General features: G+C 36.4%; 1 protein-coding gene, 1 long non-coding RNA gene and 1 pseudogene across 2 annotated transcripts; 2 read left to right on the plus strand and 1 right to left on the minus strand.

Annotated features, from left to right (window-relative positions):
* Positions 1-40,739: 40,739 nt before the first annotated feature.
* LOC134472388 (uncharacterized) lies at positions 40,740-56,616 on the minus strand. Its single transcript, XR_010042193.1, has 3 exons — positions 56,407-56,616; positions 41,881-41,965; positions 40,740-41,108 (listed from the first exon to the last, which is right to left on the minus strand). It is a non-coding gene; the product is annotated as an uncharacterized LOC134472388 (long non-coding RNA).
* On the plus strand, positions 41,715-58,504 carry LOC100723803 (cyclin-Y-like protein 1). Its single transcript, XM_063233686.1, has 7 exons — positions 41,715-41,990; positions 44,982-45,017; positions 47,064-47,121; positions 48,901-49,014; positions 52,943-53,109; positions 54,888-55,050; positions 56,435-58,504. The coding sequence occupies exons 1-7, from the start codon at positions 41,770-41,772 to the stop codon at positions 56,543-56,545; spliced, it is 870 nt and encodes a 289-aa protein (XP_063089756.1). The 5' UTR covers positions 41,715-41,769; the 3' UTR covers positions 56,546-58,504.
* Positions 58,505-59,325: 821 nt separating this feature from the next.
* LOC100723524 (sodium-coupled neutral amino acid symporter 2-like) lies at positions 59,326-63,832 on the plus strand (annotated as a pseudogene).
* Positions 63,833-72,089: the final 8,257 nt, after the last annotated feature.

Genomic DNA, 72,089 nt, shown 5'->3' on the forward strand with positions numbered 1-72,089 from the left:
ATAACTAAAATATACACAGGAGTAATGGCAGGAAATTTCCCACACAAAGGGAAAAAAATCTGATATACAGAAAAGTGAGGTATACAGAACGCCAACAGTCACAAGCAACACAATTTACCCCAGACATGTAATAAGTAAGATCCAAGACACTCAGCATAAAAACTGAATACTGAAAGCTGTTAGAGAAAAGACACAACTCATCTATCAAGGGAATCCTATTAGAATCACAGCAGACTTTTCAGCACAAACCTCCAATGTAAGAACAACTTGGAGTGAAGTAGTTCAAGCACTAAAAGAAAACAACTTTCAACCCAGACTGATGTTCCTAGAAAAACTGTCCTTCAAACCTACTGCAGAAAAAAGATACTTCCATGACAAAAAACAACTGACTAAATTCATATCCACAAAACCAACCCTAGAAAGAGTACTGAAAGACATACTAGATAGAGATAAAAATGACCAAAATCTACTAACAACAACAACAAGAATCCACCAGACTGGACAAGAAATTAAACAAGGAAGGAAAGCAGGAAACCAACAATAGGAACACAACACGGCAAAGTCAAGCCAGCACGTATTAGTGATATCCATAAATATAAATGGGCTCAATTAACCAGTCAAAAGAAACATAATGAAAGAATGGATCAAGAAACAGGATCCCACAATATGCTGTACACGAGAAACACATCTGACTCAAACAGAAACTCATGGGTTAAACACCAAAGGGTGGAAAACAGTATGCCATGAAACAGGAAGCCAGAAAAAGGCAAGGGTAGCTGTTGTGTTTGCAGACAAAGTGAACTTCAAATCAAAAATCGTTAAAAGAGATAAAGAAGCCACCACATAGCTGTTTTCTTTAATCTTATTTAAAGTAAGACTAAACTAAACAGCAAATGGGTACAAATAATATGTAAGTTTAAGGAAAAAATAAACAGTAAGAAATCACTGGATGATTTTTACATACTATCCAATTACAAATAGTTGTTCAAGATACAAAATGGAACATATAAACTGGGAATTCAAACAGCGAGACTGCAAACAGTTCTGTTCAACAATCCAACAAAAACTTAGTAATATGCCACCACATAATTGTAAGTGGAAAACAACAAGATTAAAAGGAACAAATATAAAAAATATACACACCAAATACAGGAGGACCCAACTATATAAGACAAACACTAACGAACATGAAAACCCAAAGGCATGGGAAAGCAATTGTAAAAGGAGATCTTAACACCCCACTGTCACAAAGAGATAGCTCAACTAGACAAAAAGTCACCAAAGGAACAACAGAACTGAATCATACCTGTGAGCAAATGGACTTAGTGGATGTTAGAGAGTATTCCACAAAACCACATCAAGCGTATCCATTCTTCTCAGCTGCACATGGGAAATTCTCCATAACAGACCAAATATTAACCCATAAAGCATTCTTAACTAAATGCAAAGGAAGTGAAATTAACACATGCATAATATCTGATCATAGTGCACTAAAATAGGAAATCGATGGCAAAAAAAAAACCTGCAACACCTGCATAAATACATGGAAATTAAATGACAAACATCTGAATAACCAGTGGCTTACAGATGAAATTGAAGAAGAAACAAAACAAAAGCTACAACACAATGAAAATGCAGACACAACATACTGTAACCTATAGGACACAATGAAAGCAGTCCTAAGAGGGAAATATACAGCAATAAATAGTCATATAAAGAAAATGGAACAAACACAAATAAATAACCTCATGCTACATCTCAGCTTCTAGAAACACAAGAGCAAGACAAACACAATGTTCACAGAACAGAGGAACTTGTAAAAATTAGAGCAGAAATTAATGCAATTGAAACAAAATATACAGACATTTAATGAATCAAAGAGCTGGTTTTTTGAGAGAATAAACAAAATTGATAAACCCTTGGCCAACTTTATCAAGAAAAAGAAAGAAACATCTCAAATCCACACAATAAGACTGAAAAGAAGGAAGTCATGACACATCCCACAGAAATTCAAAAGATCACGAACACCTATTTGGAAAATCCTTACTCACATAGGGTAGAAAACAAAAAGAAATGGACAGATTTCTAGGAACATATGAATTAACAAAGCTCAAAAAAGAAGATGTGCCAATTTTGAACAACCCAATATGGGCTAATAAAATTAAAAATGTGATTAAAAACTTACTAACAAAGAAAAGCTCAACAACAAAAAAAGGCTCTGATGGATTCACAGCTGAATTCTTTAACAAATTTAGAAAAGATTTAAGAACAATACATGTAATACACCACATCAACAGAGCCAAAAATAAAAAATCATATGATCATTTCAATAGATCCAGAAACAGCTTTCTTTTTTTGTTGTTGTTGTTGTTTGTTTTTTTTTTTTTGTCTTGTTTCATTTTTATCGGTACCAGGGATTGAACTCACGACCCCCTGCTTGCAAGGCAGGTGCTTATGCCACTGAGCTAAATCCCCAGCTCACAGAAACAGCTTTCAATAAAGTCCAACACCTTTTCATGATAAAAACCTTACAGAAATTTGGAATACACAGTACGTACCTCAATCTCATAAAGGCCATCTATGACAAACCAACAGCCAATATTAGACTAAATGAGCAAAACCTGAAAGCCATCACTTTAAAATCAGGAACAAGACAAGGATGTCCACTACCACCACTCCTATTCAATATCGTTCTCGAAATATTAGCCAGAGTAATTAGACAGGAGGAAGAAACAAAAGGAATAAAAATAGGAAATAAGTAATGTTATCATTATTGCAGATGGCATGATACTCTACATAGAAGACCCCAAACACTCGATTAAAAGACTGCTAGAGGTAATAAAAAAATTCAGTGGCAAAGCTAGATACAAAGTCAACACTCAAAAATCAATAGCATTCCTGTGCACCAACAAAAAACTCCATGAGAGAGAAATTATGGAAATATCACCTTTCACAATAGCATCTAAAAAAAGAAATACCTAGGAATCAACCTAATGAAGAATGTAAAAGACATACATGCTGAAAATTATGCTATGCTAAAAAAGGAGATTGAAGAAGGTATTAGGAAATGGAAGGATATTCCTTGCTTTGGTTAGGAAGAATCAACATTGTGAAAAATGGCCATGCTCCCAACACTGTTATACACATTTAAGGCAATCCCAATCAAAATAGCATTAACGTATCTTACAGATCTAGAGAAAATATTCCTAAAATTCATCTGCAAACAGAAGAAACCTAGAATAGCAAAGGCAATTCTGGGCAACAAAGATTAGACAGGAGGCACCTCAATTCCTGACTTGAAGCTGTACAACAAAGCCACAGTGAAAAATCAGCATGGTACTGACAAAGAAATAGACCTGAGCATCAATGGAACATATTAGAAAATACAAACAAAACTACTAAAACACTCAGCCATCTTATACTTGATGAAGGGGCTAAACAACTTCACTGGGAAAAAAAGCCTTTTTAATAAATGGTGTATAAAAACTGGCTTCCCACATGACAAAGCCTAAAGATAGACCCATGCCAATCACCATACACTAAAGTGAAAATGGATCAAGGATCTAAATATTAAAACAGAAACACTGAATCTACTGGAGGACTAGGTTGGTATAAATCTTGAAGACATAGGGGTTGGGAGAGAATCATGAATAAAATGCAAACCACACACATGATACTTCAAAGAAGCAAGAACTGGCATCTCATATTACTAAAAAGTGTTTTCATTTTAAAAGAAATCAACAACAAGGTGAAAAGAAAACCCACAGAATGGCAAAGAACATTAGCAACAATTCCTCAAAGGACTTATATCCAGAACACACAAAATACTGAAAAACTTCGAGCCCAAAACTCAAAGACATTCTCCATAAACGGGCATCAGAGATGAACACACAGTTCTCAGATAAAGATATACAAAAGGCACATAAATATATGAAGAAATGTTCCACATCACTGCTCATTCGAGAAATGCAAATTAAAACAGCCTTGAGATTTCATCTCACCCTGTAAAGAATGGCTGCCATCAAGAAAACAAGTGGTAACAAATATTGGCGAGGATGCAGGGAAAAACGAACATTTCTCCACTGTTGGTGGGAGTGAAGTCTGGTGCAACCACTGTGGAAATCAGTATGCAGCTTCCTCAAATTCTAGCAGTGGAAGTTCCATTCAATCCAGCTATTCCCCTGCTGGGCATTTTCCCAGAAAAATCAAAAAGGTCATGTCACAGTGATATATGTACACCCTTGTACCTAGCAGTACAATTTGTAATAGCTAAATCTTAGAAATATCCAAGATGCCCATAATCCACAGAGTGCATGAAAAAGATGTGATATTTTTATATAATGGAATATTACTCAACTATAAAAAGTATGATTTTGAGACCTTCACAGGTAAATGGAGACAACTTGAGACTATACTTATAAGTGAAATAAGACTCATATTTGTAAATATCACATTGAGTCTCTAGTGTAAAGAGAAATAGGAACTGTAGGGTAATAAAACCCAAAATGTGTAATTCCTATTGTAAAACAGAAAGTGAAAGAAAGTGCTCTAAAACATATAACTGCATGTATGTTTAAGCGTGTAGGGTTGATAACCTTATTACTAAGTATTTCTTGAATTGTTGAGCAGAACTGTTTTCAGTCTCACTGTTTGAATGGCCACTTTCTATGGCTTAATTTTGTAACTTGAATAACTCTTTCTAAGAGGAAAATATGTAATTTATTAACTAGTGACTTCTTACTGACATTTTTGGAATTCTGTATTACTACTACCCTTTTTTTCTGTGTTGCTTTTTGTTTCTTTAAATAAAATTTAAAAAAAGAAAATGTGGTATCTGTACACAATGGATTCTTTCCATAAAGAAAGATAAACTCAAGTCATTTGCAGGAAAATCAAGACAGCTTGAGACAAAAATGTTAGGTAAAGTGAATCAGATACACAAGCTTAAATATCTTTTGTCGCGCTTATATCAGAAATTCAACATATGAATACAGTCAAAAAGAAAGGCAAAGGCTAAAAGTGAAAGAAAAACTTGTCCAATGCAGCATGGGCAAAATATTAAAAAGTGTAATTTCATTTATTATGACTGCCATGTATTTTATATGTTTTTGGCCTATTTGCCTTTAATTTGTATGATAACTAACTTTATAAGGACTTATGGGAAAATGAATCTGAGGCTAGCAAATATGGGAGTCAATGGGAATAGAGAAAAAAAAGAATTGAGATGTGTTATGTATATGTACCAATGTGTTATGTATATTACCCACAATCCTCAGATTACCAGCAGGTGGGAACAGAAGTATGTTGTTAAGTCCCCTGGTTTTCTCTGCCTGCCTAAGAACTCTGACAGCATGCTGTCTACAGCAAATAGTTTCAGAAAAGGCTACCTCCTACACTTGTGCAGGAAATCAGCTTACTGAACAATTCATAGTATAAACATAAACAAATGTTAATTTTCCTTTGGTTTCCCTCTTTAAATATGCCAGTGGTCTGACCAACTGGAAACCCACCCAGTCCCCAGCATGACGTGTTTCACTGATTCCACTTCTTTCGTATGTGTGATGCCTCAGTTCTTCTAAGGCTTGTTTACTTCACCATTTATGTCACGACTTAGGAAAGCAGGAGCTGAATACAAGATTTGCTTTACTTTTACTAGAAGAAACATGCTGGCTTGTTCTTCCAATGCTCTTGCTTTCACAAGCTTTTCTGTAGTTTTAAAATGTTCTTTTATTCTCAGAACAGCACTTCTATTAAATAACATAACTTCTGTCAAATAACAGCACTTCCATTAAGATTTTTTTTCTTTTCACACACATTTGCAAGAATATTAGTTGTTTGACAGAAGATACTCTGTTAGGACTACTGACATGCTGCAGTGTTTGCAGTCCAATGTCTGGCACTAAGAACTTAATGAAGAAACCCAGGTTATTAGTTCATTGAATGAGTCCTATCCTGAATAACAAAGTAGTTTATATGTGGCATTGTACACAGTCTGTAAGTTCTTGAGTAAGCAAATATATAAGACCCAGTGTGAAATAAATTGGTTAAGACTAGTGAGATGGGAGTTGATACATGCCAATTAGGTGAAATTCTTGTTTGACATAAGGAGAGCAGAATTAAGAGAATAACAGACTGAAAAGTAGTCAAAGGCACTGAACGTTTCTTTTTCTAACCATTTTGAGCAATAAGAAATCAATGAACCTCTTCAAAAAGATCATAAAATGGCCGGAAAAAGGAAACAAGTCCTCCAAATTATCACATAGTATAAAGATATGTTTAAAGCCTTTGGCCATTATTTTTATTCCTCTATTTCTAGGAGAGATCTGTATTCTTTATCAGTAACAGCAATTTTTGAGTCATGACGTTAATGATGACATCATTGTTATTCATGTCTATAAATCTGATTACATATTGGAGAGATTTATTTTCCAACATACTCTAGAGCACCCATCACCTTGAGTTCAAGTACATGCCAAAAAGAAGATAGGAAACCAGCAGAAAAGTGTCAATAGTTCACAGTAAGGCAAAAAATATCTTGGTTAAGTCTACATTGTAAAATTTGCAGAACTGTCAAGAGTGGTCTGAAGTTTAGAGGTTATCATATTATAAAAGGAATACTAAAAAGAACCAAAAATGGGATCTCACCTCACTAAAAAGCTTTTATAGAGCCAAAGAAATCACCAACAGAGTGAAAAGACAACTCACAGAGTGGGAAAAAATTACAGTCAAATGGCCCTCAGAAAAAAAGGCTTATATCTAGAACATATACAGAACTGAAGAAAATCAGATGCCCCATATTCAAAGACTCAACCCAAAAATGGGTATCTGTAAAAAAAACAGAACTATGGGAGTAATAAAACATAAAATGTGTAAATTTTGTTGTAAAAAAGAGAGGAAAAAGAGTGCTCTAAAGGATACAATGGCAAGTGTGTTTAGGTGTGTTCAATAGATGACCATATTAATTTTTTTATTGGATCATTGAACACAACTGTTTGCAGTCTCACTGCTTGAATGTCCATTTTGTATGCTTTGATCCTGTGACTTGAACAACTATCTCTAAGATGATAACGTGTAATGTATTAACTGGTGATTTCTTACTTTTTTTTTTTTTTGTAGTTCTGTATTACATGTACCCTTACACTGTTTTGTTTTGTTTTGTTTTTTCTCTTTATCCTTTTAAATAAAAAAGGGCATCTGAGATGAGTACACAATTCTCAGATGAAGAAATACAAACAGCAAGCAAATACATGAAAAATGTTCAGTGTTACTAGTCACTTAACACATGCAATTTAAAATAACACTGAGTTTCCGTCTCACCCCAAAAAGAATGGCTATCATCAAAATGTCAACTGATAACAAATGCTGGTAGGGATGTGGGAAAAAAGGAACCCTTTTTTACTGCTGGTGGGAGTCTAGATTCATGCAGTTACTGTGCAACTCAGTACAAATTCCTTTAATATCTAGAATTAGAAATCCCATTTGATGCAGTGATTCTTCTTCCGGGTATATTGCCAGAATAAAAAATGTCATAGCACAGTGATATATCTGCACCCATATTTATCACAATAAAATTTGTAATAGCTAAATTGTGGGAACAATCCAAATGCCCATAAAAAGGAATGGATAAAAAAAGATGTATTTTATATAATGCAGTACTATTCCACCATAAAAATAATCTGGAGACTTTTATAGGTAAATGAATGTAACGCGAGATCATACTCACACGTGAAATAAATTCGACCCACATTGAATGAGTAAAGAAGATCGAAAATGTACAATAGATATTGTGAATTGGGAAAATACTTTTCAAAAGAAAATGAAAACTGTGATGGGGGAAAAGGGAAAGAAGGAAGGAAAAAGGAAAAATATATTTATACATAAGATAACTAAGAGTTTGTACAGTTAACTATATCAGTTGACTGAAAATACTGGTTTGTACTAATATGGTTTGCACAATGTGTCATGATTATACCTTGTACTCTGAATGATTACTATGAAGATAACAATATATAATGTCGTAATCTTTGTAACTCTCTTACTACTCTGTTTTAAACTGTTTTATTGTTATGTTTTTTTTTTCTCTAAACAAAGATTTAGAGATTTGGAGTGACTGTCAAACTTGAGATTCCTAAAATGGTAACCACAGCTACCAAAATAGTGATAAATAAATAAGACAGACAAAATACAACTGTACACTAGAGTCATAGTGGAAGTTTTCTGATATGTACATACCACTCTTCTGTCTTCTAGATCATGTGCATTCATAAGGTGCTACCCTCTGCTATGTTCTTCTGAGGTTTTTCCTTACCTCCTTGGAGGTCCTCATCACAATTTTGTCCCCATTAGCCTTTCTGTTCTTGATCCCAGCAACTTTCAGCGTTTTCCTGACCAGAAGAACAGGGACTCAGACACTCTCTTTGGCTTCAGGCCCAGCCGGGCCTTCTAATTCTGAAGCATCTGGTGACATACAGGGACAACCTTGTCAAATCCCTTGGCCCTGAGAGCACCTGTCTGTCTGTAACTACAGAGGCACAGGTACATGTCCTTACCCACAAAGATCACACACACACACACACACACACACACACACAGGGCCCTCTCATCTAAATGCTAATCCTGTATCTCCTCCTATGAATTTTTTCACTCTCTGTAAGAAACTGAAAAGGTACGGGCTGTAAACACCGAACACTACCCTTAACTTACATCTAAAATCTACAGAAAAAATGAGAAAGTGAACAAGAAGTCCATTACATAATTAAGTTTCCAAACAACAGGCTTTATCCTTTCTGGGTTTAGCAAACTTCTTTCAACTTTGAATCCCTAACTTTTCTACCCTAGTCCAACTTCTCTAAAAGTCATACAAAGGTTTCCTCTTGATTCCTAGAGCCTCTTGATTCCATTACTCTTAAACACTCCTCTTTTTATAAACTGAAAGTGGCCCTTTTTAGAGCCCTAGCTCTCACACTCCCAACCCAATGCTTCATTCTATAAATTACTTCTCAACATCATAATACTATGAGAGTTTTAGCACAATAAAAGGAACCTTCTTTCCAAGCAGTAAGATACCTCTCAAAATAATTAGATAACACAGTACATGGCTGGCCTTCCTGTCTTTGGGTTCTCACCTCAGTAACCACATTAACACAACAAGCCAAAAGGCTCATTTTAGTTAACCAATCACAATCTATTCACCCCGTTGCCCCAATGACATTATTTCACACAAAACATTCCCTGCCTCATTGACTCCTTCATGACTACAAGTTCAATTAATTCTCACACAAGACCCCTCAATCACTCTCTGAGACACCAGCCCTCTCAATCTGACCACCTTACCCCCACTCTGATGTGATCCCTTACCATGATTGTGTCAAGGTCTTGTACATAATCCCTACACCTAACCTCACATTAACAGCATTTTTTCTCTACATCCTCCAATACATAGTTTCAACGATGGCAACTCAACCATCACAGATACACAAAAATGGGCAAGATATGCTATACTTACTGGTTACAAGGTAATACAGGCAAGTCCACTGCCATCTGCCAAGCCCACTGACATCTTCACAAAAGGCAGAATTTACTGCCCTCACACAAGCCCTTACCTGGCTAAAGACAAGATCATAACTATCTATCTGCACTGACTTCAAATACACATTCAGCATCCTTCATTCCCATGCCACCATTTGGCAGAAAAAGGGTCTGAGAAATGTTCAGTGAGCCCCCATCAGTAATGCACCCCTCTTTCTCAAACTACCAGAATCAGCCCAGCTTCCACAACACCTTACAGTCATTCAATGTAGGGAACACCAAACAACATCAAATCTTATTTCTCACCATAACCCCTTTCCTGACATACAGGTCAAATTAGCTACAAAACATCTATACCCCTCTCACCTTCTTCCACTTATCCCAAGAGCCCACTTATCCCACTTATCCCACCTCAGTATTCACCCACAAAAAACAACTAACTCACAAAACTATCTATCATCAAAACACTCAGAGATGGAGTTTCCAGAGATCAAAACTTCTCCAATTTCATTAGGCCATAAGCGTCATTACTACATCAGTACAAATGCTTTCATGTAGGTACTCAAGCTTTATAGAAACTTCTAACTCCAGGCATTACTAGTACCTCTCATAAAAGTATTATACATCAGGTCACTGATCTCTGTTTTCTTTGCACCAAAACCTCTGCTCAGGTAAACCTACTTCCCCTTTCCTTCCCAAACCATCAATTTCAGGTGCACACTCTGGGGGAAGACTGGCAGATAGACTTCACCCACATGCCAAAGTACAAAATCCTTAGCAATCTCCTTACCCTGTCTGCACTTTCTCAGAATGGATAGAGGTCTTTTCCATGGCCCAAAACACTGCTTAAAAGAGTTCCCAAAATTCTTTTTTTTTTAATTTTTAAAGAGAGTATGAATAAACAGAACAAAACAGAACAAAGCACAACAGAAGAAAGCAATGTAAGTCACACAGATTTCAAAGCAAGACAACAGGTTATTATCACTGTCTATCATATAGTCTACTGTTTTATTCTAAATAGTTGTGCATATGTTCACACACAATTAATTCATACACAACAAAATAGTATTAAAGTGATCAGAACCGAATGATGAAGGCATTATCGTCCTTCAAACAGGACAACAGGGAAATCAACGATGGCTGTCATAATGTCTCTCGTTCTCTTCAAAATAGCTGTCCATACCATTTATATGCTGAAATTAAACAATGCAAAACAGTCTCAAATCTCTCTGAACAAAGGATAATAGTATTGCTGGATTTCACATCATGATGCTAGGGAATCAGCACTGGCTACACAGTGTCTCTTTTTCTTCAAAGTTCATCATGCATTATATATTCGATTCTCATAAACTGTTTAGGACAAGTGCTATGCATCTATGAGCCTCTACATGTATAACTATGCTTTCTGTATCAGACAGAAAAACAAAACAAATGCATAGAGAAACATAAAACAAAAAAGACAAATAACAATAGCAAAGAGCCCAAAACACTGACGATATAGGCCTTCCAAACAAGGTGGTCGGAGCATAACTAGGGTTGTTATTTTACATCGTCATCTTCAATGGTTCTCCAGATCACCACACAATAATATACACAATTGTTCCAATGCTTTTAATATTAACCTTTTTTCCAAAAACTTATACAGATTGTAGCACAATAATCTGAGCTATCTTAAGTGTTTTTACATAATTTTAGATATTTACCTTTTCCATTCCTCTATTTCTGTGAGATAGTATTTTTCCCCTTTAAGCAGATTCTTACCCATTCACTGTATTTATTAAGTTTTTTGTATCTTATATACTCTTACCATTTCTTACACTAGGGAGACTACATGGTATTTACACATGTGAGTTTGATGTATTTCACATATCAGTACAGTCTTAAGTGGCATCCCCGGAATGGTCAACACATGTCCAGTTTCACACCCATATTTGCCTCACCAGGAAAACCCTAGCAAAACTTCTATATTTAGCCATGTATTGCTATTCCATCTAGTTTATGATCCTCTACCTCCTAGTAGTTTGTTTTCTTTGCGGTTGGATTCTAGGCTACCTTCTCAGAACACTTTCAAGGCCCATAAAATTTGCTTTCATACTTTCCTATGGAACGATAATCCTGAATTTCTCTACCCTCAACTGTTTTGTTAATCTGATTATCGGGGTTCTCATACCACTCACCATAACACTGTCTCAGCCCCATCCACCTCTGACTTACAGCTTTTATCTTACAAACCAAGGAGGATTAGCCAGTCACCGTCATACCACGGCGGCCCAAAATCACTGGATCTTGAGTGTGCTACACCTGATGTTGATTTGGTGCTCTCTATATTGTATCATAGACATTAATGGCAAGGCTCAGCATCCAGTCAGAAGTTCATCATTCTATTTATGGCCAGAAAATCTCAATTATCTATCTTGCTATGATATGACATTCTTTCATCCTCCCCTTTGGGACTATGTGTCAACAGGATTACATCCAGGGGCCAGGTTTGGACAAACCAAGATAACATTTATGTGAACACGTTCCATAATGTGGTCCATAACTTAAAGGATTTTTTCACCCTGAATTTCACCATTCCTTCCAAAGAGTTTCCACTCCTTCCAAAAGTCAAACATGGGTTTCCAGACCCGTGCTAACCCTCCACAAGACTTTATCTCCTAATACTCGAGTTCTCTCTCTCATGATCTGCTACTTTACTCCTCACTTTCCTGTCATACTCTCCTTATCCCAGCTCCTTAATCACACCTTCCAATTCCTAAGAACCACTGCTCAGACACTCGGCACTACAAACTTTCCAATTGCTAGTTCTGTCTGCCTTCCAGCAAGATCTATACATGGTCAATTCTGTCACCCTAATCACCTCCACACTCCAAACTAACCCCAAAGCCAACACTGTGGAGTCTTTGAGTCTAGATCCAGGACAACTATGGCCAACCATGGCCAAAAATATTTCTTATATTTATAACCTTAATCCCTCCAAGTCTGCCTCCCAAGTTGGAACCTAACCCCTTGCACAAATCTTGACACTATTTTAGATACTTCAGTGCGCATGTGCCCTCTCTATGGACAGTTTTTTGACTGTGGGATGGGAGCAATCACCTGTCTCCCATCAACATGGCACAGCTCCTGTACTCAGGCAGTTGTAGCACCACAAGTCACACTTCACACTAGAGCTCAAATTATGAGGAGTTTACAAACTCCATCTTCATTCACACACTATCAAATTATTCACATGGCAACACCAGTTACTCCAGTTGTAACATGGAATGGTCTTTTCTTGGCTGCTGGTTTGGGCACCAGAAGTATTGGAATGGCAACTGAGTTTTATACTCAATTGTCTTTTGAACTAATACCATGCATTTACTCAAAGTCTCAAAGTCTGCTAGTCTCCAAGATCACATGAAGTCACTAGCCACTGCAGTCCTCCAAACCACCAAATCCTTTATGTCCTGACAGCTGAAAAAGGTGGCACTTGTGTCACACTAGGGGAAAAATGCTGCTACTTCATAAATGAGTCAAAATATTTCAAGACCTTGTGGCCAGTATACAAAAAGGAGTTGATGGCTCCTCTTCCTGGTATTCATGTGGGCCCATGTTAGATTCTTGGGCCCCATCATCCTCCACATTTTAGGTCCCTTCATCACCTTTCCTTTCTTGTTACTAGCAGTACACTGTGTCTTTAACTTTTTGAAAGATTACTTCAATCCAGATTATGGGTCCTCACCACCAGATAATCTCATCCTGGTTGACAGCCAGACTCTACATGGTCATCAAACATAATCCTGAAAACAATGCCAGCCCCTACCACAACTACCACAACGACCCTGATCAGCAGCAGCAGCAGTATAAGAATGTCAATACCTTCTCTCAGTACTATCAACCAAAAGACAGAATGATGGGTTCCATGTATATGAAATTCTGTCATGCCCAGCGTAGTACCTGTCCAACATGGTGCTGGACCCTAAAACAGTGTGTACCTCCACTACTGAGTTCTGTGTTCTTCCATGTCCCAATTGAACTTTCTGCTTTTCAAGTGCATGCCAGTATCTCTCAATCAGCTTAGAATATGTCATTCTGCCTGCACCCTTCTAACTCCACCTTCTGTCAAACCAAATAAAAACCTGATGGCTTCTTTGTCTGCATAAGAGGAATCTTGCACTTCTCTTCAGCCCTCCTGTGCCTGCAATAAAGGACTTTTTCTTTTCCTGCCCTTGTTTTTCCACTGAAAAACGAAGAGTGATACAGAAGTAAATGAAGAAGAAATACCTACATGGTATCAAACTGTCAGAAAGCTTCCTTGTTGAAATCCAAAATACTTTCAAATCTCAAAAGAAAATACACAGGCATATGACAGTTAAAATGCTAAAATTCAAATACAAAGGCTTAAAGCTATGCAGGGAGAAACAACATGTTACATATAAGGAATCATGATACGAACTTCAGAAAGCAAGAAGAGATTAACTATAGTTAGAGAAACCAACACTGAGGCTGTATCTTCCATGTGAAGGGAGAGAATATCAAAGACAAAATAAGATTTTCTATTAACCAGAGTGCTCTTTCCACAATGAAGTCAAAATCACAATGAGGCCCTAATTTTTCTTATTTAAGAGGAAAATGAGAAAAACACAAAACAAAACAAGGCAGTGTAAGGTTACACATAATACAGAACTACAAAAAAAAACATAACAGTAAGAAATCACCTGTTAATAGATTACATATTATCATCTTGGAAATAGTTGCTCAAATCACAGTATCAAAGAATACAAAGTAGACATTCAAACAGAGAGACTGCAAACAGCTGTGTTCAATGATCCAAAAACATTAATATAGTCAGCTATTTAACACACCTAAACACACTTGCTGTTATATCCGTTAGAGCTCTTTTTTTTTTCCTCCCTCTCTTTTTTACAACAAAATTTACACATTTTGGATTTTATTACCCCTTAGTTCTTATTACTTTTTTTAGGGTGGAGAGAATAAAGTCAAATATGGCAAAACAAAGCTTTAAGTCAAAACCAAGGATAGACATAGCACATGATGTAGAACAGAGTACAAGGTTATTAACAATGGTTATCAACATTGTCTCTTGTTTCCTTAAAAGGAATTGTCTATCTCATTAGATATTATAAAGTTTGACAAAACAGTGGAGAACAAGACCAATGAAACTTAGGCATTGTGAACATTACAGGACTTCCAAAGGAGACAATAGTCAAACCAGAATGGGCATCTTTGTGAATCTTATTGCCTTCAAATTAGTTGCCTATACCCTCAGACTTGCTACTATCGCACAGAATGGAACAGAGTCTAATCAGTCAAAACAAGATCTTGGGAGTATTACAGGACTTCAAAACAAGTCAATAGGAGATCGAAAAGAGTTACTATTATATATCCTAATTTTTTAAATTTTCCCCTTAATTAAAATAAACATAAGAAATAGCTAAATAATTTTTTTAAAGAATAGTAGTTACCATAGTGTCTGTCTTTTTCCTTAAAATATTTGGATAAAACTTCATATACTATAGCTTCAAATATTTCCATATCAAAAAGCCCAGAATAAAGCCTTTCCAATTAATAAGTGAAAATTTCATAAGGCTTCAAGGCCACATAATGGGGAATCATGATTATCACATATTTTTATATATTTGAATCATTACTTACATTAGGGAAACTATTCGGTATTCACACATGCGAGATTGATTTATTTCACTTATGAGTATGGTCTCAAGCTGCGCCCATTTATTGATAAATATCTCAATGTGATCCTTCTTTATAGCTGAATAATACTCCATTGTATAGAAATACCACAACTTTTTTATCCATTCCTCAGTTGATGGACACTTGGGTTGTTTCCAAGATCTGGCGATTACAAATTGTGCTGCTATAAACATAGGTGCACATATATCCCTGTGGTATGATGCTTTCAGTTCTTCTGGGAATATGCCTAGAAGTGGAATAGCTGGAATAAATGGGATTTCCAATCCCAACTTTTTGAGAAACCTCCAGACAGACCTCCACAAAGGCTGTACCAGTCTACACTCCCACCAACAGTGCAGGAGAGTTCCTTTTTTCCCACAGCCTCTCCAGCATTTGTTGTTGTTGGTTTTCTTGATCCTGGCCATTCTTTCAGGAGTGAGATGGTATCTCAGTGTGGTTTTAATTTGCATTTCTCTAATGACCAATGATGATGAGCATTTTTTCATGTATTTATTTGCCATTTGCATTTCTTCATCTGAGAATTGCGTATTCATCTCAGATGCCCATTTTTGGATTGGATCTTTGAATTTTGGAGGTCTGAGTTTTTTTAATTCTTTATACGTTTTAGACAAGAGTCCCTTGTCTGAGAGAGAGTTCACTAAAATCTTTTCCCAGTTTGTTGGTTTTCTTTTCACTATGCTGGAGATTTCTTTTGACATGCAAAAACTTTTTAATAAGAAGTGGTCCCAGTTATTGATTCTGGGAAGTATTTCCCATGCAGTTTGAGTCCTATTCATGAATTCTCTACCTACTCCTATGTCTCCAAGGTTTCTACCCAATTTGTCTTCCAATAGTTTTAGCGTTTCTGTTTTAATATTCAGATCTTTGACCCATTTAGATTTTAATTTAGTACATGGTGATAGACATGGGTCTAGCTTTAGTTTTTGGCAAATGGAGAGCCAGTTTTTCCAGCACCATTTATTAAAGAGACTGTCGTTCTTCCAGTGAACCTGCTTGGCTCCTTTATCAAAGATAAGGTGGTTTAGTGTGTTTGTAGTTGTGGTTGTATCTTCTAATCTATTCCATTGATCTTCAGCTCTGTTTTGATTCCAATACCATGTTGATTTTACTACTGTTGCTTTGTAGTATAATTTCAAGTCAGGGATTGTGATGCCTCCTGCTTTGTCTTTGCTGCTTAGAATTGCTTTTGCGATTCTAGGTCTCTTCTGGTTCCAGATGAAATTTAGGAGTGATTTCTCTAGATCTATAAGGTATGTTGATGGTATTTCTATTGGGATTGCATTGAATCTGTATAAGAGTTTTGGGAGAATGGCCATCTTCACAATGTTTGTTCTTCCTATCCATGAGCAAGGGATGTCTTTCCATTTTCTGAGATCATCTTCAATTTCCTTTTTCAGTGTATCATAGTATTCAGTGTATAAGTCTTTCACTTCTTTCGTAAGAGTAATTCCTAAATATTTCATTTTTTTGCTTGCTAATGTGAATAGTCCAGTTTCCCTTATTTCCCTCTCTGTGGTTTTGTTGTTTGTGTATAGGAATGCTATTGATTTCTGAGTATTGATTTTGTATCCAGCCACATTACTGAATTTATTTATTGTATCTAAGAGTCTTTCAATGGAGCTTAGGGGGTCTTCTATGTAGAGTATCATGTCATCTGCAAACAATGACAACTTAACTTTTTCTTTTCCTATCTTTACCCCTTTTATTTCTCTTTCTTGCCTAATTGCTGTGGTTAGTACTTCCAGTACTATATTAAATAGGAGTGGTAATAAAGGACATCCTTGTCTTGTGCCTGATTTTAAAGTAAAGGCTTTCAATTTTTGGCCATTTAGTATGATGCTGGCTGTTGGGTTGTCATAAATGGCCTTTATTATATTGAGGTAAAGACCATCTATTCCAATTTTCTGTAGAGTTTTTATCATGAATAAATGTTGGACCTTATCGAAGGCTTTTTCTGCATCTATAGAAATGATCATGTGATTCTTATTTTTGGCTTTATTGACATGGTGGATTACATTTATTGATTTGCATATGTTGAACCATCCTTGCATTCCTGGGATGAATCCCACTTGGTCATGGTGTATAATCTTCTTGATGATTTGCTGGATCCTATTTGCCAATATTTTATTGAGGATTTTTGCATCTGTGTTCATTAGGGAGATCGGTCTATAGTTCTCTTTTTTAGTTGGGTGTTTCTCAGGTTTTGGTACTAGAGTGATATTTGCTTCCAGGAATGACTTAGGAAGGATTGCTTCCCTTTCAATTTCATTGAATAGTTTGAGGAGTGTCGGCATTAGGTCTTCTTTGTATTTTTTGTAGAATTCTGCAGTGAATCCATCTGGGCCTGGGCTCTTCTTGGTGGGTAAGGACTTAATTACATTTTCAATTTCAGTAACCGAGATTGGGTTATTCAACAATTTTACATCCTCTTGATCTAGCTTTGGCACTTCATATGCTTCTAAGAAACTGTCTATTTCTTCTGTGTTATCAAACTTTTGAGAGTAGAGGTTTTCGAAATAGGTGTTGATGATCTTCTGTATTTCTATTGGGTCTGTAGTGACTTCTCCTTTTTCATTTCTTATTGCATGAATTTGAGCTTTTTCTTCCCTTTTTTTAATAAGGTTGGCTAGGGGCTTATCGATTTTATTTATTCTTTCAAAGAACCAACTCTTTGATTTGTTGATCCTTTGGATTGTTTTCTTAGTCTCTATTGCATTGATTTCTGCTCTGATTTTTATAATTTCCTCTCTTCTTTTGGCTTTGGGCTTGACTTGCTCTTCTTTTTCTAGCTGTTTGAGGTGTAGCATCAAGTTATTTATTTGTATTCGTTCTGTTTTCCTGATGTGGGAACTCAGTGCAATAAATTTTCCTCTCAGGACGGCTTTCATTGCATCCCACAGATTCCGGTAAGTTGTATCTGCATTTTCATTTTCTTTTAGGTATTGTTTGATTTCTTCTTTAATTTCTTCTGTGACCCACTGATTACTCAAGAGTGTGTTATTCAGTTTCCATGTGTTTGTGGGATTTTTGCAGTACCTTTTATCGTTAATTTCTAATTTCAGAGCGCTCTGATGAGGCCCTAATTACATACAAGAATGGCAGATGTGAACACGAAAACTTCAAATGACAACTACTGCTGAGGAACTGAAAAACTTGGAACTGAAATCACAAAACTTTCCCTGAACTGACTTTCCAAGGAGATTAGCTGTTATAAAGTTACATATGCATCTATCATATGACTCAAACATTCTAGAGGTAGGTGTTTCCTGTAAAATAGTGAATATTAATTTGTAAAGAGGGATGGAGAGACAAGGGTTAAAGAAGGGAACTGAAATATGTTATGGTTACGTAGAGATTTCCTATAGTTAACATAATCATATACTGCAACATATACAAACAAAGGCAAAATATTATTCAATGCAACCTGGTGAGGAAAATATACAGTCACTTATTTCATAATTAACCATGTGAGAATCCAACCAGAAGGCCTACAAACAGGTGAGAGAATATACTACAGTGCATGAAACCCCCAAAATACAACTTGTTAATAAAACTAAACATGCTAGGGATTCACACTGCAGTATAAATGAGCCTTCAATACATTTAGTTATGTAGAGGAAATCAGATCCCAGAACATATGATATTACATGATTCTACTTACAGTGTCCAGCAAGTGAAAATTTGGGCATTTACAAATATCACTGGTTGTCTCAGGATGGGGCAGAGAAGCGCTACAAACCTGGAGCATGAGACAATGTTTTGGAGATGAAATAGTTCTTTATGGGTACGTGACGTTGGATACGTGGCTATACAGTTGCCAAAACACAGAAGATCATATTGACAGAAACAAACAAAAAGGTGACAACACAAATTATATCAAGAGGCCAATTACAAAAGTAATAGCTGAAAATTCCCCAAACATGAGAATGGAAACTGACATACAGATTAGTGAAGCATAGAGACTCCAAATAGCCATAACCAAAATAAAACATCCACACATATAACAATAAGCATCCAGAAACCCAACGGAAGAACAGAATATCAAAACCTTATAGAGAGAAGAGGCAGATTACCTATAAAGGAAAACCCATCAGAATCGCAGCAGACTTCTCAGCACAGACAATGAAGTCAAGAAGAGCATGGAGTGAAGTATTTCAGATCCTAAAGGAAAATGACTTCCAACCCAGACTGATGTGCCCTGAAACACTTGCCCTCAAAATGGATGGAGACATAAGATACTTCCATGACAAAGAACATCTGAAGAGCTTCATGACCACCAAAACAACCCTGCAAAAATACTGAAAGGCGCTATAGATAGACATATGAAAAAACCACTAAGGCAAGGCAAACAATTAAACACAGGGGCATGGTTAAGAATCAACAGCAGAAAGCTAACATTTCAAAACTAAACCAACATATAACTGCTATAACCATTAATGTAAATGGCATAAAGGCACCAATTAAAAGAAACAGGCTGGCACACTAGATCAAGAAACAACATCCAACCATATGCTGTATATAGGAACCCCATCTAAGCCAAAAGGAAACTCATAGACTGAAACTCAAGGATGGAAAACAATACTCCGTGCTACAGGAACCCTCAAAAAAGCAGGGGTAGCTATTCTGTTTGCAGATAATGTGAACTTCAAAACAAAAATAATCCAAAGAGATAAGGTCACTATCTACTACTTGGGGGAAATTTCAAGAAGAAGTAGCAGTCTTAAATATATATTAAACAAATGTTGGTGCACTCACAAATAAAAACAAATATTTACAGAAATAAGAACCAATAACAAAATTATAACAGAAGACCTTCACATGCCATTGATGTGATCAACTAGACAGAAAATCACCAAAGAAATAACAGAACTAAATCACACCTGTGAATATATGCACTTGGTGGACATATACAGTGTCCCACCCAACAACACCAGAATATACATTCTCTTCAGAACACATGGAGCATTCTCTAAAATAAACCATATGCTACCCACATAACATGGTTGATTAATGCAAAAGACTTGAAATTCTTCCACGCATTTTATTGGATCATGGCACCAGGAAATTCGAAATTACAAAATCACAAAAGAAACTGCAAAATCCACACAAACACATGGAAATTGAATCATACATTCCTGAGCAATCAGTGGATCACAGAGGAAATTTAAAAAGACATTAAAATATACCTACAAGCAATCCAAAATACAAATTCATCTCACTGGAAAATGAAAGCAGTCCTCAGAGAAAAATGTATTATGATGAATTCCCACATCAGGAAAACAGAATGAACACAAATAAAACACCTGATCCTACACCTCAAATATCTTCAAAAACAAAAACTAGTCAAGCCCAAAGTTAAAGAAGGGAGGAAATTATAAATATCACAGTAGAAACCAATGCAATAGAGAGTAAGAAAATTATACAAAGAAGCAATGAAATAAAGAGTTGGTTCATTGAAAGAATAAATAAAATTCGTAAGCCCCTGGCCAACCTTATTGAAACAAGGAAAGAAAAAATTCAAATTTATACAATAAGGAATGAAAAGGGTGAAATCACCACAGACCCTGTGGAAATACAGAAGATCACCGATACCTACTTTGAACTCTCTCTCTCTACTCTCATAGGCTTGATGACACAGAAGAAATGGACAGATTTTAGGAAACATATGAATTACCAAAGCGGAACAAGGAGAGGTAAAACTTCTGAAACAGCCGCCAAAATAACTTAATGAAATTGAAAATGTAATTAAAACCTTACCAACAAAGAAAAGCCCATGTCCAGATTGATTCACTGCAGAATTTTACAAGACATAAGAAGAAGAATTAATGCCAACACTCCACAAACTTCAATGAAATTGAAGGGAAGCAATTCTTCCTAATTCATTCTTGGAAGGAAGTATTACACTAACACCAAAATCAGAGAAAGACCAAACAAAAAAAAAAGAACCACAGGCCAATCTCCCTAATGAACACAGATGCAAAAATTCTCAGTCAACTACTGGCAAACAGAATGCAGCAAACCATCAAGAATAGTTTACACCACGACCAAGTGGGATTCATCCCAGGAGTGCAGGGATGGTTCAACATACACAAATCAATAAATGTGATCCACCATATCAATAGAATCAAAAATAAAAATGATATGATCATTTCTATAGCTGCAGAAACTTTTGATAAGATCCAACACTCAGCCATGATAACAATATTACAGAAAATTGGAATACATGGTCTTTACCTCAATATGATAAAAGCCATCTATGACAAACTAAAATCCAGCATCATATTAAATGGCAAAAAATTGAAAGCCTTTACTCTAAAGTCAGGAGCAAGACAAGGATGTACATTCTCATCTCTCCTATTCAAAATAATGCTAGACATACGAGCCAGAGGAATTAGACAAGAGACAGAAATAAAATCAGTAAGCATTGGAAAAGAAGAAGTTAAAAAATCATTATTTGCAGATGACATGGTACTCTATATAGAAGGTCCCCAAATTCCATTGAAAGATTCCAAGGTAAAATAAACAAATTTAGTAACATAGCTGGATACAATGCCAACACTCAAAAATCAATAGTATTAACATACAAAGACAACAAACGCACTGAGAGAGAAATAAGAGAAGTCACAAATTGGGGAAAAATCTTAGCGAACTTTCCTTCAGACAAAGGACATCTGTCTAGAAAATATAAAGAATTTTATAAAAATCAGACTCCCAAAATTCAAAGGCCCAATCCAAAAATGGGCATCTGAGATGCATACACAGTTCTCAGATGAAGAAATGACAATAAGTGACAAAAAGGTAACAAATGGCAAATAAATATATGAAAAAATGTTCAGCATCATTGGTCATTAAAGAAGTATGCAAATTAAAACCACACTGAGAATCCATCTCACTGTAGAAAGAATGGCCAGGATCAAGAAAACTACCAACAACAAATGCTATAGAGGCTGGGGTGGGGGGAAAGGAAATCTCTGCACTGTTGGTGGGAGTTCAGACTGGTGCAGCCACTGTGGAGGTCAGTCTGGGGGTTCCTCAAAGATCTGGGATTGGAAATCCCATTTGACCCATCTATTCCTCTTCTGGGCATATTCACAGAAGAACTGAAAACATCATACCACTGTGATATATGTGCACTCTTGTTTATAGCGGCACAATTTCTAACCGCCAGGTCTTGGAAACAAAATAAGTGCCCATCAACTGAGGAATGGATAAAACAATGTGGTAATTTATACAATGGAGTACTACTTAGCCACAAATAATGACCACAAGGAGATTTTTATTATAAGTAATTGGATGCAACTTGAGAACATACTCATAAGTGAAATGCATCAATCTCACATGTGTAAATACTGTATAGTTTCCCTAGTGTAAGAAATGGTGAGAGTACATAAGATAAAATACAGTGAAAGGATAAGAATCTGCATACAGGGAAAAAATAATATCTAAGGGAAAGTGAGGAAAAAGAAAAAGGAAGGAAAAATAAAAAGTATCTAAAATTATATAAATACACAGGATAGCTAAAATGATTGTACTACAAATTGTAGAAGTTCTTGGGAAAAAGTTAGCATTCGTAGATTGGAACAATCGTGCATATTATTGTATGGTGATCTGACAAACTCTTGAAGATCAGGGTGTAAAATAACAGACCTAGTTATGCTCCTACCACCTTGTTTGGAAGGCCTATATCATCAGTTATTTGCACTCTGCTATTGTTATTTATTTGTCTTTTTTGTTTCGGGTTTTTCTACAAATTTGTTTGTTTTGTTTTGTTTTGTTTTTCTGTCTGATACAGAAAGCATAGGTATACATGTAGACACTCATACATGCATAGAATTTCTCCTAAATAGTTTATGAGACTTGATTCTATAATGCATAATGGAATGAACAGCTACTTTGAAGAAAAAGAGACACTACGTATCCAGTGCTGATTCCATAGCATATGATGTGTAATCAACCAGTACTATTATCCTTAATTCAGACTGACTTGAGTATGTTTTGTACTTTTTAATTTCAAAATACAAAAGGTATGCATAGCTCTTTTGAAGAGAACAAGACAAATTATGGGAGCTATTGTTGATTTCCCTATTGTCTGGTTTTCAAGACCAATGTCTTCATCATCCTGTTCTGACCACTACTTTTTGTGTATGAATTAATTATATGTGAAAATATGGGCAACTATTCAGAAGAAAACAAGAGACCTTTTGGTAGACAGTGATAATATCCTCTTGTCTTGCTTTGAAATTAATGTGACATACATTGTTTTCCTCTGATCTGCTTTGTTATGATTAGTTTACCCTGTTGAAAATAAATTTTTTTTTAAAAACTATGCTTTTTCTCCTGCCCAGACTCACTCACAGTTGGAAATGTTTCATACTATAGTGCCTCATATAGAGAGGGAACTGTATATTGATGAGGGGAACACGTCTAAAATCTATGTGAAAAAATTATGCGTCCTTAAAGCACAACCTAATACTCACTGACACTCCACATAACTTTGACTTCTACCCTACTTTCATACAGTATGGCTAATACACTTGTGCTGAACCATACTCCTGAGGGCACAGACTACTCTATCTCCACCCAGACAGTCATGTGAACTTGACTTCAAAGTAATACTGCATCTCAGTTTTCTTCTAAACAATTTATAAAACGTTAGATGTAATTGCACTTTAGGCTTACGTGAGTACCTTATTTAGAACAGCACCAGGCACATAGCACTTGATAAATGTTAACTGCTACCCTTCTTATCAAAGCAAGACCTTGGAGCCCCATTTTATGATTCTTCAATTTTGTAGGAGAAACTTGTGCCTTACGAGTTATAAAACAAAAGAAACACCAAGAACTGCTGATGTGAAAGGGACAAACAGAGGGAAGAAAAAAAGAGTTGGACAGAGATGAGAGGACAGTTCATTCCCTGTTTGAAGTATAGATGAGAGGAATCCTGAGTGTCATTCAAGATACATAGCCAGAAATACTTATTCAGAGTTATAACAAAGCTTCAAGTTACAGGCAAAAATGAACATTTGCTTGAAAGAGGTTAGAAAAGCATTTATGAGCAGAAACAGTCAAAAATTTGAATACAACTAAGTTCCATGAGAAAATAAAAGGTGTACCAGTCAGGGAGGCTGAGTTGCCTATGGAACTAGTCACTTACTAACTGGTGCCTTCTATAAAGTCTTTTACCCTGGAGCACCAGTAAAGATAGCAAAGCCAGCTCCTAAAAAATGGGAACAGGCATCTTAAACCCTGTGTGTGAAAGACTGAGCATCCCAGGTGGGGCAGTGTGTTTTGATTCAAGTTCTGGGTGACAGTTGGGCGGGTGTGTGGATGGAACCCGAGTTGTGATTGGCTGCTGGTAACCAGGTCACCACAGGATGCATTCCAGTTGGCTGATGCCAGCCAGGTGCTTTCAGTTAGTTAGGAGGTGGCTGAAGGAAGGAAAGCACTGACCTCAACTCTGGCAGTGGCTTTGCTTCTCAGCACTTTTGGGATCTCTACCCTTTCTGGCTCACAGAGGACGAATCATCTTAGCGGTGTTGGGAAAAGGTGGTCAAGGGTGGGGCCTGCCTGCTGGACAGAGACGAAAGTACAGGGACAGCAGGAGACCCCTTCTCTGCATTGTTGAGCTGGTCAATTGAGGGCTGAGTAAGGGTGCAGTGACACCCTATGGGGAACATTCTAACCTGTTGCCTGGCCCCCAATTGTGGCCAGTGCAAACGCAAAGGGTTACTGGAGTCAGACTGCGACTCTGAGGTCTATGGAGATGCGGGGGCACAAGTAACTGCTCCCCAGAAGACCAAGAAGTTTTCAAAGGGAGCCAGGGATGGCCACCACCGGGAATATATCCATTACTGGAAGATGCCCAAAGGTAGGCAGGGGCAGACGGGGGGACACTGTCTGGCCCTAGGTGAAGCTTTCACACCCTCGGTGGCTTTGAACACTTTCTTTCAAGAGTTGGCTTTATTAGGGCTGGGCACTGATGGCAAGGATTTCACTCCAACTGTGCCTTGCTTTCCTACACTTATTTCTGTCCTGTCCTGTGAGGCCACTCTCTTTCCATCCACTATCAAGCAAGTTCTTGGCCCTACTCACTCCTGAATCCTATTATGGACCCTTTCTGTTAGTAGCACTCACTCTTGTCCTGTGGAACTTTATTAGGACTTTTTAGTATATTCTTTCCCTTTTCTTAGAGTTCAAATATGTTTACATTTACCTCTCCTTACCCAGATTGCTACCAAAGTCAATGAGACAAGCAAGACCTGATTCTCACTTTGCTTACACCAGTGAAGGCAAGGATACGCTCGCAGTTCAGATCCCAACACTTGAGGGTTTCCTATGGAAATTCAAGTAAAAGTTGTCATAGGGGTTTACATGATAACCTGACATTAGTCTATAGAAGCTGTTTCATCCTTCCAACTGAAATTTGAGTCCAGAAAAAAAGATTGACGGAAGGGAACATTAAATAAATAACACTCATGAGATCATGAGATGTTGCTCCAAAATTTTGAGACAAAACATGAACTTGGGGTTTAGTTAGGAAAGTAAAGCCATAGGAATGAATGTATCACACCCTGCCAGCTCTGGAATGTCAGTTACTCCTTAGCCCTTCTCCTTTCCTGCCCCACCTGCCAGTACAATACTTGACAACTGCTAAGATTGTCAAAGTGAAAGGATCCTGCTAGAGGAAAGAGATGAAATCTTTGGTTTTTACCCCCAAGAATTTGGAAAATGATCAATGTTGGTAAAAATAATTGTGAATTACAAGTTGGTTCCTTAATGAAGACTATCCTTGTTTGTTTTTCCTTTTTGAAGTGCTGGGGATTTAAACCAAAGCATTTGTAACTTTCTCTATCCCTAGCCCTGTATTTTTTTTAAAACAAGTGTATTTTGGGACAAGATCTCTCTGTATCACTAAGTTCCCCAGGCTGGACTTCACCTTGAAATCATCCTACATGCTCATCAAAGACAGCTCTACTTAGAGGATAACACTAAGTTTTTGAAGTGGAAAAAATTGTATCAGGAAGATATGAGTCCCAAATGGCAGAGTTTATTTCATTACTATATAGGAAATGTCTTATAGTTTGTTCTTCATTTTAAGTTTAGTTGGACTCTTAGTTACTTTGTTAAGACTAAGTAAGCCCAAAGCCGGGCATGGTGGCTCATGCCTGTAATCCCAGTACTCGGGAGGCTGAGGCAGGAGGATCCTTGAGAGTTCCAGATCAGCCTGGGCTACAAAGTGAACTCAAGGCCAGCTTGAACAGCATAGCATGAGACCCTGTCTCAAAAAACACAAAAGAAAAAAAAAAGACTAAGTAAGCCCAATATACATGCCTTTGTAACATTTTTGGAACTATAAAACTCATTAAAGGATGAATAAATGTACAAGTTACACCTCTAAATGCAAAGCACATAAGTATTTATGAAAACTTACACTGTACTTGATGATATAAAGTAACACTCTGACTGATTTTACCAAAAAATTTACAAGTGTAATGTATTGCAAATATGTATAAATAAAAAAAGGAAGAGCATAAATAGGACCTTTATAGAGTTCTTCATGATTTACATGTTCTCCTGTGTTATACATCGCACTTGACCCTTCCTAATACAAAGAAAACTCTGTACATTCTCTGTATTGTAGATTAAGAAACAAAGTTAGGAAATGACTGAGTGCTTCTAGCTACCTCCTAGTTCAGATAGACATGGATATGGTACAGATGCCAAATTCAATCTTTGCAGGGGAAAGAAAACTTTTCAGAATGCATCTTATATTGTATTCATAATGTAGACCTGTCTCTTAGACCTTACTCTCGTCGTACTTAGTTTCATTTAGGTTTTGCAAAACTCAGAGGCAACAGGTACCTTTCTGTGTCATTTGTGTACATTCATTTTAATGGATAAGAACAAAAGTAAAGTTTAAAAAAATAGCCTAAATTTTCTTCTGAAGTCAAAGTGCTGGTTCTAGGAACTCAGTTGAAGGTGAGAATGCTGTGAACATTAGGGGAAGCTGGCAAGAGGGCAGGGGAGGGTAGGAGAAAGATAAGCAGCACTGAATCTGAAATACTGAAAAATATTTTGAGCATAAAGCCTGTTGTATTGTATTTATTAAATTTTACTTTCTATTTGTCTTTTATAATTGAATGCTTAGGGTCAGGGAAATGGCTCACTGAGGCACTTCTATAGCATGCAGAGAGCACAGCTGGATCCCAAACACTGCAAGAAGGGTAGTGTTTTGGCACTGAATACAGTGACCAAAATCCTGGCTTATTTGACTTCAGTTTGCATAGATAGGAATTCCACAAGGTCAGATAACAAATGTAAAAGATAGGTACATTGAAAATCTGCTTTTTGTCTTTATTTCAGGTAATTTTGTATCATTTTCCCTGTAAAGTCCAAAATGCCTACTAATTTTTTTTAACGTGAAGAGTTGTGTGGATGGATTTTTTTGATCTCTTCTCAATTATTTGAGAATAACATTTCTTCAAGTCATTTAAGTACCTAGTGTAGATTTCAGATATACACAAAATCATTTTTGTATTACTTTACATTTAGCAAGTTAAGTTGAACTATGACATATTCACAGATACCTTATGATTTGGCAAACCTTTAAAATGTAATCCAATACAATTCCATTAAATGATAGTTTCTGGGGACACAGATAAAAATAATTTGGTTAATCATGAGTTATACTGTCTTATTATAAAATGCAAATGGTGTATTTTTTCTCATAATTTGAATCTACAGGATGAATTATTTTGTAGGGAAAGCATTTCAATATTAAATATTCCTATGCCAAAATAAAATTAACTTTCATATTTTGATCAGCATTAGAATCACTCTTCTGGACATTTGTCATTCTTTATAGCCTATTTCACACCTACATCTGAATAGCTATATTCTAAGACACCTTCAGCTTAATGATCTTAAGTGACAAAGCAAGAAACAGCATTAGAAGAAATCTTAGAAGAAATGGTAAAGCTTGGAAAAAATATCTAGTTTTGAGGACACTGAAACAAATGTTTTTTGAAGAACCTATCCGTGCTCAGTACAGAGCAGATAGTGCTGTACAGACTGCCCCATCCTAACCCTAATCCTAATAGTCTAGAGGGGATAAGGATAGACAGTATTTGCATAATTTAAAAGTCAGGTGGTGAGGTGAGGAGACAAAGTGAAATTGGATAATAGTTGGGGTGGGAGACCACTTTTACCAGGGCAATGTAAGATGCCTATTTTATTTAAATGATGTCTAAGCAGCCCTAAGTGTGAGGATGATCTGAGTTGGGCAATGCTTCGATGCAGAGGGATACCCTCTCTCTTTTGATATCCTTAAATGGGACCCAATTCGGTTGACCAAGACATAAAACATGAAGGCAGCTTCAGGACAGCAAACGACATCACAAGAAGAACTTGTGGGTCAAAGTCTTTGTATGCCTAATGGGGTTTGACAAAGACTATTATGCACTTTAGTTGTCACAGGAAACCACGGGAAGATTACTGGCATAGGAAACTGTCTTTTAAAGAAAAATAGCAAACTAACTGTCAATTTCAGATATAAGATGTGTGGAAATGGACTTTAAAATATGACATATGTATTGCCTTAAAATCTGCCTTGTTTTCTCATCCAACTCCCAGAGTATTAAAATATTTAAGCTAGTCATGTGTAATAATAAAGAAGTGATAATTTACAACAATTCAAAGAAATTGAGTAAAGCATTCCTAAGTAATACATAAGTAAAAAGGGGATTAATACAATATACAAATGTCACATCTCAGTCCCAATCAGTAAAACACAGAATGAGGATTAAACAGTTAGGCAAGGACTGAAAATGGATGGAGAAGCTGATTCAGAGTGCAGATCAGCAGAAACTACAACTGAGAAGTCAGGTGAGAGTGAGCACTGAGCAGCAGTATGCAGGAGTTCTGCTTCCTGTTATGTGCCATCTGATCAGCACAATGAGCTCCAGTCAGTGGAAAGTGTGGATGCCAACAAAACCAACATTCTGCATAGAAATTATGAATCTACAATGGCTGTGTTTTGGATCTTAAAACTAATATAATTCATAGCAAAAGAATATTAGACTGGCCAGTGATTTAGCTCAGTGTTATAAGCATGTGCCTTGCAAGTACAGTCATGAGTTCAATCCCGGGTACCAAAAGAAAAAAAAACAAGAATAATAGACCAACTGGGTAAATGCTATAAACTTCAAGTAAGCAAGTGCACAGAAGTTGGCAGAGAAACTGTGAATATCTTTTATTTAAATGATATTTATTGAAATCAGTGTCTCTTTCTAATTCTGATTTTTTCCTGAACTCTTGATCATTGTTTTTCCTTTTTATTATTTTGATGAGAAACACTAATTCTTGATACTTTCAAGCTGCATAATTTTAATATTTCAGTAGTGCATTTCATATATTCCAAGTCACATGTGTGACTTTCTGTTTTTAAAAGTTCTTCAATTGAGATGGATATCTCCATTGATAGTATCTTAGACATTAACAAAAGCAATATTACTTATCAGTAATGTTTTATAGATTTATTTCTCTCACAGTTGTTCACATGTGGATTTGAGTTAAATTTTTAAAACTGTATTTCACCTATAACAACTCACTGTGCTCCGAAGTTTAAATTTTAAATTCATAATATAAAATTGGTGGATATTCCAAAAGAGTTTTAATCATAATCTCTGAAGCCTTATAAAGTTTTCACTCATTAATTAGAAAGGCTTTATTTTGGGCTTCTTGATATGGAAATATTTGGAGCTAGAGTATATGAAGTTTTATCCAAATATTTCAAGGAAAAAGACAGACACTATGGTAACTACTATTAAGTCGGGTTATATGGTGGTGAAGTACTAGGTTGCTGAAACAGTCATGCTTTGACCTCTATTGTTATATTGTTATGTCCTGTTTTATCTCAATCTCCCCCTTATTCTTTTAAAAAAAATTATTTAGTCTTTTCTTATGTTTGTCTTAATTAAGGGAAAAATTTTAAAAATTAGGATATATAAATAGTAACTCTTTTTGATTTCCTATTAACTTGTTTTGAAGTCCTGTAATACTCCCACGATCTTGTTTTGACTGATTAGTCTCTGTTCCATTCTGTATGATAGTATCAAGTTTGAGGATATAGGCAACTACTTCGAAGGCAATAAGACTCACTAAGATGCCCATTCGGGTTTGACTATTGTCTTCTTTGGAAGTCCTGTAATGTTTACAATGCCTAAGTTTTATTGGTCTTGTTCTCTACTGTTTTGTCCAACTTTATAATATCTAATGAGATAGACAATTCTTTTTAAGGAAACAAGAGACAACGTTGATAACCATTGTTGATAACCTTGTACTCTGTTCTACACGATGTGCTATGTCTATCCTTGGTTTTGACTGACAGCTTTGTTTTGCCATATTTGACTGTATTCTCTCCCCCCCCCAATAAGTAATAAGCACTAAGGAGTAATAAAATCCAAAATGTGTAAATTTTGTTGTAAAAAGAGAGGGAAAAAAAAAGAAAAAGAGCTCTAACGGATATAACAGCAAGTGTATTCAGGGGTGTTAAATAGCTGACTATATCAATGTTTTGGATCATTGAACACAGCTGTTTGTAGTCTCCCTGTTTGAATGTCCACCTTGTATTCTTTGATACTGTGATTTGAGCAACTATTTTCAAGATGATAATATGCAATCTATTAACAGGTGATTTCTTACTGTTATGTTTCTTTTTGTAGTTCTCTATTACATGTACCCTTACACCACTTTGTTTTGTGTTTTTCTCCTTTTCCTCTTGAATAAAATAAAAAAATCATAATCTCTAGTTATAGTATGAAATATTTGTATATACTTCTAAAAATCTTTAAGGCATTTTTATAAGTGTCATGGTACTCAAAGTTTGCATTTTCTTGACATCTGTTTAAGTTGTATGTATGCAGGTGTGTGTCTGTGTGTGTGTGTTTGTGTGTTTATGGTCCCTAATGATTTGCTTTATCCCTGGTAGTTACACAATCATGATAGTGAAAGTAGAGCAATGTGATATAATTAGTGTCCCTTTTGGCTCTTGGAAATAGTTAATAGACACTACAGTATTAATATAGTTCTTATCAGTTTACTGTCCAGTAACCTAAATGTCTATTGGATAAAATGGGAACACATGATGTTCACTATTAGCAGAAAGAGCAAGGAGTATAGATAACTGCGGTGGGCACATGATAAACAAGTACTTCCTGAAAGCTGTGCAATGAAAATGTTCAAACATACATAAAACTGATGTGAAAATAAAAGTGTGGGACAGTAGTCAAACTGTCGTCAGATATTTGTAAATTAAAGGCACAGTAATGTTTCTCATGCACATTCACAGGATGTTAATAAAACAAAATTGGGCTTGGAGTTCAAACCATATCATTGGTACCACCGTACCCTAAAGTGCCCTTATGCCTTTACAAAAGTAATTAGCCCTGTACATTCAACTAAGAATTCCCTTCCTTTTTGTCTAATCCCTGCATCTTTTAAAAGCTTTCCTAATCAGAAAAAGATTGTTTCTTTTAAAATACTATCTATACAAAAAGAAAATACTATGTACATGAATATTTTTCTCATAATAAAATCAAATTTTATGAGTGACTAAATCTTCAACCAATAGGAGATTGGCTACATAAAGTACATAATAACTTGCTGCACACTTATGGTATCAAAAGAGCAAATATGCTCAAAGGGACGATCATTTTGTGGTATAAAATATGCAATGAATTGTATATTGATGTTATTTTTTCCTTTTTAATTCTTCTGGAGATCAAATCCAGACCTCTGTGCTTGCAAGGTATGTTTTTCACAATTGAGTTATGTTTCTGAGCCCAAGAGCTGTTTTTTAAAACATGCATAATCAAAGCATCTAAAACAAATGGTGGTGAGTATGTTGATAATTATTAAACACAGTACGTTGGCATTTACAAATTGCTGTTCATAATATCTGTTAAATGAGTCAATGACTCTTGTAGGTCCCCACCTTGAGTGTGATCATCAGTACCGCTGATTAACCAGCACCTTTAACAATTACAAATTATGTAAAATCTATTCCACAGTAGACTTGCAAACCAGGTAGTTCATGCAGGTTGATCATGTACAACTAGGCCCAGGAAGTAACTCTTCTCAAAAGTCCATATCACTTCTCCTCCCCTCTGTCCATCTCTTCTACCAAACATTTACTATTCCTGATGGCAGAGGTCACCACCAGCAAGCTGCCAGTTAGCTAGATAATAGTCCTAGTGTCTTTCTCCTCTGGTTGTTGGGAGGTCTCAAGAGAGTTGTGATGCACTGACCAACCCTGGGTCATATGCCTATTCTATTGCTCTAGAGAGGGTGCAAGCCTTTCCCTTGGGCTCATTTCTTTTATTTTTGCACATTCTCCTTATGTTAAATACCAAACTTCTTGAATTTTGTCTTCAGATACATAGTCTTGGAGACAGAGACAGAGAAATAGAGAAAGAAAGAGAAAGACAAAGACAGAGAGAGAGCGACAGAGAGAGAGACAGAGAGAGAGAGAGAGAAAGAGTGTGTGTGTGTGTGTGTGTGTGTGTGTGTGTGTGTGTGTGTGCTTAAACTGATTCATCTTATTGTGATACTTTTTCTGGACTACATACAAAATCTGTCATTATAAAGGCGCCAATACCTAATATAGTTCTTTCTATAATTTATTTTTAATAGTAAAATGATTCTACAAATTATATTTAGAAACTCAAATATGCACATATTGGTGTTTTAGTAGCACATGGTCCTAAAGTTGTCAAAAGCTTTAGAATACAGATGACCATGAAAGTCTGTACCTTTCTCCTTGTGCATAAGGTGACTTTATTTTTCCACATAACTAAGATTGTCTCATCTTCTCAATGATTTGCAAAAATTCATGAATTCTTCAGGAGTTCTTATATAAGAATTATTTTTACTGAACTTGATTGAGGAATTACCATGAAGAATAAAGAAAAGTTATAGTAAGTTGCTAGTGATGTCATTGTACCTTTAAAATCAATTATTCAAATTCTTGTTAAATCTGAAAGATCAATATGATATGTATCCAAAATTCTAACCATAGTACTCAGAAGGGGCAACAGTAGTATTCAAAGAAGGTAAATTTGTGAAGTACTGCGTTAGACAGCCGTCACTAATAGACTGATTATTTTTTTAATATATCAATGCCCATTTTGAATTTTGCAGGGCCAAGGACATACACAAGAGTGTGACTGGACCACTAAACACTCTAAAGTAGAATAATTAATAATATGTGCTTAAGGAAATATTGCTTAACCACTAGCTTTTTTGAATATTGGTACAGTTTGTTACAAAACTAGTTAAGTAGCCTGAGATTTTTGAGGACAGTCACAGCACATGCCATAATGACTTTTATTATCCCTTATAATAGCAAATTATGTATTATTGAAGTTTAAGACTCTGTTTTATAGTATCTACTAAAAACAAGACTTTCCCAATCTAGTTCCAAGTTGGACTTCTGGGCAGAAAAAGAATCAAAAATGTATGTACATGGACAAGTTTCTAAAAAACAGTTTTTCTCAGAAAGGTGTTTACACATTAGCACATAGGATTTTAATCCTAGATCTTCCATCATGTATAGTCTCCTAAAAGCACAGCTATCAAAATGAGTTGTCTTGTTGAATGCAGCTAGAATTAGCCATGTGATTCATGGTCTAAAGAACGTTTGATGTTTTTAAACATTTGTCATATTGAACTGGCATCTAACAGTGCATCCACAATGCAAGAGCAAGTGTTTGTTACTCAAAACCGTTCCTGAAATGTGCCAGTAATACCAGCAGAGAAGGCCATCCTAGGCCATATATTCATCTTAAAGTGCACTTGGTTCATGGAAAAGCTACATTACATTATTTAGGTAAAATTTTAGAATAATAAGTCTAAGATACAGCCTGTTTGATTCTGTATGTGAAAAGGGATTCTACAGCTTTACAGTTCTCTGGGAGAATCCTTATATTGTTGCCTTCATTTTACTTCATTCACATTCATAACTAAAAACATTTTACAATGCTGATAACATGATTTAAAGGTATTGGGAAGCTGTTTTGAAAACTATATACGTTTCTACTGAATGAAGTCATGACATTTTTTTTTCTTTTTCTTTGTAGAAGGAGCTTCGACATTAAACCCTGCAGATGATCCAAAGATACGCACAATTTTCCTGAGCAAATGTCAAACGTATGGTAAGACGACGCTTCCCCATCAATGATCAGGCTGAAAACTATTGTCATTTTACATGGTTGATACATTATACAAATATTTACAAGAAATTACATATTGGGTTCAGTTTTTCAAATTTTTAAATGTGCATTTTCCTTTTAATATCTGATTATATACTTTCTTTTAATGTCACTCTACAATTGAGAGCTTGTCTACTCTCTGTTAACACATTTTGCTGCCTCATCATCACTACAGCAGGCCACATGATTAAGGAAGGGGTCATGGATTTAAACTTATTTTTCTGTAGTATTTTGTTCCTTTCCCCTTGTTCCACAGGAAATGTTTTAAGGAGAAATAATAAAACTTAGTTTACACTTAGATTATCTTGTCATCATATTTTAAAAATCATAGCTACAGATATGCAGATAGGTATATATGTGGATATAGCCAACAAGAGTCAAACTGAGTCATCCCTTCGATCTCACTGTTACAGTGCTATAATCAAGTGAGCCTACCTCACACCAGATTTAGGAATTATGGTATTCTCAGGAATTTTTAGTTACCAAAAATGTTTTGATCCTATGAAGAAAATCTGTGTAAACATACTCTGACATTTCCTAGGGGTAAGGCAATGTGTGCAAGTACTGTAAATTATTGTGTCCTGCTTTCTCCAGAATGAGGATCAGATTTGCAGGACTTTGTGAAACCTAACTTCTCTTCTTCATGTTTGGATAAATTGCCTTAGTTCTTGTTGTTGCTGTTGTTTTATTGTGTTGTTAAAACTGTGATATATGACAAAATTTTCCAGTTGATTACAAGAGTAAGAATTTAAGGAATGAACCCCCTGTAATACTTGGGAAAATGCAGCACAGTGAAAAATGGGGATTCTTATCTATATTTCCATTTCTGTACAATTTTCTTTTTCAGCTGGTCATTTCTGGTTAGCATTGCTGTGTTTTTCCATTTCTTCAGGAGATATATGTGCATCTCACATGTAGAGTGTAGAATAAAATACAAACAGATCCACACTCCTCTTCAGGGGAAAGGAATATGCAGATGTCTAGCTTTAGACCAAACAGTATGGGAAATGCTGCGGTGGCCCATGTAACTCTGGAGTGTTTGCTTTATGTACTTCATTAGGCCATAATGAATTTGTGTGCTATTGAGAGGCTGTTCAGTTAGATTAGCACATTCATTTCAAGCTCGATATTTCAGGTGGATTAATTTACAGTTGTCTAATGAATCACTAAAATTTTTAGTAACATCTGCATTAACTTAGTAGGTTATGAATTCTAGAGCAGAAAGAGAACAGTGACTAACCAGAAACTTGTTCATAGAGCCGTCTGCTATTAGATATTTGTAATTAAGCTATAAAGCAATATACAATTACAAAGTACTGTGTATTTACTCAGGAAAGTCTGGTAAAAGGAGAGACACGTAATAAGTTATTTTTTTTCTATTAGCTAATGTTCCCCGAGGATCCAGTTGTACAATTTTCTTTCATGTAAGGACAGTCTGTCATTTTTTAGGGTAAACAGAAGGTATAAATAAATATTTATTTTTCACTTTATCAAACATGTCTTGGCAGATGATTGGCTGATTTTGGTACCCAGTTCTAACTCACTACCTTGTGCTTGCCAGGCAGGCACTGTGCCACTGAGCTATATCCACAGCACTAGATGATTTACATTTAAAAGTAAAATACTCATTTTGTATATTCTGTATATTTACAATCCATCAGATATTTTGTAGCCAGTTCAATGTACTTTTCTAAGGCATTAGTATTACAATAGTTTAACTAGGTTTATTTCTTCTTTTATTCTTAGTGTATGAGCAGAGGAACAACACCCATCTCAAGCATGTAAGTAAATAGTTGATAAGAAATTGAGTATATCTATTTGTATCTGCCATGATTTCTAAACAAATATAATGAGGAGCCAGTCTGTTACCATAGACTTCCTTTTTTGCATTTTTAATGTATCTTGTATTTTCCTGAGATGTTTTAAGTTTGCTCCACAAAGTCTTTGAGTTAGTAATTTCCATTTTTAAGGGTTTCTGATATTTAAGTTCCATTGTGGTAATATGGGCACAGTGTTAAAGGTTTGTATGAAATATTTGGCTTTAATTTTTTAATCTTTTTAAAAATCAAAGTAAACAATTTAACACATCAGTCTTTAGCATTGTCCGTTGTTTTTCCATCATAACAGGTGAATGTTTAGCTTCCTCCTTCCGCAATGACTTTATTCTCCCCAATTTCCTTCAGATGCATCATACAGTTTTATTTTTGTTTTTTATATTTATTTAGATCATATATTTTAAACTAAATAACTAATTATCATTTATGACTACTGTTTACTGCTGGGTTATGTAATAACAGTCACACTGTTCTGCCTCTTTGTACAATTTAATTCTTTGTCTAAAGTATTTCTGAAATGTACACAGCTCTGCACTGCTGCTGGATGATCCCTAAGGAGCATTAGTTCACAAAAGCAAGTCAGATAAGTAACCCAGGGCTCTTTCTGTTTTCACGTTCTTCCTCTTTGAGGGAGGTCAATTTTCCATTCTTAATGGGACAGTTCTCTTAACAACAATCCCACAATGCTGTAACATTAGTCACATGCCTGCCAGGACATTGTTCACATTCGAACACAGCCTTGCTTCCGTTTTCTCCCAGAGGCCGCCCTCACAGGCTTTCCTACCTTAGAGGGACAGGCTTGTCCTTAGGCCTGCTGCTTCACTTTCCCTGGAATAGCTCCTTGAAGTCTGTCTTCCACAGGGCTCTGTTGCGAGTGTCCTCACTGTCCTAGATTCTTTTGTTTCCTCTGTCTTGTGCTCCCCTGTCCTACTGGAAAACTTTCTCCTGTGAAAGGGCAAATAGATAATTTTAAGAAGCCAGCCTGTAAAGGAAAATATAGTTTTTAATAAAACATAGATTTGCAGGTTGATGCCAGTTTTCACAAAGCTCCTCTCATTTCTAGTGTTGCTCTTAACTCTGTTGTCCCCATATTATATATCTCATAAATAACCAGCTATAGCCACGCCCCCTTCTCTGGAAGCTTTTAAAGGCTTCTCTATCTTAGGGATGCTGAAAGAACAGATGGGTTTGTTATTGACTTTTTCATCTCCTTGGGGTGGTCTTTAAAGTCTGAAAACTCCCTCTTCTTTTAAAGTCCTTGATATTTCCTCTAGTTTTTCTTATAGTTTCTTTATTCAAATATTGTGTTTTTCACACTTGTACTTCTTCACTAATGTCAAATTTCCGTCCTCTTTACATTTTCTACTTTTTCCTTGGGCTCTGATTAAATATTAGTTATTCCTTGAATTGAACTTTTTCAACCTGGTATTGAAATACTTTTAAACTTCTAATTTGCTCCTGAATTTCTAGCACTCCCACAAATTCCTTTGTTCCTGTTACAATGATCTCTCTTGTCAGAGGATTCACTGAAATACATGGGTGACCCTGGCATTCCCTGGACTGAAATACTGTATGTGAGCAAAACTTTCATTTAACTAGTGGGCACCACTGTGAGACTTTGGCAGTGAAATCAGTTTTACCTTTGCAGGGCTTTGGGCAACACCTGGGGGCCAAATCTCTTGGACAGCCTGATATCAGAGAAAAAGCTCCTCACACTCTGCAGGATGAATACATTCAAGGCTGCCTGCATTCCAGAAACTGTTCATCACACAGTGTTTCCTCCACTATGCTCTAGCTCTCAGCATTGATGTACTTGATATCTCTCAGGTTTAATGTCTGTGGAATGTAATATCTGCATAGCACCTGCAGAGATGGAGGACAGGTGTACACTGGCTCTACATTCATTTCCTATGGTTTCTCATGGCCTCTGCTTCACACTTTATGCCAAGGTGCTCTGTGCCTCTGAGTGTGCTAATATTTTGCCATGTGAGTTAACAGTACTTTAACTTACAGTTTCCACACATCAAAAATTATGTCCTTTCTGGATCCAGGTCTCATGTGTAACATTTATTTTATCCTTTAATTCAAATAATATTTCTGGAGCAAGTTGAACTAGCTGCATGTTCAATCAATCCACCATTTTTAACTTAGTTAAAACTTGCAGTTCAAGTGTAAGTGTGTCTTAGTTACCTATTTATTGCTGGGACAAAATACTCAACACCCACAAGTTAAAGGAGGTAAGGTGTCTTTTAGCTCACATTTTGTAGAAGTTTGAGTCCACAGTCATCTGGCTCCAAATCAAGAAGTCATGGCAGAGGAACCTGAGACCGGATATACACTGCATGGAATGGCAGGTAAGAAGCAGCAAGACTTCCTCCTCCTTTCACTTTTTATTTGATTCAGGCTATAAGCCTCTTGTTGGTGCCACCCAAACCCAGGTGCATCTTCTCTCTCCACTAAGCCCATCATTCACACCCAGAACTATGCTAATTATCCACACAGAACTATGCTAAACCATTCAGTGAACTAATTCAATATCACACACCCATGATTCAGTGACCTCATCAGAAGTCTCTAGACTATAAGCACTAGAGGGTTTGAAGAAACGTCTAGTGTAAGCAATAACCAAATGTATTTAAATTAAATACATATAATGGTATTAACTTGGACCCTTAAAGCTATGTATCTCCAATAGACTAAGGATTCCTTTAACTTGTAGATGTCAGGTGATTTCTCCCAGTGAAGAGAAAATAACTAAGAGTTTGGTGCTGGTAGGTGGGGTTATTGCTGTGCTGCTGCTACCTGACCATATGGTTCTGAAGCCTTTATAAGTGGCATGTAAGTTCATTTGGAAAGGCCTAGAGATACCGGCTGTGTATTTTTTATTAAAACTGAAAAAAGTGGGAAAAAAAAGTTTCAAAACTGGCTAGTGGGAGAGTAATAGGAAATGTAAAGTGTGTGTGTGTGTGTGTGTGTGTTACATTTGCAGAAAATTAGTTTGCACTTTGCTCATATTCAAAGGCTTTGTGAAAGGCCGAAATTAAATTAATCTGGTTGAAGAAATTTCAAGGCAGTTCAATGTTAAGGTAGTGGCATGGTTACTGTTGAGGGCTTTCATCCAGATCTCTGTTGAGAGCAAATGGCCCAAAAGAATATTTAAAATGTTTTGAGTTTGTCCAGAAAGAAAGAGCCACTTAAGCCATGTCTTGCAAAGATGGAAAGACAATTTGCTTGCTGAAAGATTACCACTAAAAAGCCAAACATTGTGGAGGAGTATAATAGAAAAGATGGTCTGAAGGTTTCACAAGAACCAGCAACACTCCACTGCCAATGCAAGTGCCCTCTAGAAAGATTCTAAGGTCACAGGGATTCCAACCCACAGTTCCTTGATCAGTGACTATTTCCACTCTGTGTCTTCCGTTATCACTGTAATGGTAGTGCCACAACATTCTGCTTTAGTGTTCATTTGCTAAAACTGTCACTGATTGTTAGTGTGGTGACAGATCCCCTCATTATCTCATTGCTCAGCGGTGAGATTATTTTGAGAGGATAATTCAGTATCTGGATATCTAAGACATTTAGGGTTACTTGGACCACTGTGTAAGATTGTTTGCATGTCTTCTGTCTCTCTGGTTGCACACTGTTATGTGGTTCTGGCTGACTTGTGCACACAAAATACACACAGAAACAAACATGTGCCATGACATCTCATCTGGATAGGCTTTTTAAAACTAAAAATAGAGGAAAGTTCTTGAAATACTTACGAGGAAGGTTGGTGGAGCATCTGGATGTAGCTCTAATGGTTGAGATTTGTCAGGGGAAACCTACATAATTCAACATATTGATATATTTTAGTGTGGCAGCACAGGAAGAAAAATGGGACAGTCTGAGCTGTACGAAGTGAACTAAAGTGGAAGAAAAATGATGCATGAATATACTTTGTAAATGTCACATTAATTTTTAAAATAGGATTTATGTTTATTATTGACGTTTTTCATGGGAATACCTCATTGATTCCAGACATCCGCATTTTTATTTTTTGACAAAAGAGGTATCCCTTTGGTCCTTTTTTCGCAGATGTTCAGCAGGCTCTGTAATTACCAAAAAGATCAGCTTTGGTAGTATAATTATTTTTGTTTTCCTAACTTTGTTGTTAAGTGTGAATGCATGAATCTGTTTGAACCTTTATGGTAATGGACTACTCCTACTCACAGCAAAGAATAATTGTTTTCCATTTCATGAGTGAAGTTGTTTTCAAGGTTAAGTGATTGACATTACTGCATATTACATAAGTGTATGTCAAAAAATAATGTCTGTTACAGTATATATTGTGTGTACTATAGGTATACATAAGCCAGAATGATAGACATTTAGTGTGTTAAAATTTTTTTCTTTTAAATTTTAATGATTAAGCATCACTTAGAAATGTTTATGAATATTTTTGCTATTCTAGTTATCTTTAGAAATGGGAAAATGGGGCATGGACAGTTTCATTCTTAAATTCTTGATCTGAATTCACCTGTGGACCAATTGTACTCACCCAGAAGTGCTGTGTGTTGTTGATATCACCAGACAGGTTGTCTAAACATCTCAGAATGTTCATATAGTTATACAAAATGGGTCATGCCTTTAAGGTCTTTCCCATGCTGAGAAAAAAATTAAATAAGCTCAATCTCTTACACTGTCACTGGAACACATTTTGAGAAATGTTTTATGATGCAGCTGTTGGCAGATGTATTCCAGAATGTAGATGGGGTCAAATCTGTAGGATATGAACACGGAAAAATGCTTCTCAGGCAGCGAACAGCATGAATGAGGTGGAAATGTGTCCTGATAAGTGTCAGATAGCTTTAGAGAATTAGATGTAATCTTGAGTGTTGAGGCTTTCCACAAAGTGATGTAATGGAAATCCACCCAGAAAATAACTGAATGTTCAGTTCTCAAATTTGTTCTTGTCCTCTATTTTAGATGTGAGGGAATCTTCACATAGATCTTGTGTAATCTTGGTAAGGGTACAGGTCCAGGTGAACTATGGCCCTGGCTTATTAGTGACTGAGCATGCCTGGCACAGTCCTTTGACTGTGAAATATTTGTCTCATCACATTAACACACTTAGTGTCACTTAATCAATTAAGAGTTAAGCTTTTGTTTGTTGTACTATACTGTTAATACTGTGCCAATATTATGCAAGCCATTACATTTTATTCTAGTTACTAACAGTACAAATAGAAAATCTTAGCTGTTTTTCTTGCTAAAAGTCCAAAATCTTATTTTAAACTTTTTATACTATTTTTAAAATGATGTATACTAAATGCTTGTCAGATTTGAAAATAGGCAGAATAATAAGGGCTATATTTTACAACCTACTCCTCCAACACCCCTGAAAATAAACAGCCTCCCACAGTAACTTTTTGCAGACCCATATGCATGACACTGCTCTCAGACCTTTCATGCAGTGTAAGAAATACCTTCATGGTTTGTCACTTGACATTTTAACCAAGGAAACAGCCCCAACATTTGGGAGTCTAACTTACTGTGACAATTTCTTCTACTGTCAGCTTACGAGGAAGTACAGCTCCTGCTCCTCAATATGGATGGATGAGAGCACTCTCAGCAAGCCTAATCATAGAAACATAGTACAATGGTGAGTACAGGGATGCTGCAGATGCCTGAGTGACAGGTCCCCTACTGTTAAAACATTCCAGCCATGTTGGGTAAATTCAGCCATATGATTATTCTCTTCCTTGCCCACTTTCAAATATTGCAGCAAAACATCCCTATTGATTTTAAAGGCCTAACGGTGAATTTCCCATTTTTATTTTAATCTACTCATGGTAGAAGGGAACATGAGTTAGCAACTAAAAAATCCCATGAACAGTGTGCCTCTTCAGAGTACACATGTTTGATGCAAGACACTGTTAAATGTAAAGAGAAAAATGGTGTCTGAAAATGTAAAGAAATTTTTAACAATTTAGAAATGACTCTTGGAAAAAAGAATCACTTTTCCTCTGTTGACACCCCAGTTACCAGCATTTGAATGTTTGCCATAACACATGTGCAGTGTCACCTCATGTGCTGTGTGAGCACCACTGCACTGGGGTGAGTGGCTCACCTGGATTATAAACTCAATACCATAACAAATGACAGATACAAAGTTTTGAAAGTATGTTTCAATAGAAAGGGAGAAAATAGCCACCCTAACAAGAGTTAGGGCAGGGAGCCCCCAAAATATGGAAGATCCATAGGCCTTTGTTCCTGGATACTTTTATTGTGTACTAAGGACACTTTGCCGTGCCTAGAACTTACCATAGCCCTCTTGGTTCCCAGGGATTTATTTGTATTGGACCAGGTCCACTTGCCTATGTCATTGCTTTGGAGGGCTTTCTGTAACTTCTATTTGTCCTTGAGAGGGCCTTTTCTCCAAGGTGGACAGCTGGTTGACTAAGAGTTGCCTTATTCATTGTTACATTTGAGTTAGTAATGAGATGTGTGTGTGTCTATTGTAGTGATATAGTGCTCCTAGAGTGGACAATATGCTGACCCTAGAGTGAACACAAATGTGTAAGTGTGTGTGGTAGTGCATAGGTGTGAACACACAAGTTTTCCCCCAGAGTTAGTCACTCCTTCCCAGTCTGCTTCCCTGAATTCTATTGGAAGTACAAAAGGAAGGTTACCTTGGTTTTGTGCACAAGACTTTCTTTGTACTCTGTCAGCTCTGTCTCTGGTTTTGGGTGCAAGCCGCTAAGCCATTTCGTGCCTTTATGTTTTGTTGTTTTGTTTTTTCACTACCTTTTTCCTTCACATTATTGCCAAGCGAAATTTTTCCAGGAGAGTTTTAATTCCTTCTATTTAGGATTAGCCAGAAAACCTAAGGAGTCCCCTATTTTATTCTTTCCCTACCTACAGTACCCTTTCCCATACCTATGGGGTCATAATCAGAGATGCACGAGGAAAACATCCTGATAGGAATCTTTCAAGCTTATTAAAATACCAACATCAAAATTCAGGTACACAACTTCCATTCTGAATTGAGGTTGTTCATAGAACATTGCTAATGTCCCTTTGGTTTTCAGGTTTGGTTTTTAGAGTGCATTGGCCCATTAGGCATCTAGAAAAGGCTTTGAGATGATTATCACACGGTAGTAGTGCATTCTTCTTTCTTTTTTTGGTTTTGTACTGGGAATCGAACTCAGGGTGTTATGCTTGCCAGGCAGTCATTGTGCCACTTAGCTCTACCCTAATTGTTCTTAATAAAATGTATAAACTTTGTTAGAATCACTGATGCAACTTTATCAAATTATATGTCTGGAAACACATGCATTTTTCCCACTTTCATCTTCCCTTTGATTCGTGGGTACTCACAGCACTTTAGGAAACCAACGATGAAGTTTACATGTAGTAATTTACATAATGCATGCCCAATGATTGTGACATTTAACTGTTAAGGCATTCACAAACATTGTTGCTAGTGGAATCACCTGGGGGAACTTCTCAAACACTCTTTGTACCAAATTGTTCCCTGTGCCACTTAATCTTAATGTCTCAAGTTGGAATTAGGGATCATTGTAAATCTCCTTGGGTGATTCCAGTGTGCAAGAAAGTTTGGGAAGTACTAACCCAGAGAATACTATATAGGAAAAGAATTGCTTCTGACTATTTGGTGGGATTTTGGACAAGCTTTGGTTCCCTTATCTGTAACAGTTGGTTGTTAGATGAAATTTTTAATAAGTTTTGGTGAACCTTTACAATGTATGATGGTCAGTCTGTGATTAAACTCAATTTGGAGATAAACTGTTTGAAATACCATAAAAATGTGCATCCCTGATGCATATGATGTGAGAATTTAAATTTTAAACACATTCTGGACTTCTTTTAAAATTCAGCTTTGTCTTCCCTTGATGATGTTAAGCTTCCTTTTAAACAATGAGAGCAAATCAAAGCATATAATTCACTCAAGGGAATCCCTTTGTACCCTAATAAACAGCAACTATGCATAATTTAGTGATACAGCAATGTACTATCTGAAGGGTTGTGTCTGCCTATTAATACTTTATTTAAACGAATTTGGAAATATTTCCCATGAATATTGTACTGTACAGATGTAGGCTGCATTACTATCACTGATTTTTCAGCATAAAAGAAGTATTATCAGTTTGGTGGCCACTTGTATTTACTACATAATTTTTTCTTGTACTGGAGGAATGATTTTCATTTTGCTATACAGCACTTTCATAATTTACTTTCAGAGAAATAATGAAAATTATGGGCAGGTGAATAATGAATAAGTCAACTGAAATAAATGCACGGGCCTCAAAGTTTTTTAAAAAATTATGTGGTTTAGTTTTAAGTATATGGGCAGATATGTAGAATTTGTCCAGGGAAAGAGGTTATATGGGTAGAAAAACAAATGAAAGAGAAAAATGTAATAATGTATAGTTAAAAAAGATGTTCTGATGTCATACTTCATAACATTTGGCATCTGTCCACTATAAGCAAGTTAAATGAAACAGGGGCAAGTGCCCTTATGATACTGTTCTGAAACTGGAAGACAAGTCTATGGGAAGTTTCCCCTTGAAAATTTGCCTTAAATTTACCAATAAACTTGGTTATTACATATATTTTTTTCTTCCCACAGTATGACGTTGGCAGTGTATTACCACATAAAATACAGGTGAGCTCTTAAAATCTTGCCTTATACTTCAACTTAATTTACAGAATACCTACATATTATCAGGCCCTGGCTGCAAACATCAGAGGTTGTACTGTGCTTTTACTAATAGTTGGAAGCAAGTCATTTCAGGTTTCTTGTTATTGTAATTAGGTCTGTTGAAAAATATTCTGTTAAAGTCACAAAGGATATTTGCTTCCATAGATTATATTGATGTGTTCTGTTTAGAAATTAAAACTGAGAGTTGAATGCATATGTGTTTGTGTGTGCCTGTGTGTGTGCAGGCGGGAGGTGTTAACAGCATTTCTTGATCGTGGATCTACTGACATTTTAAGCCAGGTACTGTTTGTTGTGGGGGCTGTCCTATGCAGTGTAGGATGTGTTACAGGACTGCTGTCCTCTGCATAGTAGATGCCAGTCGCTTTCTCCCTCATCTTGTGATAACAAACAATGTCTACTGTTGGACAAGATCACTACCATTAAAAACCACATTGTTAACACACATAACAAAAATGACTATCTTTTATAACTCTTTTACATTTCTGTTCCCTTTCTACATTGGGTGAAAAATGTATCTCTATTTACACTGATGTACAAGTCCCCATTTGACTGAATAGAACACAATTAAATTCACTTTTTTCTTGATTCTTCGGCAGTTCCTTTGGAATAAACAATAACAATAATAACCAATCACGTAGTTGTATATATTTGGACATAAATGTGTTTTTCAAATATGGATCATTATGGATAGTCTTTTACTTTACATCACACACTGCAACCATTAGTTTCTTAAGTTAGGTATAATGGAATTTTACATTGTGTCTCTGAAATTGCTACAAAATAACACTTCTTGGTGTGTCTTTCACAGTGAGCAATTCTTTAACAGTACATGATTCATAATATACATCAGTGAGCTTTGAAATTACCAATTCAGAGGTTTTTACAACATCTGAATACCAGATGTTTTTACAACATCCAGAACATTTTTGTTATTATCATCACCAGTCTTAGCAAAAAGTCTTCCAGATACTGAGGGCCTCTCATAGGCAGATTTGAAGGTATACATTTTCCATAAATCTCAAAGTTTTAGATTCACTGCTTGAATTTGACATTGGCAACAACTATTTCTTCACTTTCCTTGAAGGCCCACTATGTTCTCTATTGATATATCTAGTTTCATGTAAAAATAAATTCTATGATAAAAAAGACTGTTAAACTCACAACTAAATCAGAAGTGAAGTTCTGAGAACATACTTCAGTATGCAGAAATGCTTTATGTGAACTTTTCATTTATTCATAATACCGAAAATATGATCCAAGATTTACCAACATTATTCTTTGCTGTTTCATCTTGGGCAAGTATAAAAGGTTTTTAAACAAAACTGCAGGGAAAATGAAAAATACAATGACCTCTGATGTAACTTGGTGCCACAGGCTTGGTTCACATTACAAAATTCCAAGTTTTGCTTTTGCCTTTATACAAGCATAACAAGTGACCAACAGTCAAAAAATAAGTAATTACTTCATGATTGTAAGAGCAGTTTGAGCTCTTGAGCCTCCTGAAAATGAGACTGAGGAATCTCCAGAGGTCCAGAGACCACAGCAAACCATTGCTTTATAGGAACACAGTATAATACGTTAATGAAAATACTGGTCTCTTATACAAAAGCTGCTACATTTTTTAACACAACAGAAACACAAATGCATGATGAAAATATAGAGGACTGAAGAAAAGAAAACTTTGGAGATCTAAATCTCATTCACATTTACTACACTTCTAGGTTTGAATACCTAGCACTGCTGGTTTACTAGCATTGCCTGTAAGGAAGTGTCATTACTTATAGGCAACTTAGCCTGGTTATCTTAGAAAAGACTTCACAGTACTTGAACACAGCACTAAACAAAGCGATGTCTTAAGGTCAAAATCAAGGAGAAGAACTTGTAAAGCTGTTTGATATGTTGAAGGTTAGGCCTCTTTCTCCATGGTCCCCTATCCTTACCAGTTACTTAATTAAGATATAAATGACTTAGATGAATTTTTCCTTGCAGAGATGCAAATAGATCCCTGGATATTTTTGATGAGAGACTGCATCCACTCACAGTAAGTGTCACTATTACAAGAACATCATTTTTTACCTAATTGTTTCTTTGATGCTTTTTCTTTTGATATTAAGTGCAGAAATAAATCACACACTTCTATTTGAATTTAAATCATGTGCTTTCCAACCTCATGTTGTATGACATCTTCTATGAAAAGAACTGTTCTTTAGGGTTACAAAACGGGCAAAAGTGGCTTAAAGCTCTATTACTGAACTAAAGTGAATAAATGTACTACTCCAACATCAGAAAATGTAGGTTTTCAAACACAGTTTTCAGTACAATCTGATATAAACTTTAATGAATAGGTGAAATTTTTGAGGAAACAGGTACTTAAAACTCAATTAAAAAAATAATGGGATATATTATAGAAAAATTTTTGTTTTCCTATTAATCTCTCTTGAGTACCTGTATTGCTCTCCCATCCTGGTCTGATTTATTTCACTCCATTCTGTTTTGTTTGATGGTATCAAGTTTGAGGATATAGGCAACCACTTTGAAGACAATAAGATTTTCTATGATGGCCATTATGGTTTCACTATTATCTACTTTTGAAGTCCTGTAAGGTCTCCATTGTAGGTTTTGTTGGTCTTGTTCTGTACTGTTTTGCTCAATTTTATTATACCTGATGATATACACAACTCTTTATAAGATACCAAGAGGCATACTGGTAACCATTGTTGATCACCTGGTATTGTTTTTGCATCATGTACTAAGTCCATCATTCTGTTCTAACTAACTCTGTTTCATTTTGTCACATTTGTTCTTTTTTTTTCGCTTCAAAAAATATTTGTAAGATCTGTTGGAGTAATAAAACTGAAAAAGTGTAATTGTTGTTGTAAAAAAGAGAAGAAAAGAAAGTGATCTACAGGATATAACTGCATGTATATTTAAGTGTGTAGGATAGGAAACATTATTACTGAGTTTTTGTTGAACCATTGAAGAGAACTGTCTGCAGTCTCACTGTATGAATTTCCACTTTGTATGCTTTAATATTGTAACTTGGACAACTGTTTCTAAGAAGAAAATATGTAACCTATTAAGTAGTGAGTTCTTACTGCATATATATGTCTAGAAATTCTGTATTACTTGTACAGTTTACTGCTTTGTTTTGTTTTGTCTTCTCTTTTAATAAAATAATAATAATAATTTTCAATAGAATCTGATATACACATTACTGAATAGGTGAAATCTCTGAGGAAAGAGTTAGGTTTGAATGATGTAAACTTTAAAGTCAGTTCCTCAGGCATATTATCACTGCTCAACCGTCATCTGGCTGCTGACTTGCAGAAGAGGTTGTGGCTGTAGGACAACAATTATATATTTTACACTACAGGCCATGTACAAAGAAATACAACATACAATTTAAAAGACTTTAAGGCTATAAATGAATCTGAGAATGCTGTGAATCACAAGGGAAAGAAATACTGATTTTTCCGACCTTGCACACTTCTCTTCTTCTTACTAATGGAGTACATTTTGAGAGATGTATTGAGAAGTCATTCCAATCTTGTGCAAACCTCAGAGTGTGCTTACACAACAAAGATGATTCTGGTGCACCATGTGGTCATTATGGGGCTGCTGTTGAATATGTGATCCTCACTGACCAAAGCATCACTGGGCAAAGTAAAAGATCCCAGTGTTTCTAGTAGAAGATGAAATGACTTACACGCCAGGGGAAATTATTTTAAGGAACATGTGAACATAAGGTGAACTTTGCTGTCTTAAGAATACTTAAAGCTTTCTTCAGTTCATACTTGCATTGCATCATTTCTCCTTTCAGGAAGAGAAGCTTCCAGAGGACTACTTTCAGCATGATCCTGAACATGAATGTATATACAGATTTGTTGCTATTATTTTTAATGCCCTATGCATACCAACTGAATGCACAATAATGACTTTGGTAAGATGTTTCTTCTTTATCAAACATGCATAGAAAATGGTCTTGTACACATAAAAGTCACTTTTTTCAAGTTAGATTCCTTAAATTATCATGAGAACTTTACTAAGACCAGCCTTTGTTACATTTCTTTCATTGCTGAGACAAAATAAAGGGCACCCAAAGTAAAAAGGGGAAAAGTTCATTTAGCTCACAATTTGTAGTGATGTAGTCCATAATGTACTGGCTCCAAAGTTCAGTGGAATATAGCATAAAGCAACAGCCCATGTCAGTGGAAGAAAGCAAAAGTAATAAGAGAAATAGGGAGAGACAAGCTTCTTTCTGTTTCTTACATTTCATAGAGTCGGCTGGAGTTAGGGCAGTGCCAATCCAACCAATAATCTGACGCAGCAATCACACACCCTTAATCCCAGCATTCCATAATCTAGATTCACCCTTCTCTAAAAAGGTCCTCTGAATGCACATGGCTTTGGGTGGACATCTAGACACAACCATAAAAAAGCCTATCAAAAGAAAGTAAATGTATTTGGGTTCCCTAGGCATTATCATTTAAAATGGTGTCTTTAATTTTCTCATCACAAAACAACTGCAATTAAAGGAAGCTGAAGAGTTTTCCACACACACATCAGTACACACACAGTTGACACTGTGAACACTTACACATGCTGCCAGGTGGGAAGGAGAGCATTAACAGGACCATAGGAGACACAGACACTGATTTTAGGCTGATCAAAACAGGACCCAGGCTGTGTTTCAGGCAATTCACTGCCTTCAGTTCTCTAGTCTTTGGGGTATGGGTATCAACACATCCCTGTTGACAGCTTGTGGCTATTCATGAAGTTGCCCAGGGTGACAGTGCCAGTAGTTCTTTAAAAAGTTTTGTTATCATGATACACTGTAGCTGTGTCCTCATATTTGTGTTATCCACACAGAAGTTGGAAGGTGGGATTTTATCATCGACAATAATGGTGAAATGCTTGAGATTGTTCTAGTCCTTCCTCTACCAAATGCAGAGTGGAAAGTCATATACATAGCCTGAAGACAAAAAACACTTAAGACAGTAGTTGCTCTGATGGCATTTAGTCAAGAGCTTGGAGAGGAAGCTCATGCCCTGTGTTGAAACAGAAACCCGTCAGGGACATTTCCATTTGTAGAGATAGATAGCACAGCAAGCAGAAATGGGTTGGAGGTGGAAGTGTCCATGGAAACAAGGTAAGCTTGATGCTCCTTGAAATAACTGGGGCATATCTTCATATCTTTTGGATGTATGGGTACAGGCACAGAAATGTGACTAAGAAGTAAAGAAAGGTGGCTGTTCAAATATACAGAATGAATTCATTGAAAAGTGGGCAGGAGTCCTTAGCAGTTAAAGGAAAAGTTTCCAAAGGAGTAGCCAGAGCAATGGGAGAAAGGGGAAAAGAGAAATCAAGGCGAGAGATGGTGTGGTCAGAGTCATAAATGAGGCTAAGAAGTTGCACTGACACTCACAGATACTCACTGATACTTAAGCTGGGGAAGAACAAAGAGATAGAGCAAAGTTCTTGCTGTTTATGAGCTCATGATCTAGTGAAAAAGTCATGGGATATTTTTCAGGTATATAAATATCTCATATTGCAGTAAATGTCAAGAAGACAGAGCATTATAGGAGGCTGAAGAGTGATTTCAGAGCTTTCAGTTTCAGGCAGAGTGACCAGGAAGAGCTTGCTTGAAGTACAATCTGACTGGAGCAGGGAAGGCAAGGTGCTCATGCATTACATTCAAGAGGGTAAGATGCAGGCCCCCAGGTCAGGAACATGTTTCATGTGCTCAAGCAAGAACAGGGTGACTAGCATGCTGTGGGTAAGGATCACTCTCTCAGCGTCACACATCATTTGCAAAGCATGGGAGGTTGATTGGTATCATTTGGTAGATCTTGATCTACCAGTGAATTGCTCCTTACATATCAGGGTTTTCCAGACTGTCTTGGAACGTAAACTGCAGGTGGGGCTTGGATTAGAGGCAGAGATGGAGGGTTAGGAAGCAACGTGGTGATGCAGATGACCACAGACAAATGGAAGCTCAGGACAGAAAGCTTTCAGGTTACCAATGGAAGTAGAGATAACAGAAAGTATGCATAGATTGGTGTGGAATATGTCAAAGTATAAATTTTGTTCATAGTACTAGACAAGTAGCAGTTCTGCTTACATATTAGGAGGGTTGGAGAGTGGAGTGTTAGAATGCATAACTGGTGTGTAAGTTTGCATGCCACAATCAGATTGGCAAGACTGTTCCTGAAGAGTGCAGTGATACAGGAAAAATGGTTAAAGGAAAGAAGGGGAAATGATGGATATGCATAGGCATAATACAGTGATCCAGGTAAAAGGTAGCAGTCCTAGTGTTTCAGCAGGGGAGATGAGAGCAATGTAAACCACCTGTGGGGCGGGGGCAACATTTGATGTAGAATGTCTTCAGAAAGAGGTAATTAGTGTCCAGCAGAAGTGGGGTGGGGCACCAACACTGATGGAAGTGTTTGCCTTGTTTGAAAGTAAAAAACAGTGGTCCACTCACATAACAGGCAAGTGGTACAAATGAATACTAACCCAAAACAAAGCCATGGAAATGATGAACAGGGATTTATGATGACCAGCATTGTTTCATTATCACACATCATTTATATACAGAAGAGTTGAATCCTAGAACACAGTATCATATGTAGAATAGCTAAGGGAGCAGGTATTGGAGAATGAATACAGTTAAGGTTTAAGAATATTGCCTGATATGGACTGCTAGCCTGACAGCTTACAGATTGTAACTATGCTCTTAAAAGTGAGCCCTTTTCTTTTTAGTCATGATAGAAAGAGTTAAAATAGCATATCCAGTCCATGAGCTCTGCTTCTAAAATTTCACCATTTGGGGAAATATTACGGCCTTCTTTTCCCTTGTCCTTAATGCTTACATGTCTAGTGTATCTACCTTTACTTGGAATTTACCTTGAATTTTTTAATGTAATACCCTAGAAATGATTTCAAGTACACAAGGATGTGCATAGGCACATGTACAAATATTAAGCTTTTTATCTAGGAGACTTGAGCATCAGGAAACTTTTGAATTGATCAGATTTAAGTAATAGCAAACAGCTTCCTCTGTAATCCTTACTCAGCAATTTGCTCACCTAGTTCTTTGTAGAACAGATGTTTGATATATGTAAACAGTGCCTGAGGTCAGGTCATGAACTGCCTGGAACTTTAGGGGTCACAGCATTACAGGCTAGCAGCTGTTCTTCTCATCATAAACCCAAAGAATTGAATATGTTGTTAATTATTTAGGAAGGAAAATGGATATTCATGAATAGTGGTAATATGAAAAAGGGCTCTAAGAAGGACCATCTTGTTTTACATGTGGCTTCATTATAAAGGTACTGCATTTCAGAAAAACTTCATAGTTGTAAATCTTGCACCTCTCAGGCTGTTCTGCTCATCAGCCATGGGAAGGTGCTTATGTCTACCAGTTATTGCCACAAAAGGCTTAATACAATGAAAAGATGAAATGTGCTCACTGTGAGTTAGGTATCACAGCTGACTATAATGTGTCTAAAACTATTTTGTATCTACCACCTGTATGTTATATTGCATGTTGGTGGCACTTGGTATTTACAGAACAAACTTACACCTGTGCCCATCACAAATGTGGAGGTGATAGCAATACTACCTGCTGGATGACTTTTGTTGCAATGTCCAGGCATTCCAATCAGCAAAACTGGGTAGGAAATTTACATGAGCAGCAGACGTGTCTGATTTACAGCTGTGACCTCACATCTTGCTTTAGCTGAGCACAATCTCTCAGTCCCACTTCCCTTTCTCATCACAGAATAAACATCATATACAACAGTTCTTAGAAAAGCAATTAAACAGAGCTAAACTGAAAAACCAGTGCTCTACTCTACTCTTTGCAGGTTTACTTAGAAAGGTTAATGTCATATGCTAAGATTGACCTCTGTCCTACCAACTGGAAAAGGATTGTCTTGGGAGCCATTCTTCTTGCCTTCAAGGTTTGGCATGATAAGGCTGTGTGGAACATATACTTCTGCCGGATCCTCCAGAATCTTGCACTCCAAGACATGTGAGTTTAAAAGGTTTTGGTGACTTTTCTATCCATGTTCCAGTTCACTTGTTCCCTTAAGGCATGAATTTTAAGAAATATTTTACATATTACATTATATAGAAAATAAAAATGAGCTTAAAACTATTATACCCTGTCAATCTACAGTATAGAAATTCATATTTTCCATCATTAATTTGTTTTAATGGATTATTATTGTAATGGTATGCTTCATAAGACGTAATTTTTTCTGGAGGTTGCAGACAAGTATTTTATAACCTTACCAGCATTACAACATATTACTGGGTTTATCTTCACGGCTTTTTAACAGCTTTCAGCGCCGTTCCCTTCTTTAAGGGCTACCATGTCTGACTTTTGCAATAAATGTTTGATCACTGTTATATCCTTGGGGCTATAGGTTTAGTCTAAGTCACAAGTTGTACCTTTGCTTTAGCTGGTCTCTACAACAGAATTTATTCTAGACTCCTGTGCCTGCCTACCCCTTATTAGGAGTGTTGTATGTGGGTAGAAATCAGTCTGATGGGGTCTGATTTTATGTGTATAGAAGGCACAAAGGCAGCTGCATAGACACATAGCACAGGGCTTTTCCCAGTCATTTCTCTTTCCACTGCACCAAACTCACCCGTGTGTGTGCACGTGCATGTGCATGTGCTTGTGCATATGTGTGTATGCCCACACATGTACATTCTCTTCTGGTGAGGGGCAGCAGATACTGATCAACTTCGATTTCCCCAGCACAGAAACATGAGTGTGAGGGCTCTGACAAAGTTCTTGTCCTAAAAGGGATTTAGTCCACCTAAGACTCCAGTCTTTGACATTTCCATCCTCTAAAGTTTAAAATGGGTATCATGTCATGGTCACAATTTGTTACCCCAGTAATAAGAAGCCTTTCATCATAGTCTCATATGCTGAGACAGGGAAAAGGATTGCCTTTCTCATATAGTGTAAATTTTTTTCCCTTCCTTGCAAATTTAGGATGAACGCTTGCTTGAAGAGTTTGCCCACTCAGAGAGCAGAATGGTGCATCTTTCCCTGGTGCCCCTCTACTTCCCCGTCAAGATGTCTGCAAGCTTTTGAGAGCTAACCTTGGCATACATTTACTTTTTTCTCTGCTCACTGTAGTGATGAATGTGTGTGAAGCATGAGTCACACCGATGCACTGCTGGACGTTGAAGAAAGAATCATGAGCCAGCAATAGGCAGTAATGAATAGGCTATAACTATTCTTGTCCACCCAAATGCCAAAGTGCTGGGATACAGAAACAACTCAAAACACCCTGTTGGAACATGAGTAGTTTTTCTTCCCAGTTAAGCAACCTCCCTATATCTCAGAATTTACACCAGTCAGTATTAAGAACTGTGGGAGTAATAAAACCCAGAATGTGTAATTGTAATTGTAAAAAAGGGAGGGGAAGAAAGGGTTCTAAAGGATACAACTGAAAGTGTGTTTAGGTGTGTAAGACAAAGTTTTTGTTGGATCACTGTTTTGTTGGACAACTGTTTGCAGTCTCACTGTTTGAATGTCCACTTTGTATGCTTTAATTTTGAAACTTGAACAACTATTTCTAATATGACATTATGTAATCTATTAACTAGTGAGTTCTTACTGTTTTTTTGAAATTCTGTATTACTTGTACCCTTTTACTATTTTTTTTTCTTTAAATAAAAATTTTTAATAGAATTTACAGCAGTCCTTAGAAGCTCAAAATGACATTTTCGAAGAGAGTCTACTCGATCAAAATTGTCTGATGTTCATTTTTCTGTGTTCTTCCTCCACAGAAATCAACTGGAAAGGCATTACTTGTGTCTGCTTGAGTTTAATGTTAATGTGTCTGCCAGCACTTATGCCAAATACTACTTTGATCTTCGCTCTTTAGCAGATCACAGCAACATGTATTTTGTGTCTGCACCTCTCACCAAAGAAAGAGCACGGAAAATAGAAGTAAGGCTGTGCCTTCACTAAATAGGGTGTTCTGTGAGCCACTAATACCAGCATCTGTGGCTATATCATATAAAGTACTTAAGGAAAATGGCAAGTTTTGAAATTAACACTTTCAAGAGTTTACTAAACTTTTAGTGTGTGTCATATATTTTAGTTCTTAATGGTTCAGATAAAGATCCACATTATTACTTAAAAGCTGTTCTGTTTTCTTTGATCATAATTCAGAATGTTTTAATCAGCATTATTCTGATCAAAATGCTTTTCCTTTTAACCACTACCTTTCTCCATAGCCACACATGATTAACTACCTGGCCTTGTTTTCTTTATCATGTATACAAATACTGTTCACTTAATTACTTGTGCTTATTTTTTACTCAATTTTAAAATTCGTATCAGAATTCAGCTGTCCTACTTCAAGACCAAGGATTCAGTAGACAGATTCTTAGTGGCTAACATGAGAGCCCTACATGTAAGATATGTGATGTGCATGTGGAAATTTGAAGTACATGAGTTTTAAAGAGAAGTGGCAGCTTACATAGGCAAAATAATGCAGATGGTTTGTGACTTTTGGTGATCCTCCACAAAAACAATTGATACCTGAAAAGGATGCATACATTCAAATGGTACTTTCTGTAGTGCGTTGGTGGCATAGTAAGTCCCCAACTTACAAATATTTAAGTTGCAGTTTTTTGCAGATTATGAAGATTATTTCACTGGCGATTGCCTTTTCAGTGCTTTACATTGTATATTTGTGTCCAATGACTATAAGATTCATTTTGTTGGACTCACAAATAATTCTGACTCAGAAATGTTCTCCCAGAACAGAACTCATTCTTAAACTGAAGAAATCCATTTTGGAATATGTATTTTGCTCCTACAACTCATGTGAATTTGAAGAAGCATCCTTTGGTGCTACAGAACTCTCCTGCTCTACATTAAATTCATACCACCTTCCAAGGAAACCTTAGAGTTTGGAGACTAATAATGGTCAGATAGCATTGGAATAGCTGGGTCAGAATTTACTCAGTGCTTTTGCACATATGTAGCTTTATCATTTTTAATATAGTTACACGATAAAAAATGCTGTGCGTAGCTTATCCTATCACCAAATTTTGTCGCCTTTGGAAACTCCATTTGTAAAGACTGTAACTGAACAAACTTCCCCTTACTTGGTAATTGAATCATCATTAAAGAATTTTAGTGAATTGGCAGGCTGTAGCAGCCTCTTAACCTGGCAGTGCAGGTCTCAAACACCCAAAGCATCAGTGACCATGAAGTAGATAAAGTAAGTTTGTATGACTAAACTGTGATTAGATTATTTTTTCTTTAAGGTTTCTGTCTTTTAAAAATTTTTACCTGTATTCCTTTGGATGAACTTTCCTAGGCGATGTCAAGACACTGTGAGGATGGAGGCTTGCACAGAGGTGAAATCAGAAAATCTTCCAGTGATGACAGCTTCACTGGAATTCGACTGTCTAAAGCCATCCTGTCTTAAAAGAGAGAGATGAGGGCTATGACATCTTAGACCCTCGCTTACACAAGATGGACCACCTGTCTTGCAAAAAAAAAAAAAAAAATCCAAAGAGAACATTTTTGCCAAAAGGAAAGACCTTGAATTTCAGAAACTTTTGGACAGTGACAGTTGTATTGCATGGGAAGAGACCTTGTGAAAGCAGCAACACACTTCCTTTCTTCATTGATGTGAGCAGAGTTACTAGTAGTACAAAGCAGAAGCTCCTGGCTGACACAACCATTAGCTTACTTCACAGGCCAATGCCTGTGAACTGTGCAAGGTTTTTGGATTAAGAGTATACATTTAAGCTAGTTTAAAACTTTAATAAATGTTTAAGGTAGATTTTTTAAATACTATCTGTATACTTTTCATGTCCCCTGCCACTATATAGCTTTGTAGACTTTTAGGATTATCATAGTATTACTGTTAAAAAATGGGGAATCTTTTGTATTACATGGTGCTGAGAGAAAAATCCACATTCCTACCCATGTCTCATGCAGTATGTCTATTACTGAGCCATTCACCCAGTCCCAAAATGGGAGTATTCACACTCATGAAATCATTTAGGACTACACTGCCACATCATCAGTATTGGAGGTTCTTCCTTCCTGTGGTATTACTGAGTTCCTAGGCAGTCATGTCAGCAATTTTACACAAAAAATCAGCTGGATAGCACTTGCCACTCAGGTTCATTACAAGCACTATTTAGCAGCCTCATGACATGCCGTGTCTGTGGTCATAAAGAAAAATCATCTGCTATTGGCTATCTACTTTTATCGGGTTCATACAGAATCTTATGAGTTAAAAATGGTGCTGATAATTTTTGATGATTTCCCTTTGTTAAATAAACATGTCAGAAGATATTTCTATAATGTGAACCAATATGATGGTTCAATAATCACTACAGATAGTAAAGTACAAGGTGTCCCAAAACTTTCAGAGTAGTTTTAAGCATTTGGCTACTATGTTTGTGCCTTTAAGGGCACTCGAGCAGGTAGAAAAGCTGCAAACTTACAAATCATTATTCCTATATTTCAGTTCAGTGGGTTTAGAATATTATTCATTTATTCTAAACTTTTTCTAGTCTCTTAAAAAATGATAGAAAGCAGAACTGCAACAAAAGTTAAAAGCTTAATTTTCACATTTCCCAAGTTAATACTTCCAGATAATATATGATAATGTTTTAACTTCTGTATTTATACATAGTACCAAAGCTTAAAATGACACTAAGATTTTTGGGATGTTTTATATTGCAAAGAGTTTCCCTCTTGTTTTTGAGGAGTTCTTTAAGAGCCGTGCACTATCTCTATTTTGAGTACCTAAATTTCTTGGTTCTTGATTTGGTGAAGGAGGGTATTAAGAGCAATATTAATTGGCATGTTTTATAAAGAAATTGGACCCCAACAGCAGCACTTGATATAAAAGTTTATTTTGAAACCTATCCTACATGTTACCTTGGCAGTAGGTACCCCCATTGGGAGCCCGATTATTTAAGAAAGAAATTACACAAAACTTAGGAACATAATATAGGTTTTATTTATTTATTTATTTATTTTTGTTGTTGTTGTTTTCCTTTTTATTGGTACCGGGGATTGAACTCACGACTGCCTCCTTGCAAGGCAGGCGCTTATGCCGCTGAGCTAAATCTGCAGCCCCTATAATATAGGTTTTAAAGAACAGAAATTAAGTAATTTTAGACAACTTAGAACAATGTTACCTCAGTATTAAAAATTAGTGTTTTGGGGCTGGGGATTTAGCTCAGCTGCATAAGAACCTGCCTTGCAAGCAGGCAGTCGTGAGTTTGATACCCGGTATCAACTAAAAGAGAAAAGTTAGTGTTTTGCCTCATGAAATACATTTCTTTCCTTCTCAAATACAACAACCTACCAACTCGAAAGAAAATTATTTACAGAATTTCAAACTTAAAGATTTGAATGTTACTTGCAGATGTTTTGTGAGGGAATCCTAAAATTTATATTTATTTTTCATTTCCATGTCTATGTTTTTAAAAAGTAATAAACTACTTTGATTACAACACAGCTGTTACGTTCGTTGTTACTTCTCTGTTCACATAACAGTATAGTTCTCCAGCATGTAAAGGTTTTGTGTCATTCTTGTTGGGTTTGAAAGCATTCTCGAAGAAACTTTAAAATTGACGTGATCCAGGCCACTGGATACTTAATTAATGTATTTCACTCATTCATCTGAGCATAACGCAGATAGATAGTGTATCTCAGAGATGAAAGCACATAAGAAGATACTTGGGAAACCACTGATTAAAATCCGTATTAGTTGAGGGCCGGGTGTTTAGCTCAGCAGTGTAAGTGCCTGCTTGGCAAAGGCAAAGTCTTGAGTTTAATCCCCGGTACCAAAAAAAATTTTAATTTAATTTATAAAAACTAAGTATATTATTTGGAATGAAATGGAACAATAGGATTTGTCTATTAAAAGAAAGATTTTTAAAATTCTGCAATGGTGGTGCACTCCTGTCATCCCAGAACTCAGGAGATTGGATTAGTTGGATTGTTGCAAGTTTCAGACCACTTGGGCTACAAAGTGCACTCAAGACCAGCCTGAAGTAAGCAGCAAGACCTTGTCTCAAAAAGACAAAAAAAAATTAAGTAGAAGATTTAATTAATTAATTCTTCCCAACTTGCAACTCAGTTTTTAAAAGCACAAAGACAGAGAACCACACCACACCATCATGGAGCACAGCTTCTGCACCATGCTTAACACCCAACATTCCCCAAAGGACATCTGGGATGCTAGGAACAACTGGGAAGCCCCAGGATGACCTAGGCCCCTGCTGGGCCCACCCTTCTACAAGAACACTGGGATGCCCAGGCAGACCTGGGTAACCTAGGACTGCCACCATTGGGCCCATCCCTCATTGAGAACACCTGGGACACCCTAGAAACTGATCCACCTCATAGCACCACCAAGAAACACCAGGGACACCCCAGCACTCCTGGGTTGCTTAGGAGTGGGCCCGCTGGGCCCGCCCCTTCACAGAACACCTGGGACACCAGTGGCATGACTGACCACCTAGAACTGCTGTGGTGGGCTGTTTTTTGGGGAATCCACCCACCATCTGGACCTAGTACTTCAGTTGATCTTTGGATTCAACCCCTTCTTCCAGAACCTTGGACTACAGTGAATTACAGTGCTGGCTAGATGGGAGACTAGGGAACCCCTCACCCAAATAGAAGAACTCAGCAGCTCTAGTCAGTGTGGTAATTTTGCCCCTAAAATACAGGTCTGCAGTGGGTAAATAGGAGCAGAAGTGAAACTCCTTCCAACCGGTAAAACCTTGATGAACCTGGCAAGAGTTCAAGGGTAATCCCCTCCTCCACACAGAGAACATCAGACAGGTTGAGGAGTGTGCCAATAAGGCCTCCCCAACTTGGAGAAAATTAAAAGAGTTTATGAGACCCCGGTGATGCATTAGGGCCTCAGCTAACACAAACACTATGGACAGGGAAAGCTGGTGACCTGCAACAACCTAAAGACATAGCAACAGCAAGAACTAAGAGTTGACCTACATCCATACCTTTATGTTAGTTAGCCCAGAAAGAATATAGGACTCACCCAACACACCATGTAGGAGGAATTCAGGTGACTTCCTCTCCTCTTCACTGTGATACCCAGAAACTGGTCAAACATCAACCACACAGCAGGACCCTAAAATTACCACTACCGACAGTTCAGACTGGACTGAAAGACCAAATATTTACCCAAAAGGTGAAAATGACAAAACGAAAAGGAAAAATGCAGTCTCAAACATCTAGTCCATCAGGAGCAAGTACAGGTGACATTGAAATAGAGGACTTTAAAAGTCACACACCAGGAATCTCTGAAAAGATAGCAAATGAAGTAAAGAAAAAAATCCATGAAGCTATGGAAGAAATCAAATTAGAAATAATGTCTTGTGTAAAGACAGAAATAACAGTCTTGGTAAATAAGTTGCTCATCATAGGTAAAGAAAAAATAGATTAAAAATACAGGAGCATGGGAAATTGATTGAAACTTTAAATGAACAATGCAAAAAACAAGTAAAATCTGTGAAACAAATTCAAAGAGATATCCAAGTAACAAAAAAATTCTATTGAAAGCTAACAAAACCGTTTAAATGAAGATGAGGATAGAATTTCAGACCTAGAAAACAGGATCACAAATAGTGATCATACAAAGGTAGAATGTATAAAAACAAAAAAGCAGCATGAAATGACAATCCAGCAGCTTCAACATGATGTCAAGAGAAACAATATAAAACTAATAGGCATCAGTAAAGATGCAGGGGTCAATATAAATGACAAAACTAAAATATTCACAGACGTAATGGCAGGAAATTTCCCACACAAAGGGAAAAAATATGATATCCAAATAAGTGAGGGATACAGAATGTCAAACAGTCACAACCAACATAAATCTATATCCAGACATAGGATAATTAAGATCCAAGATACACAGCATAAAAACAGAATACTAAAAGCTATCAGAGAAAAGACACAACTCACCTATCAAGGAAAATCTATTAGAATCAGGGCAGACTTTTCAGCACAAACCTTCAACTTAAGATGACCTTGGAGTTAAGTATTTCAAGCACTAAAAAAAAAACAACTTTCAACCCAGACTGATGTACTCAGAAAAACTGTCCTTCACACTTAGTGCTGAAACAAGATACTTCTGTGACAAAGAACAACTGATGAAATTGATGTCCACAAAACCAACCCTAGAAAGAGTACTGAAAGACATAGTAGATAGAGATTAAAATGACCAAAATCTCAAGAAGAACAACAGAAAGAAACCACCAGACTGGACAAGATGTGCAAATGGCAAATAAATACATGAAGAAATGTTCACCATCACTGGTCATTTGAGAAATGCAAATTAAAACAGCATTGAGATTTCATCTCACCCTGGAAAGAATGGCTGCCATCAAGAAAACAAATGATGCCAAATGTTGGCGAGGATGTGGGAAAAAAGGAACAATTCTCCACTATTGATGGGGGTGAAGTCTGGTGCAACCACTGTGGAAATCAGTATGGAGGTTCCTCAAAAAACTAGGATTGGAAGTTCCATTCAATCCAGCTATTCCCCTGCTGGGATTTTCCCAGATAAATTGAAAAGGTCATGTCATGGTGATATATGTGCACCCATGCTCACAGCAGCACAATCTGTGATACCTAAATCTTGGAAACAAACAAAATGCCCATCAACCACAGATTGGATGAAAAAGATGAGGTGTTTTCATACAATGGGATATTATTCAGCTATAAAAAAGGATGATCTTGAGGCCTTTATAGGTAAATGGAGGCAACTTGAGGCTACACTCATTAGTGAAGTAAACATGACTCACATTAGTAAATACCACATTGTCTCTCTAGTATAAAAAATAAGAACTGACAGAATAATAGGATCCAACAAGTATAATAAATATTGTAAAAGTGAAAGGGAAGGAAAGTGCTCTGAAGAATATAATGGCATGTATAGTGTGTAAGATAGATGAACATATTACAAAATATCTATTACATAAATATCTATTAGATCATTGAACAGAAGAGACTGCACTATCACTGTCTGAGTGCCTAGCCACTTTTTGTGCTTTGATTTTATAACTTTAACAACTATTGTTAAGATGACAATATGTAATGTATCAACTACTGATTTATGATGTTAATTTTTTAATTCTGTATTCTACTTTTTTCTCATTTTTTCTATTTTGTTTTTCTAAATTTCCTCTTGTTTCTTTAAATAAAATTTTTTAAAAAGACACTTGGTCTAAATTGAAAACAGCCTCTGGATCAATTACCATGCAAAACATTGGAGCTATGTCAAGCCTTCTCTTCATAGTGTAATATGAGTTATCCTTGATGATCCACACATTCATAAACATTGAAGACACAACTGGTTTGTGGTATCTGACTAGACCAGTATCTATATTTGGTTCTGCTGGTGCCACTGCCATTCACTCTTCCTTTGTCACTGCTGGAAATTTTAGCAAACTTGGGATATACTAGTGGCCTTTCCTTGTTGAGTACTTTCTTTCTGATGATTTGCAAAAAAATTTCAGATTCCTTATCCTATGAAAATTACTTTAATATTAAATGAAACAATGAATGGCTCCTCCACACAAACAGCTTTCATATCTTACAATTGTATCAAAGCAATCACAGTTGATTCTATTACAATATGTCTTAGTTACTTTTCTTGTTGCTGAGACAAAGTAACCAACACCCCAAATTAAAGGGGGAAAAGGCTTATTTAGTTCAATTTATACAGGTTTCAATCAGTAATTTCCTGGCTCCACAGAAGGATAGCACATGACACAGGGGCAACTGTTCATGTGTAGAAGACAAAAAATGAGAGAGAGACAGACAGACAGACCGACAGACAGACACAGGGACACAGAGACACAGAGACAGACAGAGTCAGAGAGAGAGAGAGACAGGACAAAATTCTTTCTGTGCCTTACAATGTGTGCAGGCCACCCATCTAGGGTAGGTGTAGCACTCATATCCTTAACCCCAGCTTTGGAACATGAATTAATAAACTCTGGATTCAGCCACCTCTGAAAAGCCTGCCCCACCATAACTGCAACTGTTAGATGAACATCTAATCACAAACCACAAGACCATGCTATTTTATCTTAAACCCACAAACCACTGTACCAATTATGAAGTTTTCATGTGTTTCTCATCGGCCATTCGCCCATCTATGAAAAGCTGAAAGGCTGCAGCTGTAGGGGAATGACGACTGTGTCCAACATTTCTTTTTTTTATTTTTCTCATGTATCTGCTTGCTGCCCTCTTTGAATGCTTGACTTTTTATGAACATGCTGGGTCAGAACTGCTTCACACACACTCTTCTAATAGGAAATTATATTATTTTTCCAATTATTCATTTGGTTGTGTTAGTGGCCATCACCCTGAAAGTATTATCAATTATTTTCTCAATCCCAAGTTCTGTAATGCACTTGTTATGTGCAACAAAATACTTCAGTAACAGTAGACTCTTTACAGTTCTATCCTGGCATTTTCCAACTTGCTTACCATCAGTGTCCCAACTATGAAAGATATCTTTGGTTACTGGTGTGTCTGTGGCTATATAGACTTTTACTCTTCCATCATCCTTTTGTATCAAGTTGGTGAAGGACCTATAACATCTGAGCAGAAGACTGGGGCTCTGTTTTTCCTGTTAACTGGCATAGTCATGATGATCAGAAGTGTGGCCTTGATTGTTATGGATTGCTCTGGAGGCGGTTATTAATTGACAATGCCCAAACTCAAATAGTCCATGTGGTACCAGTGTTGTGTTTACTCTCAGCTATTGTGAAACTTCACCTGTTTTCAGTTTCACCTCTACCAAGTGCTGGCACATGGCAAGCAGTAAAATATTTTGACATTTTCAAAACTTTGTTCTACATTTTGGTTTTTAGCTTTATCTTGGAAGTTAACCTCATGAGCACAAAAGGTACAAATATACAACTCAACATTATTGTACTGCCTAAGAGTTGGCAGTAAATCTACATCTTCTCTACCCTGTGTTTACCAAACATGAATATAACACTCAGAACAACTCCATTTTGCCTGTCCTTTATAATGCTATGAAGTTTAGAAACAATTGTAGTATAATTACTATTTTATAACATCAAAGAAGAAACTAAAAACATTTTTTAATTACTACATAAATATTGGTGAATAAGTAAAAATAAAAAGTCTGTGTCCCACCAGCCCAGCCACCCTACCTCCTCGACCTAGTATTGCTGTTGAACTTTGGCTCCCACTCCTCCTCCCAGAACCTTGGACTGCAGTGGATTAACCATGCGGGGTTGATGGGAGACTCAGTAACCCCTCATCAGACCTCAGCAGGCTCCCACCAGTCCCTAAAATACAGGTCTTCAGTGGGCAAATAGGAGCCATAGTGAAGCTCCCTCCAGCTGTATGACCTTGATGAACTTGGTAAGAGTGTGAGTTATTCCTTCCTCCACACAGAGAACATCAGGCAGGTTGAGGAGTGTGCCAATAAGGCCTTGGAAAAAATTAAAAGGGATTATGATACACCAAGTAACACAGCGGGGTCTCAGCCAAGACAAACTACAGACAGGGAGATCTGGTGACCTGGAACAACTTGAACACACAGTAACCCCAGGAACTAAGTAAGGGTTGACTTACATCAATACTCCTATGCTAGTCAGCCAAAGAAGAATGTAGGACTCACCAAAGAGAACCTGTAGGAGGAATTCAGATGACTGGCTCTCTTCTTCACTGTGATACCCAACAAATGGACAAGCAAAAACCACACAGCAGTACCCTATAATTCACATTATCGACAGTTGTCTGTTGGTATTGAAAGACCAACTATTAGACCAAAAGTTGAAAATGACAAAACAAAACAGCAAAATGCAATCTCAAACATCTAGTCCATCAGGAGCACGTACAGTGACACTGAAATAGAGGACTTTAAAAGTAATGCACCAGAAATCTCTGAAAACATAGCAAGTGAAATAAAGAAACAAATCCACATGGCTATAGAGGAAATCAAATTAGAAACAGCTTCTCATATAAAGAAAGAAATAATAAAGGAGTTGCTCAGCATAGCTGCAGAAGAACTAGACAAAAAAAAGTATAGGAGCATGGGAAATTGATTCAAACATACAAAACAATATACAAAACAAGCAGAATCTATGAAACAATTCAAAGAGATATCCAAGAAACAAAAAATCTATTGAAAGCTGGAAAAACTGTTGAAATGAAGCTGAGGATAGACTTTCAGATCTTGAGGACAGGATTGCAATTAGCAATCATGAAAGGATACAACTTTAAAATGCAGCATGAAATGACAATCCAGTAGCTTCAAGACAATGCCACGAGAAAGAGTGTAAGACTAATAGGCATCAATGAAGATGCACAAGCCAACACAAATGACATCAGTAAAATAATCATAGAATACCAGAAAATTTCCCAAATATGAGGGAAAAAATCTGACATGCAGATACACGAGGCATACAGAATGCCAAACAGTCACAACCAACATAAATCTACACCCAGACATACAATAATTAAGATCCAAGATACACAGCATAAAAACAGAATACTAAAAGCTGTTAGAGAAAAGACACAACTCACCTATTAAGGAAAGTTCATTAGAATCATGGTAGGCTTTTTAGCACAAACCTTCAAGTCAACACTAACTGAGAGGGAGATGTTTCAAGCCCTGAAAACAAAACAATTTTTAAAATTTTATTTAAAAGGAAAAAGAGAAAAAACAAAACAAAACAAAGCGGTGTAAGGGTACAAGTAATTTAGAACTACAAAAAAAAAAAAAAAACAGTAAGAAATCACCAGTTAATAGATTACACATTATTGTCTTAGAGATAGTTGCTCAAGTCACAGTATCAAAGCATACAAAGTGAAAATTCAAACAGAGAGACTGCAAACAGTTGTGTTCAATGATCCAACCAAAAACATTAATATGGTCATCTATTTAACACCCCTAAACACACTTGCAGTTGTATCCTTTAGCGCAAAAACAATTTTTAACCCAGATTGATGTACTCAGGGAAACTTTCTTTCAAATTTAATGGAGAAACAAGATACTTCCATGACAAAGAACAACAGACAAAATTCATGTCCAAAAACCAACCATAGAAAGAATACTAAAAGACATACTAGATAGAGATAAAAACGACCACAATCTCCAGAACAACAACAGAAAGAAATCACCAGGCAGGACAAGCAATTAAACAACACAGAAAAGCAGAAAACCAACCATAGGAACATAACATGACAAAGTTGAGCCACTACGTATGTTATATCCATCAGTGTAAATGGCCTCAATTCACCTATCAAAAGAAAAAGGTTGACAGAATGGATCAAGAAACAGGATCCCATAAGATGATGTATACAAGACATACATCTGACTCAAAAAGAAACTCAATAGATTAAAAGTCAAAAGGAGAAAAACAGTATTCCATGCAACAGGAACACAGGAAAAAGCAGGGGTGGCTATTCTTTTTGTAGACAATGTGAACTTCAAACCTAAAATGATTAAAAGAGATAAAGAAGGTCACTAAATACTTGTTAGTGAAAAAATTCAAGAAGAAGAACTAACAATTATAAATATATATGCACCAAATAAAGGAGCACCCAACTATATAAGACAAATACTAATAGACATGAAAATCCAAATACACAAGAACACAATTGTAATAGGAGACCTTAATATCACACTGTCACAAAGAGATAGATCAAATAGAAAAAAAGTCACCAAAGAAATAATAGAACTGAATCATACCTGTGAGCAAATGGACTTAGAAGATGTTTACACAGTGTTCCACCCAACTACATCAGAAAATACATTCTTCTCACCTGTGCATGGGACATTCTCCAAAATAGAACAAATATTAACTCATAAAACATCCTTAAGTAAATGCAAAGGGATTTAAATTATCTTATATGTAATATCTGACCATAGCACACTGAAATTGGAAATTCATGACAAAATAAATTGCAAAACCTGCATAAATACATAGAAATTAAATAACTTTCTGAAAAATCAGTGGATTACAGGTTAAATTAAAAAGAAATAAAGCAATACCTATAATTCAATGAAAATGCAGATACAACATACTGCAACCTGTGGGACACAATTAAAGTAGTTGTAAAAGGAAAATACATAGCAATAAACTGTCATATCAAGAAAATGGAACAAGCACAAATAAACAACCTGATGCTACATCTCAAGCTGCTAGAAAAGGAAGAGCAAGTCAAACCCAAAGCTCATAGAAGAAAAGAAATTGTAAATATCAGAATAGAAATTAATGCAATTAAAACTAAAGAAATACAAAGAATTAATGAATCAAAGAGCTGGCTTTTTGAGAGAATAAACAAAATTGATAAACCTCTAGCCAACCTTAGTAAGAAAAAAATAAAACTCAAATCCACGCAAAAAAAAGACTTAAAATAGAGAAATCAGCACAGATCTCATGCAAATTCAAAAGATCATGAATACCTATTTTGAAAATCTAGTCACATAGGGTGGAAAACACAGAGGAAATGGACAGATTTCTAGAAACATATGAACTACCAAAGCTCAATCAAGAAGATATAACAATTTTGAGTAACTCAATAACAGCTATTGAAATTGGATACATGATTAAAAACTTACCAACAAAGAGAAGCCCAGGCCCTGATGGATGCACAACTGAATTCTACAAGAAATTTAGAGAAGGTTTGATGCCAATACTGCTTAAGCTCTTCAATGAAATTGAAAGGGAAGCACTCCTCCCTAACTCATTCCTGGAAGCAAGTATTACTCTGATACCAAAAGCAGAGACAGGCCCAACCAAAAAGGAGAACTATAGGCCAATTTCCCTAATGAACATCGATGTAAAAATTCTCAATAAAATACTGGCAAATAGAATACAGCAAATCATCAAGAAGATTATACGTCACTACCAAGTGGGATTTATTCCAGGAATGGCTTTAAAAAAAACATATACAAATCAATAAATGTAATACACCACATTTACACAGCCAAAAACAAAAAACACATGATCAAGAAGAGCAAGGCAAGCCCAAAGCTCACAGAAGGGAGGAAATTATGAAGATTAGAGCAGAAATTTATACAATTGAGACTAAGAAAACAATACGAAGAATTAATGAGGAGTAGGTTCTTTGAAAGAGCAAACTAAATTGATAAACACCTAGTCAACCTTATCAAGGAAAAGAAAGAAAAAACCCAGACTTGTGCAATAAGGAATGAAAAGGGTGAAATTACTATAGATCTTGTGGCATTTCAGAAGATCATGAATACCTATTTTGAAAATTTTTTTTTCTGCTACCAGGGATCGAACTCACCACCTCACGCTTGCCAGGCAGGCACTTACACCACTGAGCAAAATCCCTGCCCCTACTTTGAAAATCTTTACTTACATAAGGTGGAAAGCACAGAGGAAATGGACAGATTACTAGAAACATGTAAATTACCAAGGCTGAATCAAGAAGATATAAAAATTTTGAATAATCTAGTAGCAGTTATTAAAATTGAAAACATAATTAAAAACTTACTAACAAAGAAAATCCCAGGTCCTGTTGGATTCAGAGCTAAATTCTGGAAGAAATTTAGAGAAGATTTTATTCCAAAACTCCTCAAAGTCTTTAATGAAATTGAAAGGGAAGCAATTCTCCCTAACTCATTCATGGAGGCAATTATTGCTCTGATACCAAAATCAGAGAAAGACCAAACCAAAAAGGAGAGTTATAGGCCAATTTCACTAAAGAACATCAATGCAAAAAATTCTCCATAAAATATGAGCAAATAGAATGCAGCAAAATCATCAAGAAAATTATAGACCATGACCAGTGGAATTTATCCTAGGAATGCAAAGATGGTTTAACATATGCAAATCAATAAATGTAATACACCAGATAAACAGAGCCAAAAACAAAAAACACATGATCACCTTAATAGATGAATAAAAAGCTTTTGATATAGTCCAACACTTTTTCATGATAAAACCTCTAGAGAGGATCAAAATAGATGGTCTCTAGGTCAATCTGAAAAAAAGCCATCTATGAAAAGCCAACAGCCAACATCATATTAAATGTACAAAGACTGAAATCTTTCACTCTACAATCAGGAACTAGACAAGGATGTCCACTATTACCACTCTTATGTAATACAGTTCTGGAAACATTCGCCAGAGAAATTAGACAGAAAAGAGAAATAAAAGGGGTAAGAATAGAAAAGCAATAGGTTAAATTATCACTGTTTACAGGTGACATGATGCTCTAATAGAACACCCCAAAAACTCCACCAAAAGACTATTAGAGCTAATAAGCAAATTCAGCAGTGTAGCTGGATACAAAGTCAACACTCAAAACTCAATTATCATTCCTGTACACAAACAGAAAATTCACTGAGAGAGAAATTATGGAAATAATTTCACAATAGCATCTAAAAAATGAAACACGTAGGAATCAACCTAACAAAGGATGTAAAAGACCTATACATTAAAAACTATAGTACTCTTAAAAAGGAGATTGAAAAGGATGTCAGAAAATGGAAAGATATTCTTTGCTCTTAGTTGAGAAGAATCAACACTCTGAAAATGGCCATACTTCCAAAACTGTTATACACATTTAATGCAATACCAATCAAAGTACCATTAACATACCACACAGAGCTAAGGAAAACATTTCTAAAGTTCATTTGGAAACAGAAGAGCCCTTGAGCATCAAAGGCAATCCTGAGCATGAAAGAAAGGCAGGGATCATACCTATCCCTGACTTGAAATTATACTACAAAGCTGCAGTGATAAAATCAGCATGATACTGACAAAGAAATAAAACCTGAGAATCAATGGAATAGATTAGAAGATGCAAACACAACTCCAAAGACTCAGCTACCTTATATTTGATAAAGGGGCTAAACATATTCACTGGAAAAGGATAGCCTCTTTAATACATGGTGTTGGAATTTGGCTTTCACATGCCAAAGACAAAAACTAGACCCACGCCTATTACCATGCACAAAACTAAAGTCAAAATGGATCAAAAATCTAAACATTAAAATACAAACACTAAATCTACTTAAAGACAAGGTAGGTAGAAATCTTAGAGACATATGGGTAGGCAAAAAATTCATGAACAAAACACAAACCACACAGGAAGTACTTCAAAGAATCAACGACTGGGATCTCACGCTATTCAAAAGGTTTTGTACTTTAAAAGAAGTCACCAACAAGTGAAACGAAAACTCACAGACTGGGAAAGAATTTTAGGCAGCAGTCACTCAGACAAAGGACTTGTATCCAGAACATATAAAGAATTGAAAAACATCAAACCCCCCAAATTCAAAGACCTTCTCCAAATGGGCATCAGAGATGAACACACATTTCTGAGATGAAGATATACAAGGGACAAATAAATACATGAAGAAATGTTCACCATCACTGGTCATTTGAGAAATGCAAATTAAAACAGCATTGAGATTTCATCTCACTTCAGAAAGAATGGCTGCCATCAAGAAATCAATTGATAACAAATGTTAGTGAGGTTGTGGAGAAAAAGAAACATTCCTACACTGTTGGTGGGAGTGTAGCCTGGAGCAGCACCATGGAAATAGTATGGAGATTCCTCAAAAGACTAGGATTGGAAGTTCCATTCAATCCAGCTACTCCCCTCCTGGGTATTTTCCCAGAAAAATTGAAAAGGTCGTGTCTCAGCAATATATATGCCCCCATGCTTATAGCAGTGCAATTTGTAATAGCTAAATCTTGGAAACAACCAAAATGCCCATCAACCACAGAATGGATGAAAAAGATGTGGTATTTTCATACAATGGAATATTACTCAGCTATATAGAAGGACAATCTTGAGGCTTTTATAGGTAAATGGAGGCAACTTGAGACTATTCTCATAAGTAAAATAAATCAGACTTATATTGTATTATCTCTCTAGTATAAAAAAAATAACCTGAAAGAGTAATAAGATCCAAAATGCACAACAGATTTTGTGATAATGAAAGGGAAAGTGCCCTACAGGATATAACTATATGTATGTTTAAGTGTACAAGATAGATAACCATAGTACTAAGTTTTTGTTAGTTTATCAAACAGAATGTTTTATACTGTGATTGACTGTCCATTTTTGTGACTTGAGCAAGTACTTCTAAGATGACAATACATAACTTATCAACTAGTGATTTCTTACATTTTTATTGAAATTCTGTATTATTTTTACTCTTTCTTCTGTTTTTCTTTTTTTCTCTAACTAAAAAAAGAAGATGGTTACAGGTAGCAAAGCTCTTTCTCAGCAGCACACCTGAAATCCCCACCTACACCTCCCTGAAGAACTGTCAGCTCTCCTGAGCTCCCAGACCCAGGCACGAGAAATGGCCCAGCACACACTTCAGGCTATAGAGAGTGAGGCTATAGAGAACCATGAGACACATCCCTGGGACACTGACCTTGGTGTGGGGCCTTCTGAAGAGTTCCAAGCTCAATCCACCCCCTCCATCACTGGAAAGCTGCTTGTTTCCAAAGACAGCACAGGCTAGGAAGTGAAAATGGAGATAGAAAAAGATAAAACATCACAAACTCCACGGTTCTTAGGAGGGTCCTGCATCTTTTTTGAACTTACATTGCTGCAAGCTTTGAGTTAACTTCCAGAGTCTTGAAAACACTGACTCTGATGGCTTTCCAAGTATCCTCTCCTCACTGTCATGGAGAAATGAATTTATTTCACTATTTAAGAAGTCCTACTTCTCTTCAAGATTTTGTAACTATATTTCTTATGGTAGTCCCAAGTCGTTTTACAAACCACCAACTTTAATTTAAAAATTAAAAATTACTCAGTTTGGCTAACAAAATAAATCCAACTTTAATTAAAAACTGAAATCCCCAGGCATACATCTCTAGTTCTTTCCCCATATGACTTCTGACCATAGACTCATTTCACACACTTCTCAGTTTCACTTTTTTATATCAGGATAGGCAAACTATAGGTCAAGATCTGTTATG

Source organism: Cavia porcellus, unplaced genomic scaffold, assembly GCF_034190915.1.
Source record: "Cavia porcellus strain 051 isolate PalLab524CR breed Dunkin Hartley unplaced genomic scaffold, mCavPor4.1 scaffold_23, whole genome shotgun sequence".
NCBI classification, from domain to species: Eukaryota; Metazoa; Chordata; class Mammalia; order Rodentia; family Caviidae; genus Cavia; species Cavia porcellus.

Bases quoted from the DNA above. Each gene is read 5' to 3' on its own strand.
- LOC100723803 (XM_063233686.1), top strand. From the start codon at position 41,770: ATGCATGACACTGCTCTCAGACCTTTCATGCAGTGTAAGAAATACCTT. The intron at 41,991-44,981 runs GTGAGTACAGGG...TTCTTCCCACAG, and splicing joins CATAGAAACATAGTACAATG to TATGACGTTGGCAGTGTATT. The intron at 49,015-52,942 runs GTAAGATGTTTC...TACTCTTTGCAG, and splicing joins AATGCACAATAATGACTTTG to GTTTACTTAGAAAGGTTAAT.